Genomic DNA, 72,089 nt, shown 5'->3' with positions numbered 1-72,089 from the left:
CAACATAGTGAAACCCCATCTCTACTAAAAAATACAAAAAATTAGCCAGGTGTGGTGCTGGGTTCCTGTAATCCCAGCTACTTGGGAGGCTGAGGCAGGAGAATTGCTTGAACCTGGGGGACGGAGGTTGCAGTGAGATGAGATCACACCATTGCACTCCAGCCTGGGCAACAAGAGTGAAAATCCATCTTAAAAAATATGTTTTAGGAACACATAATTCTAAATTATAAAATTATTCTCATATGTAAGATACTGCTATATGACAATTCAAGATTTCTTGCTTCCTAGATTTTTTATTAAAATAAGGGTTACTAAGTGTTAATATCTTGGTAGATATATGTGATTAAGACTACTAGATACAAGAGAAACAATTCTGTATGCAAAATGTATACCGGTTTTTGTTTCAGAAAAAGTAAATTCGCTTAGAGATTTTTAAGGATTATTTTAAATTAAAGGAATAAAAAAGATAGAGAAAACTAAATGTGTATAAAAAGTTGGGAAAGATGAAAAAATTATACAAGGTTATTAAAAGTTTATGTAAATCTTACATCGAGGTCAAAACTGATTGAGATCAGATAGATTGTTTATAAAGTTTATTTAAATTAGCAGTAATATTAAAAACATTAAAACTAAAAATTTTGGTTAAAACAACAAGGTTTTCTTAAGGTATTTATTTGCTCATAATAAGAGGTAATAAATATTGACTTTTGATCCTGAAATCTGTTACTATAAAAACTTTTCAGATTTGTATATCAGAAGTTCAACTTTTCCTGTACTTTCATGTTACACATGACTCACAGATCACATCATTGTCTCCTGTTCCTTCTTGAGAAGGAATAAAAGGCTTGGGTTTCCTGCTTGGCTGCGATGATAACTCCTTCAGGTTTTTCATCAGGTCTTATTTTGTACTCTTGGCTTTTAAATATGTCTTAATTACTTCATGTAACCAGGAAACTTCCATGCTATCATTGTGAGCTATAGATCCCCACTGCTCTATGCTCTGGTTTTCCTGTTTACATTCCTTTGTAATATTATGCTCACTCATGACCCTGGACACACTCTTTCTATGTCTAATTAAATTCAAGTCTCCTTATCATCGGAATTGACTTTCAAGTGATTTAAATTAGCTTCCTGTAAGAAGACACAGTTATGCCACAGGAGTTTTACTCTTTAAATGACTGGCCTGTAATAAAGATTTTAGGTTTTATCAAGATAATCCATGTGTTGCCTTTATTTTTTTTTAATTACTTGGGAAAACTGAGGGTTTTCAGTTTTCACGTCCATGTAACCTTCTATGTTGCTTTTGATGTCTTTTGGTTGTCATGCTAATTAAATGAATGACTGTTATTTAAAAATGACATGTGGCTGTGTGCAGTGGCTCATGGCTGTAATTCCAGCCCTTTGGGAGGCCAAGGTTGGTGGATCACTTGAGCCCAGGAGTTCAAGTCCAGCCTGGGCAAAATGGCAAAACCCCATCTCTACTAAAAATACAAAAGCTAGCTAGGTGTGGTAGCAAGTGCTCATAGTCCTGGCTACTTGGGAGACTAAGGTGGAGGATCACCTGAGCCTGGGAGTTTGAGGCTGCATTGAGCCATGATTTCACCACTGCACTCCAGCCTGGGCAACAGGGTGAGACCCTGTCTCAAAAAAATAATAAAATAAAAAACAATAAACTGTCATTCTGTTTTGGTCAAATGTTTTCAAATTTTTTACATCTTTGCTAAAACTTAGTTGATAACATTGTATGGGAAGCATTGGCAAAAGATAAGTCTAAATCTTCTTTTTTTTTTCTCTGAGACAGAATCTTGCTTTGTCACCCAGGCTGGAGTGCAGTGGCGTGATCTAGGTTCACTGCAACCTCTGCCCCAAGGTTCAAGCGATTCTCCTGCCTCAACCTCCCAAGTAGCTGGGACTACAGACACATGCCACCACGCCCGGCTAATTTTGTATTTTTAGTAGAGGCAAGATTTCTCCATGTTGGCCAGGCTTGTGTCGAAGTCCTGACCTCTGATGATCTGTCGAACTTGGCCTCCCAAAGTGTTGGGATTACAGGCATGAGCCACTGTGCCTGGTCTAAATCTTCTTTTGGTTACATTTATAGGTATATTATTAATATAAATATTTTAAATGTTATATAAATTATAAAAATTTAATATGGTATCAGTCATAATTTTGATGATGTTAAATATTCTCTAAAGTTGTATATGTATAGATATATTATTAATATAAATATTCTAAAGATTATATAAAATTTGTGGAAGTCTGATGGATCTGATGTGTTGCCGTCAGTCATGATTCTGGCTGTTATCTTAAAATGCTACATATAATAGAAATAACTAAATTTTCTCTCCAGTTGAGAACTTCCACTGGATTTTAACCAAAGGATATTCTAAGTTTTTGTCATCCACGGTGATTGTTTAAAGTTCTTCTCTAAAACCCTTTACAGGCCGGGCACGCTGCTGGAGGCTGTGCAGGGCACGGTGCTGGGCATGGTGCAGGGCATGGTGGCTCACGCATGTAAAAATCCCAGCAATTTGCAAGGCCAAGATGGGTGAATTGCTTGAACTCAGAAGTTTGAAAGCATCCTGGGCAACATGGTAAAACCCTGTCTCTACAAAAATACAGAAATTAGCCAGCATGATGGTGCATGCCTATGGTCCCAGCTACTTTGCAGGCTGAGGTAGGAGGATGGCTTGAGTTTAGGAGGGAGAGATTGCGGTGAGCCAAGATCATGCCACTGCACTCCATCCTGAGTGATAGAGCCAGACAATGTCTCAAAAAAAAAAAAAAAGCCTTTACAATCAGCTATCATCTAAATTACTTTTAAAGGAAAGGACTCTGACAAGTTCTCTTAAATATGGTTTCAGATAAATTTGGGGATCATACTGTTGGACTAGGAAAATCTTCCAGGACTCTAAAAAGCTGAATGAGAATTTCCAATTGAAATCAAGCAAAACACAAAAAACTGAATGAGAATTGCTATTTGAAATCAAGCAGAACAAGATTTAGTTACATGGGATTGAACTTATAAAAGAAGGAAAAGATTTTATTCATGGCCCTTCCATTGGAAACATTGTTGATTCTCTTTATGTTTTGTTTTCCAAAGTCAAGAATTTTTTTCTTTTCAGCTATTTTTAACTTACAATACATTAGATAAACTACATTGTGAACAAAAATTTGAGCCATTTATCTGTCTCTCTAGCTGATTTCTCCAAAATTCAGAAGCCATTCGTGAGCATTCTTAAATTATGGCAATATAATTATTTGCATAATTTCAATAAGAATCTGTTTTTGGTAACAGGATTAAATTAGAGACACTGTTTGTTTTATCAAGGCTTTAACTTGAATGGCAGATACGACCAGACCACTTTAAGGAATTGAGGTTGACTTTATAGCACCAATACAAAGCCCCTTAGAATGACTGGCTTGATGTCCTGTCTACAAGGGTCCTTTACAAAGTTGCTGTCCTTGTGGTAAGAAGTAAAGAATGTCAGTTTCTGACGGGCCCAGGAACCTCAAGATATTTGGGGACCTTGAGAAGAGAGGACTACACCCACTCATTAAAGTATTACAGGAGAGCTGGCAAGATGTCTGAATAGGAACAGCTCCGGCCTGCAGCACCCAGTGAGATCAACACAGAAGGCAGGTGGTTCATGCATTTCCAACTAAGCCTCCACTGGTGATACCCATGCAAACAGGGTCTGGAGTGGACCTCCAGCAAACTCGAGCAAACCTGCAGCAGAGGGACCTGACTGTTAGAAGGAAAACTAACAAAGAGAAAGGAATAGTATCGACATCACCAACATCAAAGACCAAAGGTAGATAAATCCACAAAGATGTGGAGAAACCAGTGCAAAAATGCTGAAAACTCCAAAAGCCAGAATGCCTCTTCTCCTCCAGAAGATCACAACTCCCCGCCAGCAAGGGAACAATACTGGACAGACAATGAGTTTGACGAATTGACAGAAGTAGGCTTCAGAAGGAGGGTAATAACAAACTCCTCCGAGCTAAAGGAGCATGTTCTAACCCAATGCAAGGAAGCTAAGAGCCTGAAAAAAAAGGTTAGACAAATTGTTAACTAGAATAACCAGTTTTGAGAAGAATATAAATGACCTGATGGAGCTGAAAAACCCAGCACAAGGACTTCATGAAGCATACACAAGTATCAATAGCTGAATCAATCAAGCAGGAGAAAGGATATCAGAGATTGAAGATCAACTCAATGAAATAAAGCAAGAAGACAAGATTAGAGAAAAAAGAGTGAAAAGAAATGAAGAAAGGCTCCAAGAAATAGAGGACTATGTTAAAAGACTGAATCTACGTTTGATTGGTGTACCTGAAAGTGACAGAGAGAATGGAACCAAGTTGGAAAACACTCTTAAGGATATTATCCAGGAGAACTTCCCCAACCTAGCAAGACAGGCCAATATTCAACTTCAGGAAATACAGAGAACACCACTAAGATTCTCCTCAAGAAGAGCAACCCCAAGACAGAAAATCATCAGATTCACCAAGGTTGAAATGAAGGAGAAAATATTAACGGCAGCCAGAGAGAAAGGTTGAGTTACCCACAAAGGGAAGCCCACCAGACTAACAGTGGATCTCTTGGTAGAAAGCCTACAAGCCAGAAGAGAGTGGGGGCCAATATACAACATTCCTAAAGAAAAGAATTTTCAAGCCAGAATTTCATATCCAGCCAAACTAAACTTCATAGTTGAAGGAGAAATAAAATCCTTTACAAGCAAATGCTGAGAGATATTGTCACCACCAGGACTGCCTTACAAGAGCTCCTGAAGGAAGCACTAAACATGGAAAGGAACAACTGGTAACAGCCACTGCAAAAACATACCAAATTATAAAGTCCATTGACACTATGGAAAAACTGCCTCAACTAATCAGCAAAATAACCAGCTAGTATCATAATGACAGGATCAAATTCACACATAACAATATTAACCTTAAATGTAAATGAGCTAAATGCCCCCAATTGAAAGACACAGACTGGCAAACTGGATAAAGAGTCAAGACCCATCAATGTGCTGTATTAAGGAGACCCATCTCATACACATAGGCTCAAAATAAAGGGATGAAGGAACATTTAACAAGCAAGTGGAAAGCAACAAAAAGCAGGGGCTGCAATCCTAGTTTCTGATAAAAGAGATCTTAAGCCAACAAAGATAAAAAGAGACAAAGAAGGGCATTACATAATGGTAAAGGGATCAATGCAACAAGAAGAGCTAACTATCTTAGACATATATGCACCCAATACAGGAGCACTCAGATTCATAAAGCAAGTTCTTAAAGACCTACAAAGAGACTTAGACTCCCACACAGTAATAGTGGGAGACTTTAACACTCCACTGTCAATATTAGATAGATGAGACAGAAAATTAACAAGAATATCCACGACTTGAACTCAGCTCTGGACCAAGTGGACCTAAAAGATATCTACAGAACTCTCCACCCCAAATCAACAGAATGTACCTTCTTCTCAGCACCACATTGCACTTATTCAAAAATTGACCACATAATTGGAAGTAAAACACTCCTCAGGAAATGCAAAATAATGGAAATCATAACAAACAGTCTCTCAGACCACAATGCATTCAAATTAGTATACAGGATTAAGAAACTCACTCAAAACCTCACAACTACATGGAAACTGGGCAACCTGCTCCTGAATGACTACTGGGTAAATAACGAAATGAAGGCAGAAATAAAGATGTTCTTCAAAACAAATGAGAACAAAGACACAACGTACCAGAATCGCTGGGACACTTTTAAAGCAGTGTGTAGAGGGAAATTTATAGCACTAAATGCCCACAAGAGAAAGCAGGAAAGATCTAAAATTGACACCTTAACATCAAAATTAAAAGAACTAGAGAAGCAAGAACAAGCAAATTCAAAAGCTAGCAGAAGACAAGACATAAATAAGATCAGAGCAGAATTGAAGGAGATAGAGACACGAAAAACTCTTTAAAAAATCAATGAATCCAGGAGCCGGTTTTTTGAAAAGATCAACAAAACAGACTACTAGCCAAACTAATAAAGAAGAAAAGAGAGAAGAACCAAATAGATGCAATAAAAAATGATTAAGGGGATATCACCACTGATCCCACAGAAATACAAATTATCATCAGAGAATACTACCAAGACTAAACCAGGAAGAAGTCAAATTCCTGAATAGACCAATAACAAGTTCTGAAATTGAGGCATTAATCAATAGTCTACCAACGAAAAAAAGTCCAGTACCAGACGGATTCACAGCCAAATTCTACCAGAGGTACAAAGAGCAGCTGGTACCATTCCTTCTGAAACTATTCCAAACAATAGAAAAAGAGAGAATCCTCCCTAATTCATTTTATGAGGCCAGGATCATCTTGATACCAAAACCTGGCAGGGACACAACAAAAAAAGAAAATTTTAGGCCAATATCCCTGATGAACATCGATGCAGAAATCCTGGATAAAATACTGGAAAACTGAATCCAGCAGCACATCAAAAATCTTGTCCACCATGACCAAGTTGACTTCATCCTTGGGATGCAAGGCTGGTTCAACATGCAAATCAATAAATGTAATCCCATCACATAAACGGAATCAATGACAAAAACTACATGATTATCTCAATAGATGCAGAAAAGGCCTTTGACAAAATTCAACAGCCCTTCATGCTAAAAACTCTCAATAAACTGGTATTGATGGAACATATCTCAAAATATTAAGTGCTATTTATGACAAACCCACAGCCAATAACATACTGAATGTGCAAAAACTGGAAGCATTCCCTTTGAAAATCAGCACAAGACAAGGATGCCCTCTCTCACTACTCCTATTCCACATAGTGTTGGAAGTTCTGGCCAGGGTAGTCAGGCAAGATAAAGAAATAAAGCGTATTCAATTAGGAAAAGAAGAAGTCAAATTGTCTCTGTTTGCAGATGACATGATTATATATTTAGAAAACCCCATCGTCTCAGCCCAAAATCTCCTTAAGCTGATAAGCAACTTCAGCAAAGTTTCAGGATACAAAATCAATGTGCAAAAATCACAAGCTTTCTTATTCACCAATAACAGACAAACAGAGAGCCAAACTATGAGTGAACTGCCATTCACCATTGCTACAACAAGAATGAAATACCTAGGAATACAACTTACAAGGATGTGAAGGACCTCTTCAAGGAGAACTACAAATCACTCCTCAAGGAAAAAGAGAGGACACAAACAAATGGAAAAACATTCCATGCTCATCGATAGGAAGAATCAATATCATGAAAATGGCCATACTACCCAAAGTAATTTATAAATTCACTGCTATCCCCATTAAACTACCATTGACTTTCTCCACGGAATTGGAAAAATATATTTTAAATTTCACATGGAATCAAAAAAGAGCCAGAATAGCCAAGACAATCCTAAGCAAAAAGAACAAAGCTGGAAGCATCATGCTACCTGACTTCAAACTATACTACAAGGCAACGGTAACCAAAACAGCATGGTACTGGTACCAAAACAAATATATAGATCAAAGGAACAGAACAGAACCCTCAGAAATAACACCACATATCTACAACCATCTGATCTTTGACAAACCTGAGAAAAACAAGCACTGGGGAAAGGATTCCCTATTTAATAAATGGTGTTGGGAAAACTGGCTAGCCTTAGGCAGAAAGCTGAAACTGGATCCCTTCCTTACACCTTATATAAAAATTAACTCAAGATGGCCTAAAGACTTAAACTTAATACCTAAAGCCATAAAAACCCTAGAGGAAAACCTAGGCAATACCATTCAGGACATAGGCATGGGCAAAGACTTCATGACTAAAACACCAAAAACAATGGCAAAAAAACCAAAATTGACAAATGGGACCTAATTAAACTAAAGAGCTTCTGGACAGCAAAAGAAACTATGAGAGTGAATCGGCAACCTACAAAATGGGAGAAAATTTTTGCAATCTATCCATCTGACAAAGGGCTAATATCCAGAATCTACAAAGAACTTAAACAAATTTACAAGAAAGAACAATCCCATCAAAAAGTGGGCAAAGGATGTGAACAGACACTTTTTAAAAGAGGACGATTATGCAACCAACAAACATATGAAAAAAAGCTCATCATCACTAGTCATTAGAGAAATGCAAATCAAAACCACAATGAGATACCATCTCATGCCAGTTAGAATGGTGATCATTAAAAAGTCAGGAAACAACAGATACTGGAGAGGGTGTGGAGAAATAGGAATGCTTTTACACTGTTGGTGGGAGTGTAAATTAGTTCAACCATTGTGGAAGACAGTGTGGCTATCCCTCAAGGATCTAGAACTAGAAGTACCATTTGGCCCAGCAATCCCATTACTGGGTATATACCCAAAGGATTATAAATCATTCTACCATAAAGACACATGCACACGTATGTTTATTGCAGGACTGTTCACAATAACAAAGACTTGGAACCAACCCAAATGCCCATCAATTATAGACTGGATAAAGAAAATGTGCCATATATACACCATGGAATACTATGCAGCCATAAAAAAGGATGAGTTCATGTCCTTTGTAGGGACATGGATGAAGCTGGAAACTGTCATTCTCAGCAAACTAACACAAGAACAGCAAATGAAACACCACATGTTCTCACTCATAAGTGGGAGTTGAACAACGAGAACACAAGGACACAGGGAGGGGAACATCACACACTGGAGCGTGTTGGGGGGTGGGGGCGGGGGGAGGGAAAGCATTAGGGCAAATACCTAATATAGGTGGTGGGTGGATGGGTGCAGCAAACCACCACAGCACATGTATACCTATGTAACAAACCTGTGCATTCTGCCTGTGTACCCCACAACTTAAAGTATAATTTTAAAAAGTAGGTTAAAAAAAAGTATTACAGACACAGTCTGATGCAAATCTTTGACTTGGCTAGCCTCAAGGCTTTTAAAAGTCTAAGATTCCTTATTAAAAAGTTCCAACAAAGCCAATTTTAAGAAACCTATATGGTCAATAAATATTCTTGCTGCACTTTATGCAAATAATCAGGCCAGGATAAGACTAAAACTTATTTTGCACAGAAATTTATCCTACTATTATTTGTCTTTGATAAAATGATGGACTAGAGAGAGAAAATTTATGTTCCAAAAGAAAACTGTGACATATGCTATTAGATTCCAGCCCTGATCATTTTTTCTGAGTTTTTATTATTTGCCTATAATTTGGGCTGAATCCTGAATTATTTCCTGGCTCCAAGTGTTCCCTAGTGAACCCAGATATAATATATTTTATAAAACTTGTTTTATCCTGTCAGGAATGAGATGTATTTTTGAAGGACTACTTAAACTAGCAATTACAATTCGATTATTATGATTATAGAATCTCGGGATTTCTCTTCCTTCTTGTCAAGGTCTTTACCTGATGTTTGTCTCATTAAAAAAAAAAGAAGAAATCAGACTGATTACACTCTACTCAAGACTGAAGACATGTACTTTAACCTGTCTCTGTTACTAGTAAACCAAAGCCTTAAATTTCAGAATCCATCAGGGACCCTGTGTGATCCCTGGATCAAGCACACATGGGCTTATGAATGTGTTGACCACTGACATATGAGAGGTAATTGTCTATTAGGTTATGTGGCTCTTCCTTTTTCTATTTATAACTCCAGTGTTTCTGAACCCTGAAGTAGTTCATCGAAATTATTTTCCAGGATTAGACAAACCGTACCTGCAAACCAAGGAGATGAATTTTGGCCTATGTTTGGCAGAAGTCTCTTGCAATGGTGGGGAGTAACCTCTCATGAACGTATAATTAGAAATCTGTCAACCACTCTAGGTAACTTAGCAAGTGAACTAGCTGAAGCCATAGCTACCAAATAAAGATCTTCAGACTCTCTAGCCAGGATAGTCATGGATGACGGAATAACTTTAGGCTATATAGTGGTGAAACAGGGAGAAACTCATATGGCAGCTAGCTAACACATCATGTTGTGTTTAGATCCATACATCTTCTGAAGTTGAAACACATGTAAAAAAATAAGACGATATGGGAATTAATTAAGACAAATCCTAGGGAAGAGGTTGAAACAGCTGTAACACAAACAGGGCTGATACATGCCGCTTGCTCACCACATTGTGGGCAAAGAGAAGGAAAGAAGAGCTGTGGCCTTTTGGGGAGCCCAGACCTGGGAGCTCCCCAAGCCAGGGCTGTGATTCCTTCTTTGGGGCCCTTTGGTTCCTGATATCTCCAAATTCTGGGTGCCACTGTGTTCCCAGTGTGCAAGCTATGGAAGCTGCTTGAGGTGCCCGTGGTCCAGCCACAGCCTTGTGGAGAGCTGTCGCCCGTGTTGGCACCTGGAGCCACCTGCCCCACTGCAGCAGCCAGCAGATCTGACTGCACAGTGGCCAGACCCCATGCTCACTCACACACCCCTTGCCACTCCACGCAGTCTCCCTTGGCAGGCATGGGATCCAACGTGGTAGCATGAGCTGAGCACAGCCTGCCAGGCTGAGTGTGCGAGGCCCAGCAAAACTTGGGCAAAGGTGCCACCAGCCATAGAGGTTTCTGTCCAGAAAAGTAACACCCCAAAGATCCCGTAACACCGCTACTCTTCCCAGCCTTTGGAAACTCTCAGTCTACTCTCTATCTTGATGAGTTCAGTTGTTTTAATTTTTAGCTCCCACAAATGAGTGAGAACATGCAAAGTCTGTCTTTCTGTGCCTGGCTCATTGTACTTAACATAATGTCCTCTAGTTCCATCCATGTTGTTGCAAATGACAGAATCTTATTCTTTTTCATGGCTGAAGAGTACTTCATTGTGTATATGTACTACATTCTCTTTATCCCTTCATGTGTTGCTGCACACTTAGGTTGCTTCCAAATCTTGTCTATTATGAATAGTGCTGAAATAAATATGGGAATGCAGATATCTCTTTGATATACTAATTTTCCCTCTCTTGGATATATACTCAGCAGTGGATCATATGATAGTTCTATTTTTAATTTTTTGAGGGACTTCCATATTTTTCTCCATAGTGAATATACTAATTTACATTCCCACCAACAGAGTAAGAGTGTTCCCTTTTCCCCACATTCTTGCAAGCATTTGTTATTGCCTGTCTTTTGCATAAAAGCCATTTTAATGGGGTAAGATGATATCTTATTGTAGTTTTGATTTCAATTCCTCTGATGATCAATGATATTGAGCTTCTTTTCATATACCTATTTGACATTTATATATCTTCTTTTTTGTTTTTGCTCATTTTTTGAGACAGCGTCTCAGTCTGTCACCCAGGCTGGAGTGCAGTGGTATGATGATGGCTTAATGTAGTGTTGACTGCCAGGGTTCAAGCAATCCTCCCACCTCAGCCTCCTGAGTAGCTGGGACCACAGGCAGGCATCACCATGCCCAGGTAGTTTTTAAAATTATTTGCTATGTTGTTCAGGTTGGTCTTGAACTCCTGGGCTCAATTGGCCCACCCGTCTTGGCTCCCCAAAGTGCTGGAATTACAGGTGTGAGCCACTGCGCCTGACCTGTGTGCCTTCTTTTGAGAAATGTCTGTTCAGATCATTTGCCCATTTAAATAATTGGATTGTTAGTTTTTTTCTTATAGAGTTGTTTGAGCTCCTTATATATTCTGGTTATTAATCCCTTGTCAGATATATAGTTTGCAAATATTTTCTTCCACTCTGTGGATTGTCTTTTCACTTTGCCCATTGTTTTCTTTACTATGCAGAAACTTTTGACCTTGATGTGATACCACTTGTTCATTTTAGCTTTGTTTGCCTGAGCTTTTGGAGTATTACTCAAGAAATCTGTGCCAAGACCAATTTCCTGGAGAGTTTCCCTAATGTTTTCTTTCAGTAGTTTCATGTCTTTGATTTAAGTCTTTAACCCATTTGGATTTGATTTTTGTATATAGTGCAAGAGAGGGTTCTAGTTTAATTATTCTGCAAATGACTTTGGGAAGCCAAGGTGGTCAGATCATTGGGGCAGGAGATCGAGACCATCCTGGCTAACATGGTGAAACTCCGTCTCTACTAAAAATACAAAAAAAAAAAAAAAATTAGTCAGGCATGGTGGCGGGCGCCTGTACTCCCAGCTACTTGGGAGGCTGAGGAGGAGAATGGTGTGAACCTGGGAGGTGGAGCTTGCAGTGACCCCAGATCATGCCACTGCACTCCAGCCTGGGCAACAGAGCTATACTCCATCTCAAAAAAAAAAAAAAAATCTGCCAATGAATATCTAGTTTTCCCAGCACAATTTGTTGAAGAGACTGTCCTCTCCCCCATGTATATTCTTGGCACCTTCATTGAAAATGAGTTAATTGTAAATGTATGGATTTATTTCTGGGTTCTCTATTCTGTTCCATTGGTCTACGTGTCTGTTTTATGCCAGTACCGTGCTGTTTTGTTTACAATTGCTCTGTACTATAATTTAAAGTCAGGTGATGTGATTCTTCCAGTATTGTTCTTTTTGCTCAGGATGGCTTTTGGTATTCTGGGTCTTTTATGGTTTCGTATAAATTTTAGGATTTTTTTTCTATTTCAGTGAAGAGTGTTATTAGTATTTCAATAGGGATTGCATTGACTCTGTAGATTGCTTTGTGAAGTATGGGTATTTTAACAATATTTACTCTTCCAATCCATGAAGATGAACTATCTTTCCTTTTTTTTTTTCTTTTGGTGTCCTCTTTAATTTTTTTGCATCGATGTTTTATAGTTTTCATTGTAGAGATCTTTCACTTCTTCTGTTATGTTTATTCCCAGATATTTTATTTTATTTGTAGTTATTGTAAATGGTATTACATTCTTGATTTTCTTCTTTAGATTGTTCATTTTTGTCATTTAGAAATGCTACTGACTTTTGTAGTTTGATTTTGTATCCTGTGACTCTGAATTTGTTGATCAGTTCTAATAGTTTTTTGGTGCAGTCCTTAGGTTTTCCCAAATATAAGATCAAATCATCTGCAAACAAGAAAACAGTAATAATTTTACTTCTTTCCAATTTGGATCCCTTTTATTGTTTTTCTCTTGTCTGAATTGCTCTAGCTAGGACTTCCAGTACTATGTTGAGTAACAGTGTTGGAAGTGGACATTCCTGTCTTGTTCCAGATCTTAGAAGAAAGGCTTTAAGCTTTTCCCTGTTCAGGATGATACTGGCTGTGGGTCTGTTGCATATGGTTTTTATTGAGTTGTGGTATGTTCCTTCTACATCTAGTTTTTTTTGAGGGTTTCTTTTTATCACAGGGATGTTGAATTTTATTAAATGCTTTTCAGCATCAATTGAAATTATCATAAGGTTTTTGGCCTTCATTCTGTTGATATGAGGTGTCACATTCATTGATTTGCATATGTTGAACCATGTTGGCATCCTCGGTATAAATCCCCCTTAGACATGATGAATGGTCTTTTTCATAGGATGAGTTTGGAAATACTACAGTCTTCTCTGTTTTTTGGAATAGTTTGAGTAGGATTGATAGTAATTCTGCCTTCAGTGTTTGGTAAAATTAATCAGTGAAGCCAGTGAAGCCATTGAATCCAGGCTTTTCTTTGCTAGGAGATGTTTTATTATGGCTTCAATTTCATTTATCCATTTCTTCTAGGTTTTTTTTTGAGATGGAGTCTTGCTCTGTCACCCAGGCTGCAGCGTGGTACAATCTCAGCTCACTGCAACCTCTGCCTCCCAGGTTCAAGTGATTTTCCTGCCTCAGCCTCTGGAGTAGCTGGGAGTACAGGTGCATGCCACCGTGCCTGGCTAATTTTTGTATTTTCAGTAGAGATGGGGTTTCACCATGTTGGCCAGGCTGGTCTTGAACTCCTGACCTCAGGTGATCAACTGCCTTGGCTTCCCAAAGTGTTGGGATTACAGGCATGAGCCACGGTGCCCAGCCATTTCTTCCAGGTTTTTCAATTTATTGGAATATAGTCGGTCATAATAGTTTCTAATGAGTCTTTGAATTTCCGCAGTATCAGTTATAGTGTCTCCTTTTTAATCTCTGGTTTTATGTATTTGAGTCTTCTCTCTTTTTTCTTAGTCTGGTTAAATGTTTGTTGACTTTGTTGGTCTTTTAAAAAATATTAACTTTTCATTTCATTGATATTTTATATTTTTAAATTTCAATTTCATTTATTTCTGCTCCGATATTTGCTATGTTTCCTTCTACTAATTTTGGTTTTGGTTTGCTCTTGCTTTTCTAACTATTTAAGATGTATTATTACGTTGTTTATTTGAAGCTTTTCTACTTTTTTTGATGTAGATGCTTTTTTCTATAAACTTACCTCTTAGCACTGTAGTACTGTTTTTACTGTATCCCATAGCTTTTTTTTTTTTTTTTTTGAGACGGAGTCTAGCTCTGTTGCTCAGGCTGGAGTGCAGTGACGCGATCTCGGCTCACTGCAAGCTCCGCCTCCCAGGTTCACGCCATTCTCCCGCCTCAGCCTCCCGATATCTGGGACTACAGGCACCCGCCTTCACGCCTGGCTAATTTTTGTTTTTTGTATTTTTAGTAGAGACGGGGTTTCACCGTGTTAGCCAAGATGGTCTCAATCTCCTGACCCTGTGATCCGCCTGCCTCAGCCTTCCAAAGTGCTGGGATTACAGGCATGAGCCACTGCGCCCCGCCTGTACCCCATAGGTTTTGGTTTGACTTTAAACTTTTTCTTTTCTCGAAAACTCAGTGTCATGGTACCGGCTTCTTGTGCTTTGGGCAGTGAGACCCTTTTACTTGATAACAGTAGTAGCTGGGACAACTTGGCAACGTAAATAAATAAACGGCATCTATATTGGAAAGGAAGAAGTACAGTTGTCTTTATGTATAGATGACATGATCTTGCATTTAGAAAATCGTAAGAAATTTACTAAAAAGTATTAGGACTCATGAACAAATTTAAGAATGTAACACTATATAAGATTGGTATACAAAAATAACTGTATTTATTTATCAAGAAATCAAGAATGCAAAAATGGAATTACAAAAATAAATCTTGTTACAATAGAATTAAAGCTGGGGAAGCTTAAACTTGTACACTAAAAACCACAATACATGGTTAGCGTTGGAAACACCCAGATTTCATCCCTGAGCCTTCTCTCCTTGGTTCTGAGGGCTTTACCTTCACGGGGTGAGGAAAGGGGTTGCACTCTTGGCTTTTACATTATATTAGGTGGGTTCAGGTTGAGGTATCTGCAATTCAAATGAGTATTACAATCTCTACTTTTATGGATAAGAGACTGAGGCCCACCAAGAGAGGGAATGACAGTCCATATCCTGGAAGGCGAATTGTCAGGCACTGATTTCCGCTATGTAACCCCTGCCAATCACCGTGTATTTAAAGGATCCCCAGATACCATACCAATAGGTGTTCAAGAGAGAGGCCTGTAATCTAGGCATCTGAGAAAACAAGGCTGGAGATTCCAATATTGGAGACAACAGGGCTCTGGGAAGATTAAGGTTGAGTTTTCTGGATCTGCAGAATAGAGTCACTGAGGACCAATTGCAAGATCAGAGGAGATGAAAGAACAAGTCAGGGCATGCTTAGGAAATGAGAAAACCAGGGATAGGTTTTAGGCAAGAGTCACACTGAGGAAGGGCAGGTTCTTGGCGTCGCTCAGGAAGAAATCCAAGAGCAAGCCTGTGGTGGAAGAAAACAGCTCTACGGAGGCATTGGCGGTGTTACAGCCCTGCGTCCACTCCGGCAGGGCAGGGAGCCCTCCGTGGGTTGTGCTCCCAGAGCAGCAGCCTAGGGGTGGCTTGTAGTCATTTTTATAATTCACTTTTAATGGCATGCTAATTAAGGGGCGGATTATTCGGAAATAGCTAGAAATGGGCAGCAACTTCTAGCTGTTTCTATGGCAAGGGTTGGGGACTTCCCGTGGTGCCATAGCATTGGCAAACTGTCATGGCACTGGTGGGAGCGTCTTCTGGTGATCTGAGCCGTGAGGTGCTTTCGCTGCCTCTCCCAGTTTCCTGTGTGCCTCTTACCTGAAAGCCCTTCACACCCCCATCTGCCCACCTACAAACGTCATTGCCCTTTCACCCCACCCCTGTTTCACACGCACTCCCACATCAACCCTGAGCATTCAAGCCTGAGTTTCCCTGTTAGGAACCTCAGTGGTAGCTGGAGCTCTGAGAAACCCCTAGGCAGAACTCCTTGCCTAGTTTGTGGCAGAAATCAGGGAAGGAAAGGCAAATTTCAGGTCTTTCTCACAATAAATAAATAAAGATAGGTAGATTTGATTGATTGATGGATGGATGAAACGTGGGAGTTTGCAGGCAAATATTTGTCAGACACTGGAAGTGTAAGTTGTCACAAAGATTATGGAGTGCACCTGTCTTATGACCCTGTTATTTTATCCTAGTATATGCACTAGAGCATATTTTCTAACTGTGTAAATTGAAGGCTCACAAATTAGTTTAGTGAGAGAAAACATAACGGATTGGAAGAGAATTACCATATTCATTAGTTGTGTTTTTAAAATTTTAAAGTAAAATAGAAACATGATTTTTTTCATGCTTTCGAATGCATCTATAAAAAATAGACTTGAGGGCTGGGAGCAGTGGCTCACGCCTGTAATCCCAGCACTTTGGGAGGCCAAGGAGGGCGGCTCGCGAGGTCAGGAGTTGGAGACCAGCCTGACCAACATGGTGAAAACCCATCTCTACTAAAAATACAAAAATTAGGCGAGTGTGGTGGCGTGCGCCTGTAATCCCAGCTACTCAGGAGGCTGAGGCAGGAGAATCGCTTGAACCCGGGAAGCGGAGGTTGCAGTGAGCCGAGATTGCACCATTGCACTCCAGCCTGGGCGACAGAGTGAGACTCCGTCTCCAAAAAAAAAAAAGTTACTCATTAATAGCATAGACCAATTGGCCTCTATTGAAATTTCTCCATTATTTTCACAATGTCCCAGGCTGTGAAACCAGGATTTAATAAAGAACCAGAATGCCACATCTGTGTCACCTGGGTTGGGACCAGTCCTGATCCATTAAGTCCGGGTGTCTGGGTAACTGAACTCAACTGCTGGGCAAAACAGAATGTCCTGCGTAGGTTCCTAACGGGGGACCGCAGAGCCTCATGGGAAATGTAGTGTCACCTTCCAATGATGTTACCATCAAGGACCTTGGGAACCAGCTTTTCTCTCTGCGCTTGCGCCGCCCGGCCCACTCCGCCATTTTCCTCCGGAAGTGTGGCACCCAGAGGCGGCCCTGTAGCTGGGCCAGCTTGGGGCTTGGTTCTATGTCCCTGCGGGTCGGTGCGAGGGCGAAGAGGAACCCGTGGGCCTCAGGGAATCCCGGGGGGCCAGACCAGTGTTCCCTAGTTGTGGGAGCAGACGCGTGGGCGCATCGCGGGCGGGCAGGGCCTGAAGTGCAGGTGTTGGCCGCGGACCCTGGCGGGGGCTGGGAGGACAGGCGTGGGGTCCTGGCAGTGAAGCGGGTTCTAGAGGTGCAGGAGCAGGTAGGCGAGGCCGGTGGCCCTGGGCCTGGAGTCTGCAGGCCAAGCTCCTGTCCTGCCGCTGAGGGACCCGGTTACCAACCCGCATGTCACTCAGTTTGCCCATGTGTCCCGGTGCTAACACACAGTTCTCGGGAGACGTTCCCCATTCCCAGAGGAGTAGTGCGAAACGCGTGCGCCTCTAGTCTTAAACTTGCCATTTGTATTAGTTGGGTTTCCTGGTGTCTCTTTAGCAAGTGAAGTTTCTGGTTCCCTCCTTCACTGTGTGACCTGCCTAGTCCTCCTGGGTCGCATTTACAGAAGTTTGTATGAGACCTAGTTTCCAGGGAAGAACTCACTGATTCCGCGAGGGAGATGGTGTAATGGATGATGGTTGTCAGCCTTAAGGGTACTTCAGTCTTAACTGTGTGTTACAAAGTTTGAAAGGGAGGGTTCCCTATGAATAAGAAGCGCACTTGAAATAACAGCCATCTGGTCTAACCTCTCACTGGTGCTTCAGAGGAGGAAAAAAGGTCACAGGTGAAGATCCCAGTTTTCCTCGCTCAGGAAATATTAATTCTACTCCCTAGAATGCACAAGATTTGCAAAGACTAGGTGATAGTAGAAAGTTTGGACGAACTTTCAGAAGGTTGAGGTGAATTCAGCTGAGAAGAACTGTCAAGGACTTAGGAAATATTCCTTATTTGAAGGGGCCTGAAAGTGTGGTCTGGGGTACAGGAGTGACCTGTCATACTTGAGAAGATTAAAATACTCTCCAAACACCGTCCCATTCCTTCAACCTTAGCTCGATTTTTCCAGCGTCTGAGATATATTAAACCTAGTCCATCACCAAATTTAGCATTAGATTGCGAAGTTCTATTGATTGTATTTGATTTGTAATTTAAGATTTTCTCCCCCTACGTAATTTTGTTAAAAACACAGAAATGAATTCTGTTCACTTAGGTGTAACAGTTAATACTTGCTGTTTAAGGAACTAATTAAACCTTACTGGCTTATAAAAAACAACCACCATTTTATTTGTTTGAAGTTCTGTGGATCTGCATTTTGGTGTGGTGGGTTCAGCTGGGTAGTTGATATATTTGTGTTGCCTGGATCACAAAAAGGCCTTAGTCACCTGGTGACTTGACTGAGTCTGGTTGGTTTAAGATAGTTTCCTTCACAATCTGGTGGTTTGTGGTGACTCTTGGCTAGGCCCTGTGTCTCCAACATGGTAGCTCCAGACCTCTTCACAATTTGACTGTGTCCAAAAAGGGAAGAACCAATGGATATTTGCATCACATTTTCCATTGTCCATTCACTGGACAAGTCAGATGGAAAAGCCCAATTTATTCTCAGAGCATAATATGAGGGCTTGGATAGAAAGAAAGGTGTTATTGGGAAACATGAGTAGAATGGTGTACTGCAGGAAGTACATATTATGTACATTTTAAAAAACGTAACTGTAGACCAAAATTGCTGGTTTGCAAGATGCACTTTCCATAATGTTCAGGTATAGAAAAGCAAGATGTACTGTCATGGCAACACTCATATGAAGTTATTTGTGGAATCTACATACTAATAGGAAAATAGTTAATACAGCTCAGTATATTTCTATAACATTTATTTTAGTGAACTTATAATGTTTCTTTGTATTAAATTATTAGATTATATCTTTAGATAATATTGTTACTAAATTAGTAGGTAATACATATTTTTATTCAAAAATAAATTGTGCATCTAATGTCTACCAATTAATGTACTTGTAGATGTATCTTATCTTAACTTGAGTCTTTGCTGCCCCTAATGAGGCATGAAGGACTCTTCTCCCATGGAGAAGTTTTTCTTTTTCAGGAGGGAGGAGGGCTTTCCCAGGTAATGTGTCTAGAGTGTTGGGCAGAAGAATCTGGGAGCACACCACACCAGTTCTCTCCTTAATCCACGTCATTTGCCTTCTATCCCAGCTATGTTTCCAGTGTCCTCTTGGTGTTTCCAAGAGCAACAGGAAATGAATAAATCTCTGGTGAGTTGTTTATTTGTTCTTCAGTTTGTTTTACACTGTATTTTCTGAGTTTATGGGTGTCTGTGAATTAAAAAGGAAAAGTAGAAATAAGTAAAACTCAAGTTGAAGGAAATATACATAAATAAGATAAAGCTGACCTGTAGATATAGGCAGGTTATAAGAGCTTAGAGTTGTCTAAGTTGAGTGCAAATTTTCCTCTGATCTTTCTGATGCTGAGAGAAAAAAGGCCGTCATATTTGTTATGTGATTGGAATGGAATCCGAGAAGAGAGCATGCTGTGTTCTTGTGGGACAGGAAAGCTTGTGTGCACCAAGTCTGAACCACCACCTTCATTGGTGACATAGATTATGTGCTGGAACATATTTCACACCAGCCTGGCAGTAAGCACTTGTAGTGTTGTGCAGTGGAAATGGTCATCGGCCACTAAAGCACAGCTTCCATCATAAGGTATGCTCCTTGCTCAAAGAGTGTGGTCCCAAACAGCTTTTGGGAGGTCCTCCTCGATTCATGGATGAAACCTGGAACATATTGAGGACTGAGTTAACCATAGGTCCTTAAATAACTCTCCACACCTTTTTCTTAGTTTATCTGTACATGCAGGGTGTGCAGCAGCCTGTTCAAAGTCATATTTTCTGGGAAATATTTCCAGTGTTTATTTGCACTTTAGCCCACTCTGTGTAGTCTTAACTTATTTTTTCTAAACTCACCATTAACCTAAATAATAGTCAAATTTAGGGGGACTGTATTTGCCTTACTCGAGTCTTCTACCATAGTTGAAACTGTCATACCTGAGTGAGTTAAAGAGAAACGCCACACTTTGAGATGAATTCGGGAGTCCTTTATTAGCCGGTGACTGAGAGATGGCTAATGCACAAAATTCTCTTGGCCCCGAAGAAGGGAATAGATTTTCTTTTATACTTTGGTTTAGAGAGGGGACGGGGGATTCTAGCTGCAGCAACTTTACAGAAGAAAAAACGACAAAAATGTTAAAAATACTTATGGTTACAGGAAAACAAACTGTTCCAGGTGCAGGGGCTTTAAATTCACCACAAAGTGATAGGTGAGGGGGCTCTGGGCATTATCTGCCGGACAAATGTGGGGGCTTTATGATACTATCTCTGAGTAATTTGCTGGGAACTGTGGACATCGCTTGTCTCAGCACTTTATCAGTTAATTGTACTCTTTGATATGTTGAAAATCAGCTTGCACAAGTTAAAGTACTTGAGGAAAGGGGGTGGTTAAGGAGCCCTTGATGTCTTGTAAATGAAGGAGTCAAATGGAGTTTGTCTGGTTTTCTCAGCTAAGGGAGAGTCTGTTCATATTAAAAACAAGGTTAGCTATCTAAGGAAGAGTCTATTCATGTTAATACAAGGTTGGATATTACAAAACGTCTGGTCATGATCTGGAAATTCTTCTGTGTTAGTTCTGTTAAAAGGAAAACTTTAAAGGAGTTTAATTGAGCAATAAACAATTCACGAATCAGACAGTCCCCAGAATCACAGCAGATTCACAGAGACTCCAGCGCAGTCATGTGGTGGAAGAAGATTTATAGACAAAAGGGAAATGGCATACCGAAATCAGAAGTGAGGTACAGAAACAACTCAGCATTTGCCTTGTTTGAACAGTTTGAACATTTGGCAGTGCCTGAGTGGTTGAAGTTTGGCCATTGGGATTGGCCAAGATGTAGCTGTTGTTCCAGGTGCATACTCTCAAGTTAGTTTTTCATTCTTGTATACCTATTAAAGTAGGTTGCAGTTCATCCACAAGGACTCATATATATAATTATGGAGTCCTTCTCAGGCCATACTTAGTTCACTTTAACAATGCCTTCCCTTTGGTTATTTTCTCAATTTTGAGAGATTGGCCAAAACTTCAGTCACTGGTGTCACTATTACCCTTGCAAATGTACTTACTTGGTTTAGAAACCCCTTGGGAAATAGAACAGTGAGATTTGAAAAGGTGGAACAAGGACTTGAGTAGAAGATATCTTCTTATGCTGGAACATCCTGTTTACAGGAGAAAAACAAAACCTGGCTTCTTCTAGGATTTATGTGTTTCCTTAAAGTCTTAGTTTGATTATGTTACATTTAGCATGAGTGACTCCATTTTGGTTTGGTTTGGTCTGTTGGGACCTATTGCATGAGCTTAGTTCAAAACAATGGCCTCCCATAATTTTGCTTAAAAAATTCCTCCTTTTGGCTGGGTGCAGTGGCTCACACCTGTAATCCCAGCACTTTGTGGGGCTGAGGTGGGCAGATCACGAGGTCAGGAGATTGAGACCATCCTTGCTAATACGGTGAAACCTCATCTCTACTAAAAATACAAAAAATTAGCCAAGTGTGGTGGCGGGTGCCTGTAGTCACAGCTATTCAGGAGGCTGAGGCAGGAGAATGGCCTGAACCCGGGAGGCGGAGCTTGCAGTGAGCCGAGATCGTGCAATTGCACTCCACTCTGGGGGACAGACCAAGACTCTGTCTTAGAAAAAAAAATCCTCCTTTTCAGTCAAGTTCTCACTTAGTTGAGAGTGTGACCAAAATGTAGGGCCTTAGCATCACTCTTAGTTACCATTGTTTTGGGTTCCGATTTTAGCAAGTCATTCCCATTGTTTTGGGTTTCTGGTTTAGCACGTCACTCCCATTGTTTTGGGTTCAGGTTTTAGCACGTCATTCCCATTGTTTTGGGTTTCTGGTTTAGCAGGTCACTCCCATTGTTTTGGGTTCCAGTTTAAGCACATCACTCCCATTGTTTTGGTTTCTGGTTTTACACTCACTTCCATTGTTTTGGGTTTCTGGTTAGCAGGTCACTCCCATTGTTTTGGGTTCTTGGTTTAAGCACATCACTCCCATTGTTTTCATTTCCGGTTTTAGCACATCACTCCCATTGTTTTGGGTTCCAGTTTTAGCAAGTCACTCCCATTGTTTTGGGTTTCTGGTTTAGCAGGTCACTCCCATTGTTTTGGGTTCTGGTTTAAGCACATCACTCCCATTGTTTTCATTTCCGGTTTTAGCACGTCACTCCCATTGTTTTGGGTTCCAGTTTTAGCAAGTCACTCCCATTGTTTTGGGTTTCTGGTTTAGCACGTCACTCCCATTGTTTTGGGTTCCAGTTTTAGTACATCACTCCCATTGTTTTGGGTTTCTGGTTTAGCATGTCACTCTCATTGTTTTGGGTTTCCGGTTTAGCATGTCACTCATAGGTTATGGTGTCCTTATGGTTGCACTTTTTTTTTAATCTCTTGTCATTCCAGTTGAAGAGATACCATTTGATATTTTAGAGATGCCTGCATGCAAACTCGTAAAACATTTGAGTAAGTACAGTGCACCAGGGAGACTCTTATGACTATTGGGATAACACCAAGAATTTGGTATATGCTCCTAACTCAGGGTCCCCATAAATCAAACCACCTAAAATCAAATAGATTAAAGAATGAATTAGATAAAGAGCTTACTTGCTTAACTCGTGGGTTTTTCTGTTAATTCCCTACAACCAAATCTTTATAATACCCCATGTTTTCTCCACATGTTATAAGTGTTAGCAGTTGCACAGATACTTCAGATAAGTGTCTCATGATAGTAGAGAAGTCTTGATCTGTGATCTTGGGAAAAGCTGTTCACATTAAGGATGCCATCTTCTTCTGGGGGGGGAACTGTCCTTGTTAGCTTTACCTTAAGGGTTCCAGTGGGTATATGGTTCCAAGTGTGGAAGGACCCTTCTGAGTTGTGAGACTATGAACCCAAAGTTTAAGGTTTTAAAGTTTTGCTGTCATGTGGATGGCAAGGGCAGTCCTTCTCTGATGTTCTCAGAAGATCCAGTCATCAGATTCTAGATTTTGCAGGGGTTGACTGTCTTCAGTGAACCATAAAAGGCTTTCTTTACCTGGTGAAAATACACTGCAGGGTAATAATCTACTATTTTAACATCAACTCTCTCGCATGGAAGAGCTTTTATACAATCAGAAAACATGCACTGAAAATGACAACTGAATGAAATCCCTTTATAAAATGTTTAAATGGCCCATCAGGTAACCAAATGTACCTGAAGTTTTGATTGTTTTCCTAGGAATATAGGTTTGACAAACCAAACATTGGTTATAAACTATTTTAGCAGTTTACAAATCACCACACCAATATATTTAATTTGGATCATTTTCTCTTTCCATGATGAGTTATGGAATGCAGAACTTTTAATAACAAAAGTTTTAAGGACTTAAGAAGGATAAGGTGGCCATCCTGGTTCTTCATAAGTCTGTGCTTAATTAACATTAGACTTACATCCTCTTGAATACCAGCTGCTTCTCCAAATTAGGTGCATGGCACTGGTAACTGATGAGTAGTTATAGGTGATTTGACTTAGACCATGGAGTTTATTTAAATTATATATCTAAACAATTTCAATATTGGTGATTTAGCTTGCAAATGTGGCAAAATATTTCCTTGGTATACAATTTTTGTTTTACTTAGGTTAGCAGTTTTATAAACCAGTTGGTCTTTTTATTAAACTTTTGGGATTTTTTTTTGAGACAGAGTCTCACTCTGTTACCTAGGTTGGAGTGCAGTGTCACAATCTTGGCTCACTGCAACCTCCGCCTCCTGGGTTCAAGCAATTCTCTTGCCTCAGCCTCCAGAGTAGCTGGGATTACAGGCACATACCACCACACCCGGCTAATTTTTATATTTTTAGTAGAGGTGGGGTTTCACCGTTGGCCAGGCTGGTCTCAAACTCCTGACCTCAAGTGATCCACTGGCCTTGGCCTCCCAAAGTGCTGGGATTGCCGACATGAGCAGCTGCACCCAGCCTAACTTTTGAGAATTCTTAACCAGTCCAATTCTTGGGGTATCGGGGAACTTATGGGGAATTTTTACCCATGATATTAAAGTTATTAGAAATCTGTGTTCACGAGTGTTTTTCAGGATCCTTTTCATTCTTTCATGAATCTTCTAAGAGACACCATATTCTAGTGACAAAGGCCCATATTCTGTGACAAAGGCCCTGGAGGTGGGGCATGTTCTTTCTGCCTTCCACACACTGCTTCAGGCTGAACAAGGTGCTATTTTTTAACCGCTTTGTGAATTACACTTCTTTAAATTCCTGTGATAATTATTCCCTATTTCACAAGGGTGCCTTTCTGTAACATCTTGAATATGTTACACAAATAGTCTTTCTTGAGGCACCCTCTGGTGATAATACTAAAGATCACAATCAAAAACAATTGTGCCCAGAGTAGCAGGACCACTTTGCATTTAGGTTGTGATCTACAGAAAAGTAAATTAAACACATTAATATTTCTATTTAGGGAAATTCTGACAAGTAATTTTATAACAAGATCACTTCATTAATTATAAAGCTTCAAAAATACTTAGTGAAAAAAACTAACAGATCAGGTTAATTACATGAGACTTTTCAGGAAAAAAAGCCATACAAAAGCAAAAAAAAAAAAAATGAGAGGAGAGACAAAAACTATCTTTGACTAACATTTTAAAGGTAAGATTATTTACTAACATTATTTTTCAAAATTACATTGTGAAATTAGCATTCACTTCCTTCTAATCTCATGAAGCCATCTCACTAAAAATTATGCTTTTGAAACAAATTAATGAGCTTAATTCATTTTCTATGAGTGTATATTTTGACTTACTTAGTTAATTTTTTTGACATGGAATTGTTAGCTTTCAACGCTGCTGCAAAGGCTTCCTTATATTCTTCTAACTCAGTTGTAACCTCTTCATAAGCAGTTTTCATTTTGTAGAATTTACATTCCACATCTTTAAGTGTGAGTTCCTTCTTATTTAGTGAAGCTGTATTATATCCTCGTTTAACTGCTCTAATTGTTTTTTATATTGTGCTTGTTCCTAAAACAGAGGAAAAGAATACACTTTTAAAACAATTATAACCTAATTATTATGTTTGTTGCCTTTCATTTTGCGTCAGTGATTCAAAGAGTATTTTTAATATGTTAAAAAAGAGGCTGAAGTTTAAAATATTTCAGCAATATCAAAACTAATAACTGAATTCAGAATTAAGTCTGATTTGTAAAAATTTGAAATCATAATTATGCTAGTATTAATGTAATCTGGTCATATAAAAAGTAATAGAATCCATTCATAATTTTAAAAAGTGATCAATGAACACTGTAGCTTAAGACCAATTCATAATTATCACATAATTTCTAAATCACAATTTTTTCCTTTGCCAACTGGTCTTAATCATCAAATGACTCCATAATGAGAATCATTACTCTGAAAGATTTTGTTATAATAATAATGGAAATTTAAATATTTAAAAGAAAAAACAGATACCATTTTTTTCTAGAACTCTACAAAGCAGATTGCTACAAGAGAGGCAGATGAAACACTATATATATATATATATATATATATATATATATAATCTCCAAAATATAATTTGCAGTGAAATAAATGAAAGCACATTACAAGTAAACTTACCTGATTTAAACAACTCACCTGTAAATGGATTTCTTCTAATTTTTCTACTGCCTGCATTGCCCTTTCATCTAGCTCTGATTTATATTCTTGTAGTTTACTAAGTTCTACCATACTGTTTTCCATGTGTCTTAAGATTTAATATTTCTTCTTCCAACATCTTTTTTCCTCCTCAAGTTTTTCACATTCCTGTTGTACTTTTTACATAGATAATAACTCCTGTTGAAAAACCTGATTCTCTTTAGCCAAATTGACACATTTTGAAGATACAGCTTCCTTCTCTGCCATAAGATCATCAAACTGCATGAATAAAATAGTATAGCTTGATAATGAAGTAGGCTGAGAATAGTCTAATACAAAACCAATAGCAAATTTTGAAATGCATTTACTTGCAATAAAATGTTATCTGTAATGCAGCAGATTCTTCAAATGTGAACCCTTAAATTACTCAGAATTTTAAGAACAAAGTTAAAGCTACCATGAGTCATAAAAATATATTCTTTACTATCATCATCTTTGCCATAGAATTTTTATACTTCATTTAACTTTTATTTTTCTGATAATTCATTTTTGTTCCTCCTTAAATGGTACAAAGTTATCTCCTAGTAAAAAGTGTCTAACCCCCTTCCTTCATTATCATTCCCCACAGTATGTCAAAAAAAGTTTCAGAGATATCATATTGAGTTATTTAGGCCAAAGTCAATAAATGGGTCTAGGAATAAGACTTTGAAAATAATATTACACTCTATATTAGGCATGGTGGCTCATGCCTGTAATCCTAGCACTTTTAAAAGCTGTGGCAGAAAGATCACTTGAGGCCAGGAATTTGAGATCAGCCAGAGCAACATAGTGAGACCCCCATCTCTACAAAAAAAATTTTTTTTAATTACCCGGGCATGGTGGCTCATGCCTGTAGACCCAGCTAGTTGGGATGCTGAGGCAAAAGGATGGCTTGTACTCAGAGTTCAGGGCTGCAGTGAATTATTATCACTGCACTTCTGCCCGGATGACAGACAAAAACCCTATCTCAAAAAAAAAAAAACACAAAATAATGAAATCTATGATTAAGGATTCTGATGCTATAAGCCTTTCCTTAAACTGCAAAAGTTTCGTGCTAATTTGAATTGCATTTTAAGAAGTAATGATTCTTGGGGTAAAGGCCATAGAATACGGCACCCAGAAATAAATCCACATATTTCCAGCCAACTGATTTTGGACGAACATGCCAAGAACATACGCTGGGGAAAGGACAGCCTCTTCAAATGAATGACACTGGGAAAACTAAATATCCATATGGAGAAAAATGATATTAGCTTCCTATGTAACACCATATAACAACATAAACTCAGAATCGATTGAAGACTGAAATGTAAGGCCTAAAATTATCAAACTACTCTAAGTAAATATAGGGAAAATGCTTGAGGACATTCGTCTGCACAAAGATTTTTATGGGTAAGACATCAGAAGCATAGGCAAACAACAAATCATAGACAAATGACACTAACTTAAGCTAAAGAGCTTCTGTCCAGCCAACAACTGAGTGAAGAGAAAACCTGCAGAATAGGAGAAAATATTGTCAAGCTATTCACCTAATAAGGGACTAATATACAAAATATACAAAAAAACTCAAACAACTTCACAGTAAAAAAAATCTGAGTTTAAAATTGGGCAAAATATCTAACTATACTTTTTTTTAGAAAAAGAAATACAAATAGCCAATAAATAAATTTTAAAATGCTCAGTATCACTAATCCTCAGGGAAATACAAATCAAATCTACAATGTGATATAATCTTGCTTCAATTTGGATAAATTGCTGTCATTGAAAAGACAAAAAAAATAACAAATGCTGGTGAGGCTCCAGAGAACAGTAAACTCTTACAAGCTGTTGGTGGGAAGGTAAATTAGTGCAGCCACTATAGAGAACAACAGGAGGTTTTCTCAAAAAAACTAATAATGGGACTGCCGAGGGATCCAGCAACCCCACTACTGGGTATTCAGGCAATAGAAAAGAAAACAATAGATCAAAAGGATATCTGTCCTCATATGTTTACTGTAGCTCTATCCACAACAGCTTGTGTATGGAATCAACCTACATGTCCATCACCAAATGAATGGATGAAAAACTGTGGCACACAAACACAGTGGAATACTATTCACCGTATAAAGGAATTAAATCCTGTTATTCGTGGCCACGTGGATCAGTCTGAGGGATGTTATGTTAAGTGCAGACACAGAAAGATAAATACTGCACATTCTTACTCATATGTGGGAGCTAAAGGAAAATTGAAGGCTGGGCAATATGGCTGATGCCTGTAATTTCCTAGCTCTTTGTAAGACCAAGGCAAGAGAATCATTTGAGGCCAAAAGTTCCAGAGCTCCCTGGACAACATAGGGCGATATCTCTACAAAGTCAAAAATCAGACATGTGCAATGGTGCATGCCCATAATGCCAGCTGCTCAGGAGGCTGAGGTGTGAGGATCAGATGGGCCCAAGAGTTTGAGGCTGCAGTGAACCATGATCAAACCACTGTCTCCAGTCTGGGTGACTACAGTTGCCCAGAGCCCAGACTACACTAGCAAGACCCTGTCTCTTAACAAAAAAAAGCTGACAGAAGTAGGGGAAGGGAGGCTGGTTAATGGATACAGAATTACAGTTAGATAAGAGGAGTGAGTTCTGGTGTTCTGTGGCATTGTAGGGTGAATATGGTCAACTATGACTTATTGTATATTTTTAAAAAGCCAGAAGATTTTGAATGTTCACAATTCAAAGAAATGAAAAATGGTTGAAGTAGTAAATGTGCTAGTTAGCTTGATCATTACACACTATATACGTGTATAAAAATATCACTCTATAGCCCATAAATATGTATATATGTGTCAATTAAAACAAAAGAGAAGCTTCATTCATCCCATTTAAAAAACAAAATATGGGCCAGCCTTACTGACTTCCTTCTAATGAGTAGAATGTAGTGAAAGGAATACCATGTGGCTTCCCTAGCTCAGACTGTTTTCCCTTGGAACCCAGCCCCAATTGTGAGAGCCATCAGGCCACAAAGAGAGCCTGAAAGTGCCTGTGTCAGTGTTTATGCTTCCTGTTCCAACCAAGTTTACAGCCGATGGCCAGCATCAACCATCAAACAAGTGGGTGACCAAAGCTTCAGAGGATTCCATTTCCCCAACTAATCAGCTGTTCCTAGGGAAGCTGAAGGGAGCAGAGACAAGCTGTCCTGGCCAAGTTTTTCCCAAACCACAGGTTCATGAACAAAATAAATGTTTTTCTTTCAAGCCACAAGACTCTGGGTAATTGTTAGGAAAATAAGTTTTAAAAAGAGACAACAGGAAACATAACTTATGCAGCAGAAAAGAGTCTCCTTTAAAGCAGGATCTAATAAATGTTGCTATTTATTTATTGATGTCAAACATTATTGAGAAGCAGCAGATAACCAGGAGAGAGACATAAGCTGCTGAGGAGGAATTTTCCTAAAACTCCTTCAATTATGAATTCTGATAACAAGGCAAGGGTGTCTCCTTACAATTTCCCCTCAAGTTAGGAAATAAGACTGGGAAGCAAGAAGATGTATGATTTGAAAAACAACTAGAAATACTTGGTGACATAGGCAAAATCAGACATTTACCTGATTTCAATTAACTAAAATTCTAAAAGAAGAAGCTTTGAGTGTTTACTAATCAACCTAGTATTCAATTTTCATTTTATTTTCTAAATGAGGAAATAAGGAGATTATTATGGAATGATTTTTAGTCTTCACAGAAGTAAAATAAGCATAGTATGTTTTGAGTGTTAAGACATCAAATGCAATTTCTCCTTTACCTTACTCCAAGCTTGTTTGTATGGAGAAGTTAAGACCATCCCATCTCTATGTTATGCCACAATGTCTGTCTGTAGCACACAACTTGGCTCTGAAATTTTGAAAGTCAAAATACTAATCTTCTATGTGTCTCTGATAAATTGCCTGAACGTTACCTGATTTTGAAGTGCTGCACTCCTAAGACATTTTCTTGGAATGAGTTAAACGTTTTATTCCAAGAATCCTCTACTGAGCTAGAAAGCAGAGCTGTGCATCTCTGTTTCAGTAAAAGGAGGTCAATACAGGGAACTGTGGTTTCTGAGAATGCAAGATCTGCACCAAGAAAAGGATTAGCCACAGTGCAACCCAAGAGAACCAGATACCAGGAGGAAAGAGGGTCTGTAAACTGCAAGATGATGACTTCACTTGATTTCCACTGAGGAAAGCTGGTGGCTCAGACTTAAACTTCTCCTTCCTAGATGGTAAACATCTATGGAAGGTTCTATGAATTATAATGAGTTAGTAAAACATAATGCATTAAATATTAGACTATATCAGCAGATCCTGTGACCAAAATTTACTGAAAATATAACTATAGCGGGAGGCAATGAAAAAGAGACTAAAGGCTTGAATGGAGAAAAAAAGAAATTAAGTGTGTCTTGTAAGCCTGGCGTCTGATCATGTCTTACAGGAAGTAAGGTATAAGCTGGCCAGAGACTCCTTTGTGACACAAAAGGTAAAGTTACAGATATTCCACTAAATTTAATTTTTATTATGACATAATACAACTGGTAATATGCAACATGATTGAAAAAAACTTCTCATTCAATTCGATTGGGCCTTGACATAAGAATAGACATAAACAAGCTAAGAATTGACAATCTAAAAATAAGCCTGCACATTTACAGTCAATTGATTTTATACAAGCTTAACGAAAGAACAAAATGGGAAAAGAATAGTCTTTTCAACAAATGGTGCTGGGACAACTGGGTATCCATAAGCAAAAAATAAATAAAGTTCGACCAAATATCTTATTTAAAAATTAACTCAAAATAAAATAGTTAACTGTAAAAGCTAAAACTATAAAACTCTCAGAAGAAAACACTGGCATAAATCTTTGTGACTGCATTTGCCAGTGTTTTCTTAGCTATGACTCCAAAGGAAAAATGGATTCAATGGACTTCAAAATTGAAAACTGTTGTGCCTCAGAAGACAGTATGAAGAAGTGAAAAGGTAAGACGCCAAGTAGAAGAAAGTATTTGAAAAGCGTGTATCTGATAAGGGACTTACATATATAGGAAATATAAATAACTCTTGCAATTAATAAATAACAAGATAAGCCAATTTTAAAAAATGGGCAAATATTTTGAATAGATATATCTGCAAAGAAGATATAAAGATGGATAAGCACATTAATAGATGCTTAATGTAATTAGTCATTAGGAAAATGTAAATCAAAACCACATGTGGTATCACTTCACACCACAGGATAAAATCTTTGTTCAAGAAAAAAGAGTAAGTGTTAGGAAAAATGTAAAGAAATTAAAACCCTTATCTAATGCTGCTGGGAATGTAAAGTGATGCAGCCACTTTGGAAAACAAACTGGCAGCTCCTTAAAGGGTTAAGCATGAAGTTACCATATGACCCAGAAATTCCAGTCATAAGTATATACTCCAGAAAAATAAAAACATACGCAAGCACAAAAACGCATAGATAAATGTTTACAGCAGCATTATTAATAGTAGTCAAAAGGTGGAAAGAACCAGAACGTCTGTCACCTTTGGGTGGGAGAGAACCCAAAGGTCCATCACCTGGCGAATGGATAAATAAAATGTTTGATGTATCCATACAATGGAATATTACTCAGCAATAAGAAGAAATTAAGTACAGATACCGTATTAGTAGGAGACAGCAAAATGCCTAGGCAGATACGGAAGGGTCCCCGGAGAATCTCCAACCAGCCCCACAAGTGTTTAGACCAGATGTTATGTGCAGATAAGGGAACCTGGACTTGTCTTGCCTGGACATGCCCGCAGCAGACCGGAGGCCCACATGCAGTGGGGGGATGGGGTGGAGTCACCAGGAATTCACGCCTTATGCAGAGGAGGAGCCTGGCAGCTTCAGCTCATGTGATCCTGGTATTCAATTGTGAGGTGAGAACCTCTTTGCAGGAACCCTCTCTTTGCTGAGAGCTGTCCTTTCACATAATAAATTCTGCCCTCCTCAATGTGTCTGCATGCTTAATTTTTCCTGGTCACGAGAGAAGAACCCAGATGTAGCTGAACTAAGGAGCAAAAACCCGGCATCAATACCTGCTACAGCACAGATGCAGCATGAAAAATTATGCTAAGTGAAATAAGCCAGTCCCAGCAGACCACTTGCTTTTTATTTCAGAGTTTTATAGGCAAATCTATACAAAGAAGGTGGGTGGTTCCCTAGGGCTGAGGGAGGAAGGGAAAACTAGTGAAGATGGCTAAATGATGTGGGGTTTGTTTTTAGGGTGATGAAAATGTTCTAAAATTAATTGTAATTATGACGGCATAACTCTCTGAAAATACTAAAGTTAATGAATTCTATACTTTAAATGAGTGAATTGCATGGCGTGTTCATTATTTCTCAATAAACCTGTTACCCCCCACCCCAAATTAATTTGGTACTAGAGATCTGGAGATAGGTACTGCTTGGTTTCAAATCACTGGCCAGGGTTCAAGGTCTAAGAGAATCAACAACATGTCCTTTTTATAGAAAAAGAGATTTATATTTTACAAGCTATCCTTTTCATTAGTATCAAGTCTGTAAAATTAAATGAAAAATCTTTCTTTCACTGCTTAAAGCACTGACAGATTTATATAGAGGAATAAGACCTTGTTTTCTTTGGCCCCAATTTCTATCTAAAGGGTCTGGGAAACACACCCTTCAAACTATCAAATCTCATCAGATGGGTTTTATTAACACTTATAATGTGGCTTCCTTTCTAATCTGATTCTGGTGCAGCATCACAGAGAGAAGAAGCTGAAGGAAATCAAAATATTTTACCCCAAAATATATTTTTTGACGTATTTTGAAATGGCTGCTGCAGGGCCAAGAGATTGAAATGGCCCTCATTAAGGTAGTCCAATCTCTCCCCTTCTAGGTCTTTGCAGATCTGGGGAAGATTAACTAAGTGCCTGAGGCATTTAAAGTTTGAAAAGATATATTTACCCTCTATTTTCTCAACATATTTTGGCAGAATTTGGATTTTTCCATTATCAATATTTTCCAAAATGCATGATTTTTAATACCAAAACTGATTTAAAATTACCATACTTTGGAATATAAATTATTCTATTATAAAGATACATGCATTTGTATGTTCACTGCAGCACTATTCACAATAGTAAAGACATGGAATCAACCCAGATGGACATTATCAGTGATAATGGGATAAAGCAAATGTGGTATATATACACCATGGAATACTATGGAGCCATAAAAATGAATGAGATCATGCTCTCTGCAGGGATATGGATGAACCCGAAGCTGATGTCTTCAGCAAACTAATGCAGAAAGAAAAAACCAAACACTGCATCTTCTCACTTATAAGTGGGAGCTGAATGATAAGAACACATGGACTCGGGGAGGGGAACAACAAACACTGGGGCATGTTGGGGTCAGGAGGGAGAACATCAAGATCAATAACTAATGCCCACAGGGCTTAATATCTAGGTGATGGATTGATAGGTGCAGCAAACCATCATGGAACACGTTTACCTATATAAAAAACTTGTTGGCCAGACTGGTCTTGAACTCATGACCTCATGATCTTCCTGCCTTGGCCTCCCGAAGTGCTGGGATTACAGGTGTGGCCACCATGCCTGGTGGTTATTTCTCTTTTTAAATTCTCTCAGGACTCCTAAAATCTCAAAACTTTGACCTAGATTCCCTAATCTACATTTCCAGCTCTGACCATTTTCTTGAGGTCTCTTCCTTCTAGTACACATATTATAGAAAATATTCTCAACCACATGCTCATACATTGCTAATTGGTGCAGATTACTTTTGTAGATAGTGAATGTTGTCTATTTTATGTTGGTTCTCATTAATGTTGCTTTGAGTGTACTGTTATTTTCTAATCTCAAAGGGGGACTATCTCACTGTTATGATAGTAACCAGTATACTTTGTCCTTTTTTTCTTGCTTTCTTCTTTTTTGGACCAGTATACTTTGTCCCTTTTTTGTTTTTCTTTTTTTTCTTTTTTTTGAGATGGAGTCACACTGTGTCATCCAGGCTGGAGTGCAGTGGCACCATCTCGGCTTACTGCAACTTCTACCTCCTGGGTTCAAGTGATTCTCCTGCCTCGGCCTCCCAAGTAGCTGGGACTACAGGTGCACACCACCACGTCTGGCTAATTTTTGTATTTTCAGTAGAGACAGGGTTTCACCATGTTGGCCAGGCTGTTTTTGAACTGCTGACCTCAGGTAATCCACGCACCTCAGCCTCCCAAAGTGTTGGGATTACAGACGTGAGCCACGGCATCCAGCCCTCTTTTTCTTTTATAATGAAAACTTTCCCATGAGAATCATATTATCAATTGTTTGCCTTTGTTTTCTTTTAAAGAAATTCCTTTTCCATAGAGATATGGCATGATGAAAGTCTTCTAAATTTTCTTTTGGGGGACACTTAACTATGTCATTGGGAAGCTTCAGTAAGTAGAGATCTCCCTTTTTCTCATTCAAGATTGTTCATCTCAAAATGGTGTCCACCAAATGTCTTAATCCAGGTAGTCGCTTGTTTAGAAATTCATGAAATAAGAACCTTCTCGAGAAGTTGGAGGCTATTGATTGAGATGGTTTAACGCTGCCCCTTATTATATGTTTTACTCCCAAGGTAGACATCAAAGTAGCTAATAATTCTATGACTGATGTCTAACTCACTTCTATGGGAATCTATACAAAACGTTTTATTTATGAGACAGTCTCCCTCTGTTACCCAGCCTGGAGCGCAGTGGCTTGATCACTGTTCACTACAGCCTCAATACTCCAAGCTCAAACAACCCTCCTACCACAGCCTCCCAATGTAGCTGGGACTACAGGCGTGCACCACCATGCCTCAGATAAGTGTTTAAAAAAAAATTTTTTTTTGAGACAGGGTCTCACTATATTGCTCTGGCTGGTCTCAAACTCATGGGCTCAAACGATCCTCCTGCTTCAGCCTTCCAAAACCAGGTGTTTAACTGGGGACTAACATGAAACACTTAGAAGACTACGTGGAACATAGTGAGCTACATAAAATATTTGCTATTAACATAATAATTTTATAGTATATCTTAACAAAATTGTGTATTTTAGGCAGGTGGCATGCCAATGGAAGTACTCTCCTATAGCTGCACTGAATCATTCTTACCACTGAGAGTTGCAGCAAATGGGGGACATAATTTATAACTTACTTTTCTCTCTGTATGACTCATTAGGCAATGACTATGTATGTACTACAATGTAAACAGCACCTCCTGGATTGAATAGTACATAACTGACATGACCAGCAGAGACAGGCTAAAGACAATGAGCTGAAAACCCTGGACTCTATTGTTAAATCAAGGCTCCTGAATCCGTTCCCTCTGAGCAAGTGTTGCTGTGGTGCTGCCTTCACAAGCACTCTGCTGAGCACTCAGATTGAGGTGCTGTGCTATCCGTCATCGGACAAGCTGCACCCAGAACTGTTCAGCTGACAAACTGGTAGCAGTCCAGAAATACAGTTCTGCTGCATAGTGAAAAAAGGCCAATTTAGATTATTTTTCATAGAGAGAAAAACATAAATATGTGATTTAACAAGTCTCCTGTATTAAACTAATTGGTTTAGATTTGATATATAATTGCTAAAAACACACTTAGAATATAAATCTTACTGTGTCAAGGTCTCAAAGAAGAAATAATTGGTATGGTATAAAGTATTGAATTGTATGCTACAAACTTCTAAGCTAAAATATTTTCAATGTATGCAAGGATAGGTGGCATACATATTATATATTATTCCCCCATTAAGCAAATTTATAATGAGAGAAAATTATCTTCCATAAAAAAAAGCCATGTAAAATTAAGAACTAAGTTTTTCTGCACAGACTAGACAATGATTGCTAACACATAAGGTCAATGAGAGAACAGTCAGAGAAAGCTTCATGAAAACAATAAATTGTCTGCCACGTCTGAGTGAATGAGGCTAGATGAACACAAACTGAGAAGGTAGAAAGAATAGCATGAGCAAGACAAGTGGTGAAATCTGCCCAATTAACTCTGAGGATAAAGTCCAATGGCAGAGAAATAAAAACCCGTGTCCACATAATAACCTGTAAGAGAATGTTCACAGCAGCATTTTTCATAAGAGCTAAAAAGTGGAAACTAACCTAAAGGTCCATCAACTGATGAATGAATGGAAAACCAGTATAGCCATGGAATAGAATATCATTTAACTATAAGAAGAAATAAACTACCAATGTGTGCTAAAACATTATGCTAAGTGAATTCTGAAAACATTATGCTAAGTGAAAAAGCCAGTCACAAAGGACTACGTATTGTATAACTCTATGTATATGATATAAGCAGAACAGGCAAACATATGGAGACAAAAGTAGATAGATGGTGGGTGGGTGCCTACAACAGAGGTAGGTGGAGGGACATGGAGGAAGGCTGCAGTCATGCCTAGGAGATGTGGGGTTGCTTTTCAGGGTGATGAAAATGCTGTGAATATACTAATAGATACTGAGTTGTACATTTTAAATGGTTGAACTCTCTGAAATGTGAATGATATCTCAGTGAAACTGTTTTTAAAATCCAAAGGCAGGATCAAGATAATTTTCTCAACTCTCAATTTTTGATGTACATGTTATCTCAAATTTAATTATTTCCACAGTTTTATAGTATATTTTAAATAAAAGATAATAAAGAAAATACCTAACTTTTCCAATAGTTTGTAAATTAACCTAAAACATGCACTTTTAAAAGAATAGTATAACGGCCTTTCTGTACAAGTTAACCTAGAATCTGTGAAATAAATAGACACAGATTCTGTGTCCACTCACAAAAGTGAAGAAATAAGACAATTTTCTGGAACATTCCATGAAACATTCTTCTCTGATTTAATCTGGTCTGCCTCATCAGAGCAATACAAAAATTACTTAAAAATACTGTTTTAACAGGACAAAAGTCAGTTTTCTATGAGGAATGATGTATAATTCTCAACTTTTCCAAGGGTACATATTGTAAGAGAAAAGGTATGCAATGGTTTTTCAAAATGGTAGAATGAAAGTCACTATATAAAAAAATAAGTACATTATAGAGATAGTAAAATGGAAATAATTCATTATAATGAAAATAAAAAATTAAGCTTCTGCCATAATTAGTATCCTAAAACATGTTATGTAATTCAACTAGCTACAGAATAACAGTTGACATGCTAAGTTCCATACATACTTGACTTTCCACTTGAAATAATTTCTTCTTTGGGACCTGTGTCTCATCCAAATTAATGTGATAATGTGATATACCTTCCAGTGGAGACTCTAACATAGTTAATTTTTTTAGTCTGTCAGCCGCTTCTTGTTGAAGTTGTCTCACAACCTCCTGAGAAAATATTTTTGTTACTGATTTTATAAATTGTCTTATTATTAAATTATGTTAATAATATTTAACTCTAACATACTTACTTTGAAAATTATCACCACACATATCAATTCACCTTCTTTTAATCACATGTACACATTTGTATTTATTACTGAATTCAGTGAGGGATGCACAATATGTTCTCTTCCTGCCAAGTTGGTATTCTCTTACTTACATAACAGATTCATCCCACCATTCAATCACCTTAGAAGCTCAACTCAACCTCAAAGTTCCTGACATATTCAATCACCTGTTCAAATCCTTCCAACAGATTCCTATCTCAGAATAAAAGTAAAATTCCAATGGCCTTTGAGGTCCTAGGTAAACAGGTCTCTACCTCCCTCTCTGACTTCAAAGCTCCCACAACTCCCTCCTGTAATTACTCCATTCCCACTGTACGTGAAGCCTGCCACCCCTCAGTCTGAAAATAGGGATCTAATGCCTTACTCATAAATCACAGGCAGCTAAAAGTATCTTTGTACTGAACAAAATTATATTCCAATGATAGTCATTGAGCCTTGAAATAAAAATTAGGAGCTAATTATTAATATAAATATTCAAAGTAAACTATAAATACCAGTGGGAAGACTAAACCAAATATAGTTTTGCTAAATATTACCACATGTATCCTAAATTATGATTTTATAACAAGTAGGTGCCTTTAAAACATTACATAGTCATAAAAATATGTAATTTGACATATTTTCAGATCTGTTAAATTAATATGATTAATAACAAAGATATACCAACTAAAATACATAAAAAGCTACTTAAAGCAAGGTATTACAAGACACAGCAATACACTTCAGTTCATCTGGGAAATCTAGAATTAAGTGTCAAAGAAAATCAATTAAATTTTAATTTGAAAATACTCATTTCAGGTGTAAACATTTCCATTTATACTTACATTATGGTCTTAACATGTGGCAACATAAAGTCATTAAAATTATTATTTCAGCAGTACAGAACTATCTACCTTAAAATATGACTCTGTGCCTAATAAAATTTCATAGGTGACACAATGTCTTTTCTCAAAGTAAATCATCTCTCACCTCTACCTTTTATTTCCTAGAAATGAGGCACGTTTCTAAGCTGGTATAGTAAACACGGTTTTCCCTTTTTTTATTAAAATAGCTTTGTTGAAATATAATTTACATACTATAGAATGTATCTGTTTTAACTTAAAGTTAAAAGATTTTTTAGTCCATTTACTGAGTTGTGCAGCCATCTCTACAATCCAAATTTACAGCATTTCCATCACTGCAAGATCCCTCAGGCCCATTAGCAGTCACTACCAGCTTTCAGCCCCAGCCCTTTGCAAACATTAGTCTACTTTTTGTCCCTATACGTTTATCTTTTCTGGATGCTTCATGTAAATGGAATTATACAGTATGGTAAACACACTTTTTATCCATTGATTTTTATATTCAACTAAGTTCAACACGTATCCAGAGCCAGATGTTTAAATATTCTTTCTAAAAGTTTGAAAATATTTATCTTCCTTGATACTTACTACTCTTTCTGCTTTCTCTCATATTGAAAGAGACTTTCTTTTAAATGATCACATTCATTCATTAGCTTCTTATTTTTCTCTTCTAGCATGAGGTCTTTCTTTCCACTCTCAATAAAGCCTCTTTGGATATTAGTTACTATCTCTTTATGATCCTCTTTCTGATGAACATCATCTAGTTGCTGTTCAATGCACGGATTTTCATGTTGGAGTTGACATATCCTCTCTTCTACACAGCTCCACTTTCCAGTGGAATTATTCACTTTAGCTTCTGCATTTTCATACATCTCTTTCATTTCCTTTATTTGCTGCTGTGTTTGGCTTAGGTCGTTTGGAGAGTTTCTAAAGCCAATGACTTTTTTCTGAGAGTATCTCTTTTCTTACGGAACTTATCTTTTAAGGTATTGAATTTAATTTGCATCTTAGAAAGTTGTTCAGTAAGAAACTCATTCTTATCTTCTACTTCGGAAATATCAGAACTCATTTTTACTTGTATGGAAACATTTTGTGTTCACTCTAATGCAAGTTTTAGGTTTCTTTCTGTTTTCACACTTTCACTGTGTTTACTTATAGCAGCAGTCAGTCTAGACTGATGATTCAATTTCAGCTTCCAGTCTTTTGTTGCTTTCTTCTTCCTTCAACAGTTCGGAATTGAGCCTTGTATTCTCAGCTTTGAGATCATTAAGCTCTTGTTGATACCGGAATGCTGTTTTTGTTGTCAATTCCTCATTGAGTTTTATATAATTTTCAAGGGCAGCATTTGTTTTTTTCACAATTTTAACGTCCTTAAGATATTTATTGTCTTTTTCCAGGTTGTCATTTTTCATTGTGCATATTTCCTGTCTGAGTATAGCAATATCTGTCTTCAAAATGCAATTTTCATCCATCAGATCTTTCATTTCTTCGTGAGTATGAAAATCCTAAATAAAACAAAAGAAAGTTTTAGCTAGTACTCAATAAAATAACATATCATGATTACCTCTGAAGTTAAAGAATAACCTGCACATCCATATACTAAAAAGGTTACTGTAAGTGGATATCCAACTGGAGAAAATGTTGAAACAAGACTTTGAACCTTATAGAACATAAGTTCCAAAAAGTTCAGAAATTTATTTAAAGTCAATGAATTTATAAAAGTAAACACACACACACACACACACGCACACCAGAGAATTTTTAAGAATTTCAAAATTGGAAAAGCCTTTCCCTGAATTACAACAAACTCAAAAGCATAAATTAAAGCATTAACAAATTTGACTAAATTAAAATATATCAAAAAATTGCATTTACACTTTGATATCTAACCCATACACCACCCTGTAGTAAGAACCTTACTTCACACGTATTTGGACAGATAAAATTTCCCAGAGTTACTACAGTTCTGTTTCGCTGATAACATTCTATTTCAATTTGACTCTTTTAACACTTTTATAGTCAGTTGTAAGAATTACATTTACTAAATCATAAATCTAGACATTATACTAGTCACTCCTATATACATTCATTGATGAACTCATCAAGTTACCACAATTTTGAAAAAGAAATGTTAAAAATATAAGCAAGCTACAGGATTTTCCCCAGGACTTCTGACTCTACTTCTAGTTCTCTGACAGATCACAGTTACTTCTGTGGTGTAAATGTATCAATAAGAAAGAAAACTTTTATTTCAAAACACCAATGGTAAATAAGATAAAATTTATAGAACTCTTCTTAGAATATCATGAGATTATTTGTGATTGCAATAATTTGTTTCCTCTTTATAGTATTAGGTACAGTAATCAATATGAAATAGCGGGAAGTACAAGGAACAATTTTTCTGGGAAAAAATCTTTATCAATAGGTTATCACTAAGTATATATTATGGCATATTATTGTTTTCAAAAGCTCTTTGTAATAAAATAATATCCTATGTGGATGCCAAGATTTATAATAAATATCAATAATTGTACCTGTAAGTGTCATCATTCATTTTTTGAAAATGAGATAACATTTCTGGTTTGTTTTAGACCAAAATATTATATATTAAATCAAGAGGATATTATAAGTAACATTGATAAAATAAAGTTTAAAATATAGAATTTTTACCAAAGATTGATTTATCTGATTTGGAGTATTTCTTGTAGTCTTCAGTTTCATCTCTAGTGATTGAACAGTTGGTTCAAGTTGTTTTGCTTCAACTACTTTCTTATATTGTTTCTCTTTCCTTTCTTATTCTTCTCTATTTTTTTGTACAGCATATTAACATTTGTTTTTTCTTCACTTCCTTGTCTTAAGATGCATCTGCAGATAAAGACATTTATCTTAAAATTCATTTTGTTAAAAAACAAAGAGATCATCCTGTGATCTACCTCTGCAGATGCTCTTTATCATCCTAATAAAATTTCTATGTTCTGGATTATTTTTCCTTTGTAGTTCTCAGATATTTAATTTCTCACTTCAACATCTTCAAACGAATGTATATACTTGAAAAGTAGTAAGGAAAGAATATTCTGCTAAAGTTTTTGTTACTAGTCACTCTAGTATGTATTATAAAGAAGGATACTGGAAATAATTCAGTATAGTTAGAAGTTCAAAATTACCTTTTCAAATCACACAGTCATAATTACTCCCCGATTAGAAAAGATCATTTACAATCAACTAAATTTTTAAAGTTACTATTTATTGACAAGCGTATAAGTTCACTAGAAATAAAGTTTCATCTCTATGAAATATTGTAGGTGTCTCTCCAAATGATTTACAAAGTAAGATGTCTCTCACACAAACTATATCTGCAGATGATTGTCATCTTAAACTAGGCTAAAGAGTCTAACATCTGTCACCCCACACTTTTTATAATTCTTAATACTTCCAATTCACCTTCTTATTTCATATATTTTATATATTTATTAAGCTATTGTTCATTATGCGTAATATATAATTAATGCCCTTAATAAGTGTGTGTATGTTTACACAAGTTATGTTTTCCTGTGAAATCTAGTCCCAGAAGTGGAGTTGTTGAGTTAAAGGGATGTCAGGTTATTTGAAATTTTGATACACAGCACTAAGTTACCCTTCAGAAATAATTTACCAATTTCATATACCAACAGTGTATGAGAATGCCTTTTTCCTCACATTTTCAATGGTAGTAATTACTTTTTCAATATCATCATGACTTTACAAAATATATCTTATTTTATGTTAATTTGCATTTTTCTGATTACCAGGCAGGGCTAAATATCCCTGGTAAAACTATAAAACTTGTTAATCATAAGGAACATTTGTCAAATTTTGAATTAGTTTATAGCACAATGACAATTATCTGCTGAGAAATACTGCTATAGGTGGCCAGGCACGGTGGCTCACTCCTGTAAACCCAGCACTTTGGGAGGCCGAGGCGGGCAGAACACCTGAGGTCAGGAGTTCGAGACAAGCCTGGATAACATGGTGAAACCTCATTTCTACTAAAAATACAAAAAATTAGCTGGGCATGGTGGCACATGTCTGTAATCTCAGCTACTAGGGAGGCTGAGTCAGGAGAATCACTTGAACCCGTATGCATAGGTTGCAGTGAGGTGAGAACACACCGTTGCACTCCAGCTTGGGCAACAAGAGAGAAACTCCATCTCAGAAAAAAACAAACAAACAAAAAACAAACAAAAACACACTGCTGTAGGCTTACTTACCTATCATGCTCTTCCTTCAGTTTCTTGGGAAATTGCTGAGGATACGTTTTCCCAACCTTTCTTTGTTTGGTTAATCTGTCAGCAGCAGAAGATGTACTATGACATACATTTTCTGATAGTTATATTTTTTCACTTTTGTTTGTATTATTTCCTTCTTTGACCTTTAATAAAAGTAATATGAATAATAATTATTATTTTATTCAATAAAAAAACGTTTTCCCTGATTTTTTCACTTGATTCAAGTTAACTATCACCATTTTAATAATAAAAGTATTTTGTGCTTACTTTAATTTTATCATTATACATAATAATTATAAGATACTTATCATTTTATCATTGAAATTTTTGTCAAGTCTGCTCATTTCTGTTTGAGTGAATGGAATAATTTTCCAAAATTTCAAAAAGGACTCTTCTCCATTTTGTGCTTTTATTCGCATCCACTCTTTGCTATCTGATATAAATGTTTATGCTATCTGACTGGCAGAAACAGAGAAATAAAAAGACACAGCCATAATATATATCTTCTGTCATTGCCACCTGGATTTTACATGAAATAGCCAGATTAAGAGGATGTGACCTTGTAGGCCTTCAGGAAGAGTAAAGAAGTTTTCCCTTTTCTGCACTGAGCTATTCTTTTCCCCACTGCCTTTTATCTCTTTTTTTTTTTTTTGGATCCTGGGATATCAAAAAAGTGAAAGTTCTCCCTGAACTATGGGAACCAATGTTTGCCACAACACAAGAAGCAGAGTGAAACTGCTGAGTTTCTAGTGCAGAATTCTGGAAAATGAGATGCTTCCCAGATTTCACATTCAATTACTACAAACATTTATAGGTGGAAAACATACAGTACAGTTATCTACTTTAGCCCCATTATCTACTGAAAATGGGAGTCAAACCAACCAAGACATGTGAAATGTTTCATCCAGAGCTCTTGAGGTGGCATTCCCTAGCATTTCACGGCACCAAATAACATGATACAATTCCATATTGCTGAATGACATAAATTACCAGATAAATTTATCAAATTAGTCAGATATATTAAAAGTCTAACTTGAGCAAAGCAATTTAACACCTCAGAGGGTGGAAAAAGGCCTCATCTGCTTTTACTTTGAAAGAAGAAAATCTCTAGATTTTTGTCTATCTTTAGAGCACAATGTACAGAATTCAACTTTCTACTAAAGAGTCAAAGGCTAAATTTTTAGCTAAGAAATTATGCTTCTTTCTTATATGATAAAAATCATACATGCCAAAACTTACCATACTTTATTAAACAACATAATGTAAGGTCTGATTCAACAGAAATATTGGAGTGGTGATTTTTTAAAATATGTGGAAGTATATATTTGTTTTCAAAATATTGGAAATAACCATGATGGAACTATAAATTCAAACAGTTTGAGCTAAGCAGATAAACTGGCGTGCATGAAAACACATTAAACAGACTCATTTGGCTGGGAATATTCATTGCAACTCTCAAGGCTTGATGTGTTTTTGTGGCTCATCTCAGTCATTGCTTCCCTCCCATTGTATTCCCATTCTATCATTAAATAAATGTAATTTATCTCTAAATGAATACAGAAAAAAGAATCTAGAATCTAAAGCTTATTTCTTTAGCAATTTCTTTATGTTGATCTGGTTCAGAAGGTCACATGGTATATGGCTGAATTAGTTTCCCAGCTCATAGGCCACTTGGAAGACTGAGAGTGAGACTTAGGTTGATTAATGAAGAAACATTATGAGAACATTCTCCAGAACCGTTGTTTAGATAGCAGGACTAATCTACTTTGACACATAATTACACATTTAGAAAACCCCGCTGTAACTGTACACATGAGATTTTCTTGAATAGAAAATTTGCCTAAATCAAATAATTGATAAAGAGAAAAAAGAAGCAGCAAGTGAACCTCTGTCTTTTTGAAGTTGGACTTTCTCTTTCTCCAAAGCCAGGAACTCTACTTGTAACATGCCTACCTCATTCTTTTTACTATTATTATACTTTAAGTTCTGGTACATGTGCACAATGTGCAGGTTTGTTACATATGTATACATGTGCTATGTTAGTGACCTTGGAATATCTTGCTGTAAGTCTTCTAGCTATATTTTTGATGTTCTCTCACTATGTGGCAAAGAATAACCCGCATTTTATAATTCAACATTCATGCTTTTGTAGTTATTAACACTGGGATTGTCATACAGCGGCTTCTGGAATAAGCACTGTGTTGGTTTTCTGTTTTTATAAGTATCTGTAGCAGCAGAAATACTGTGACTTTCTATCTGAATCATATGCTTCATTTCTTTGGAGTGGGTAAACCACAAATCAAAGAGACTTTCTGGATCTCTAGACTGAGACCAATGCCTAATGTCTAATTTCCAATTAGTGGTATTTGGGTTTATATATTTTTCCATTTGCATGTCAAACTCTTAATCATTTTTCATTTCAATCATAATTACTGGGTTCCTTACTTTTTCAGTTTCTATATCATAACAAAAATTTCCATCATCTGTGTTAGAAACAAGCTGTGTGTCTGGTTTGTTATCATTTTTATAGTCTGATTTATTTTATTTTAAATGAAGCTTAGAAGATGACTGGTAAGTGTATTTCAGGGACCTGGAGTGTGAATGGAATAAAAAGACATTTGACATGGGCTTCCTCTGTTCAGGCGCTGCCTGGACTGCCACAGAGCTAGACCCTCCAGATACATTTTTCTCCTCACAATCAGGGACACGATTCATCAGACTAGAGGGCACTCCTTTTTTGTTCATCCCTCTTTAGAGTTACCATGTAGGAGCTCTTCCTCAGGGCAAGCAGTAATTTTGGGGTTTTCAGCAATTTTACCAATATTCAGCTTGAACTTGTTTGTAATGAATTTTAAAGAAAGTCATGAATATATAGATTGATTCCCTTTATCACTGTTCTTACCCAGTTCTGGTTCTTGAGACTTTTTTTGGGGGGGGGCAGGTGCAAAATGGAAAACAAATTTGCTTGTTTTGTTTCTCAGATGTCTTTTCTGTCAGAGTGCATGTTTTAAAATTAGCCTTAATCAAGTATAAACAAAGAAATATTAGAAAATATTTAAAATTTAACTGTGAAACTTAATCTATGTGTTGCTACTCTTAAATTATGGGATTGTAACTAAAAAGTGAAAAATAATTTGCCTTGGCTTAACATAGGAGAGAAACATGAACCAGCAAGCTGAACTCTCAGTGTCTGTTTGGACTAAACTTAATGCATTTGTGTAAAATCTACCAGAAATGAATTCAAAGATGATAGGTAGTATTATAAAAGCTTCCTCTCTTACGAAGACTTTACCTCAGCATACCAGAAAGAGTGAGCCCCTACAGTGCATGTTTATTTCTGAAGATTAACTAGAGCACTAGGCAAACACTAAATTATTAAGAGCTAAACTGAACACCAATAAGAAAGAGAAGCAAAATTTTAAATTCTAATTCAAATGATATACTATGATAGTGTTATGTATCTAGATAGAATTTCTGCTTATATCCACTTCTAATATATTTTAAGTTCCGGTAGTGATAGGGTTTGGATTTTTTAAATTTTAGTAATGTTTAGTATGTATTTATGTTGAAATAAAGTTATTGTTCACACCCTGACACCAAAGGTCCCATTCTGCAAGGTAGGATTCTCTTAATAGGCAACTGCATTGACTTTTATGACCCCATTCACTCCCTGAACACAGACACAGAAGTCAACCGGTGACCACAAAACAGAATAAATCTTTAACCTCGGCACTGGTGACCAGCAATATAAAACTGCAACATTTGAAGCACTGGCAATGATGACTCCTTTAACACTAGTTTAACTCAGTGGCCATTGGTGTTAAACTGTTCATAATTTCTATTCCTCAGTAATATGACCCAATACTTCATGTTACCTTGTGTATTATGAGTAAGGTTATATAAATAAAACAGCAAGATAATTCTGAAAATTTCTTGCCTCAGTTCCAAGGGTAAAGACAGCTATGAGTTAATAGAGATACTAAGAATTACAAAAATAACTAATAGTTACTAGAGATAGTAAGAATATCTTAAGTTTCATAACTGGTTAAGATGTTTTAAAAATTAAATATAAAATTATGATCTATTGGATTCTAAAGGTATAGTCTGAAAGGTCATGTCATTTGGACTATGCTTTGTTAGTAAAACAAAAAAAAAAACCTAATATTAAACAAGAACTTAAATTTTCATATACCTGTGATTGCTTCTTTTCACTTCTTTCACACCTTTCTTGCTCTTCCTCTAAAGCCACTGATAAGGTTTGTTCTGTAGACAAATTCATTGATTTAGTTCAAATGAACTAAGAAGAGTTAGATAAAGACTATAATCTTTATAAAAATAAATAGAGAATAACATTTCTTTGTATTTTATATTTTGAGAGTTTGAATGAAACAATGTTTACTGAAATATTTACTTCTGTAAGAAATACTTCTAATTATCCAAAACTTCAACAAACCACTTGGGGAGACACCAGATATCACCAGATTCAAGCCATGCAAAATCTCAGGGTCACTCACAAATTGTTCCACCCAACATAAGTCAACAAAACTGTTGGAAACAAAACAGATATTTGAAATACAGTCAAAATATACAATGTAATGCTTTACTATACTTCATAACAGTATCTTTTTAACAAGACATTAATTGAGTTGGCAGTTACTAATAATTTGCAAAATTATTGTTCTTTATACCTCAATTAGTGTGCACCCCATTTTTTACATCACAAATGTTTTCCCCTGCTATTCTGAAAAATTTATTTTCTTATTTTAAGACTCAGAAAGTAGGCTGGGCATAATAGCTCACATCTGTAATCCCAGCACTTTGGAAGGCCAAAATGGGAGAATTGCTCAAGGCCAAGAGTTTAAGACCAGCCTAGGAACCATAGGTAACCTTGACTCTACAAAAAATTAGACAGGTATGGTGGTATGTTCCTGTTGTCCCCTCTACTCAAGAAGCTTAGATGAGAAGATCCCTCGAGCCCAGGAGTCTGAGGTTTCAGTGAGTCTCAATCATGCCATTGCACTCCAATCCTGGGTGATAGAGTAAGAACTTGTCTCCAAAAAGAGGGAAAAAAAAGGCTCAGAATGCTATGTGAAATCTTCCTTGATTCTAGCTATCTTTCTCCACACACACAGGTGTCTGCTTCGTTGGGGTCCCTTAGTACCTTGTCAATTTTTCTAGTGTCACTTTACCACCTGACCTGCACATCATGTCTTTACATGTTGACCCCCTTTGCTGCTAGACTGTAGAGGACAATCTTTTGAATCATCTTTGTATAAACAGTCTTAATTTTGCTAAATAATTACTTAGTGAGTTACTGCTAAGTGTTAGGCACTGGGGAATAAGGAAGGAAAATAGAAGCTGTCAGGGATGGCTTTCCTAAAGATCATCCATGAGCTGAGACTTAGAGAGTGAGGTTAGCCAGATTAAGCGTGGCAGAGGGCAGGAAAGGGTGAGCACATGCCAGGCAGCAACAAGAGAGGAAGAGAAGCCTCCAAGAGAGTATGTATTTCTCTGCAGAAGAGGAATGGTGAGGGGGCCATTACCAGCAGCTCAGTAATTCCAGAGAAAAAGGCAGATGGGGAAAGGGATACAGATGGAGATTTGGGCAGAAATCAGTTTCCTTTTCTTTTCTTTTTTGGGACAAGGTTATACTCTGTCTCCCAGACTGGAGGGCAGTGGCATGATCTCAGCTCACTGCAACCCAGCCTCCCAGGTTCAAGTGATTCTCCTGCCTCAGCCTCCTGAGTAGCTGAGATTACAGGAGCGTGCCACTACCACCTTGCTAATTTTTGTATTTTATTAGAGATGGGGTTTCACCTTGTTGGCCAGGCTGGTCTTGAACTCCTGACCTCAAATGATCCACTTGCCTCAGCCTCCCAAAGTGCTGGGATCACAGACATGAGCCACCATGCCCAACCCAGAAGTCAGTTTCTGAAATCCTTATATAAACCTTTAAGATGCTTGGACATTAGGTATTCAGGAGTGGTTCACGGATCTATTTGCATTAGGGATAATTCACTCTAAATACTGTGAGGAGCATAAAATTCTGAGGCATATAAATCAATGAACAAAGATAAAATGTAAGGCAATGTTGCAAAGATGATGCAGGCCTGAGGAGATGTTTTCAGAAATATTTAGGATATAGGTATCAGTGGCCATTATAAGAATGAATTTCTATTGAATAAATAAATGTATATATCTGGGTCCCTGGAGAAATACACTCTGCTCATTACTTTACAAATTTTATCAAATGAGAAGTAAAATAATATACATAAACTCTTTCAGTTACTTGTATTTACTTTACCCTTTTTCTGTTTCAGTTTTACTGTGCCAAGGAAATGCATTTGGGTTTTGTGGTGGTTGTTGTGGTTGTGGTTGTTTTTGTTTTTTGAGATGGAATTTCACTCTTCCTGCCCAGTCTGAAGTGCAGTGGTGTGATCTCAGCTCATGGCAACCTCTGCCTCCTGGGTTCAAGCAATTCTCCTGCCTCAGCCTCCCAAGTAGCTGGAATTACAGGCATGTGCCACCATGAACAGCTAATTTTGTGTTTTTAGTAGAGATGGGTTTCTCCATGTTGGTCAGGCTGGTCTCAAACTCCCAACCTCAGGTTATCTGCCCGCCTCAGCCTCCCAAAGTGCTGGGATTAGAGGCACTAGCCACCACACCCAGCAACATATAGGGATTTTGTTTTAAAAGTTCTGTTTCCTGGATCTACCAAGCTCATGAGAAAATAGAGCAAACAAGTCATTTGCATAGGTAAGAAACTTTGGATTTATAGCTTGTCCTCACTACTCTAGAAGATTATCATCATGTTTTGCAAAGCAAAATGTTAAACACAGACATAAGGGGAAAAAGAAATTAAAACTGTAGGGGTGGCTGAAAAAATATTGCATAATTTATTACTGTTGACCTCATCATATGACTGATTAAGGGCACTGAATTTAACTTGGATGTGAAGTAGACCTCATATTAGCTGCAGTTAATCAGTAGACCAGGCGTCCTAGCAGAATTAAATTTGATGCTCCTGTGTTATCTTTAAATGACACAGCTTTTCTGAAAACCCTTACTCATAGTGCGTGATTATCCATTAAGAAAAGGTGATGGAATATGTGAATATAGCTGAGGAGACACCACAAGGCAAATGCTCAGTGGTTCCCATTAATATTGGGAAAATCAACACTATAAAACAATAATACAAATTGTAATAAGGTGTAAAAGTTCTTTCTTCACTGAAGCAGTACCATGTTGTCCTCTACCCCACAAATGCACTACTCCCCCGTGTTCTAATGTATTTTAAAAGTCCTGTAATTGCTATTAACTCAGACAAGTTTACTTAACTTGTTCTAAGCTTCTGGTATTTACTACAGTTTACTTTCAATCACTCAACCATCTCTGTTATATATGTTGTTTTCCATGAGAAATTTGTTTATTAGTAATTAAGATTCTTCAGGGATAAGAAAATATTTGAATAACTAAGTTTGTGCATAAACACATTAAGGTCAAATACCCATGACATTATTGTGTGTTTCTGTGTACTAGAGACAAAAACTTCACAAAAATTTTTAATGAATATACGTTAAATTAAAAACTGCTTTCATTAAACTGAGATAATCTTCCCTCAATGCATGAATACCTTCAGAATTCACATAGACCAAAGAAATGTATAAAATATAATAGCCTTAAAAATCTTATTTGTAGCTGGCACAGTGGCTCCCACCTGTAATCCCAGCACATTGGCAAGCCGAGGTGGGCAGATCACCTGAGGTCAGGAGTTCAAGAGCAGCCTGGCCAACCTGGTGAAACCTCATCTCTACTAAAAATAGAAAAATTAGCAGGGTATGGTAGCATGTGCATGTAGTATCAGCTACTCAAGGGGCTGAGGCAGGAGAATTGCTTGAACCCGAAAGGCAGAGGTGGTAATGAGCCAAGACTGAGCCACTGCACTCCAGCCTTGGTGACAGAGCAAGACTCTGTCTCAAAAACACAAACAAACAAAAAACCTAATTGTTCCCATATAAGTCTATGTTCATACAAGATCTCAAGAGTACACAACACCGTGAGACAGGACAGACATATATTTTAAAAGTTATATTCCTGGTTTCTGTAAAAATAAAATAGTTGAATTTAAGCTTTCAAGACAAGTCAACGAAAAGAGCAAAAAATGCAAAAGTGAAACTCGAAAGGTCATTTTCCCATCAAGGGCTCATGATCACTGGACATTCACAAACTATACTGTTCAAAACATTAGATCTGAATTTTGATCCGAGTATCCCTTTAGTAGCAGTTTCATTCAAGGATGTCCAAGAGGTAAAATAAGACAATATCATTTGCTATTTTCAGTTTTCTTTTCTGAGAACAGCCCAGCATTCTTCTTCAGAGAAATGAATTGTCCTAACTTCATAGGCTAAAGTCTCATGAGTCATAGTTCTAAGGGCATTAATAAAATATGGTGGTGCATGCTTGTATTCTGAACTTTTCAGGTTTAAACTCTCATATAGTAAATGCTAATAGGTACAAACCAATTGAAGAAAAGCCTTCTTAATCTGACATTATTTTTCTTTTTATTTCTTCATTTATCAGCAACAGGAGAGTCTAACTAAATGTGGTAAAGTGGTATGAGGGAATACAATGAACAGTGTAAAATGAATTAAACCAGAGATAATCACACCAATGTGGGTACGAGTGGAAAATATAATACAAAACACACCAAAGAAAGTGGCAGAAAGGTATATAAAGTGTATAACCACTCACATACCATTTTAGGACACAAAAAATTCTGCATATTATTTCTGAGCATCACAATGTAGTTAAAGATTTCAAAAGGGCATTGAAATGAAAAACAACCAACTTATGATGTTGGTAGCCTCTATGCAATCATGTTTTGAAAACTTTAACACCAAAAAGGCTCAAAATCACCATTTTAAAAGACTGTGTCTACCAGTCATAAATGAATCATTACTTTCGTCATTTGTAATAGTCAAAGATGCCACAAGTGCACGCATACACACGTCTATATATACACCTACACACACAGTCTTGCTCATTAGAACATCTGATAGGCTTCAGATCATCAGTGTAATAACACTAGCAGCAAGCCTCTGAAGTTAAAACAGAAACTGACACTTTAATAAGTAAAGCTTTCCTCTAGGTAAAGATCGGAACTCCAACTAGCACTTAACTCACTGGAAATATCTTAAGAGTCTCAAAATTCACTGCTTTGAATCCCTGACAAGTATAAAAATTTTATACTGTAAACTTCATGCTATTCAAAACATTAAAACAGAAACATCTGACTTAAAGCTTACATTTTTAAAATCTTTTTTATGCTTCTAAATTTGTTTTTATTCAAATATGGATACCAACAATAACATTTATGTCAATGCCTTCTATTCAATATTGAACAAATAGAATTAGGAATAAGAATAATATGAGTACATCCAATCATTGAATGTACTTTATTTCCAGTATTCCATTAAATGTACCTGCTCTCAATGTCTGTACATTCTTTCTTTGTACTGCTCCTTTCACAGCAGGATCTTCCACTTCAGTGCTAGGCTGGATGGGTTTTAAAAGAAAACGATTCATAAATCATATATATTTTATACAACATGGAGTTTGTGATTCAAAAATATACATAATTAATTACCTTCAAGGAAGGATGTTTTGCAGGAGGCCCTACAGAGCAAAGGGGATATGTCATCAATTATATGTAAGTATGACAGGGCCAACCAAACATTCATGCAGTGTTACTGTCGAGCTGAATTCTCAGGCCTGGCTATAAAATAATTACTTAAGGTTTTGAGGGTTCTTCTTGGCTTCTACTTTTCATTGCCTAGGACAGCAACATGACAGAAACACAATGAGGAAAATAGGAATATAGGATTCCCAAAATGCACAGTTTACATTTCAGTAGTGAGATTATGTTTCAAATGCCTATACTTAAAATAGAAAAGCATTGATATAACCGTGAACACGTGGACTGATGAGGAGAAAAGGGACCATTAAACAGAGGGGTAAATCAAACCTGAGAGAATCAATGTCAAAGCTGATGGTGAATGTACAGAGAATTTTAACTCCACACACCAGAGGCATTGCTGCCAGCACAGCACAAATAAATTCCCCTTGTCTTGTCACTGAGGAAATACGCAGTTGGGATGACAGTTCAGGTGAATGTGTGATTCACCTCTCATCAAAGAAAGGGTTCTACATTGATCAGCTAGGATACACACTTATGAAATAACAGCTAATCAAACTACTCATTTTTCCCATGATCACATGGGCTACTGCAGCACCTACATTTCTCCTATCCCCTCATTTGGCCTTGAATTAGAGCTCCTTGATCCACGCATGCAAGGTGGTCCATAAAACACATCAAATAAACCATGTCAAATAAGCTTCTGATATCAAAATATTTATCAAAAAAGAAAACATTGAATGACCACAGACTTGCTGGATATTAATACATATTTATATTTCAAAATCAGTGCAGTATTTATTGAAAATGATAATTTTGGTTTTCATGGAATGAATTTTATGATTACTTCTAAAATTAACTAAGTTTGGTATATTATCTTACACTGTAAAGGACTTTTATAAAACAGCTATCATATCAAAGAACTGGCTGTCTCAAAAAAATTTCGCCAAAGCATCTATATGCAACTTAATCATATCTTATTCACTCATGTCAGTGAAACTTCTCTCCCTGAGGCCTGACAGTTATCAAGTGAAATGAGCTGCTGTGGTTTACCCCAACTCTAGCACTCCCTCCTGTCTCCAGTATTCTCCACAGCAATAACCTCTTTTGTGAGACTGGGCATATGCTGAAGAAACTGGAAGTGAGTTGTCTCAAGTTTACTTGGCTTTAACTCCCAAGACCCCAGCAAATGTCTTTCTTTCCTCCTTTTGTGTCCTTTCGCCATCCCTCTTCCTTTGAAAAAATGATTATCAGACTGTCATCCTGATGCTTCCCTTCCTAACTGCTTTTTATGGATGATTGTGACCACTTTTTTCATCTGTATTCAGCAGTAGTATACACCTGTAATCTCTCTTTTTTCATCTCATTTTCCTTCCCCTGTGGCTAGAATCATGCTCAGAAATAAAAGGAAATTAAAGCTTTCCCTGGATTCTGTTATTTTTTAAATTGCTCTCCAGTGGTTCTTTTTCCAGATTTCTCTAAAGGAAGGCTATTCCCTTGCTATTCAGAGCTGTGTCCAAGGACCAGCACAAACATCACCTGAGTGCTCATGAGAAATGCAGACTCCAATACCTGCTGAGTCAGCATGTGCACTTTCCAGAAGCTCCTCAACGAATTCATGACAATTTGAATGCCCTGTTCTACACTGGTGTGCTTCCATATTGGTTTACCCTAATTGGCCTTTTTGGCCTAGCCTCAACTTCTTTCCTATTATGTCCCTGAATTTAATAGTACGTTATAAGCCATAATGTTTCTAATGAACTTTTAATCAGGCAAAGTTTCTCTAATTAATTTCTTCCCAATAAATCACCCAACACTATTCTTTTCAATTATGTTAATATGATACTATCCTATGAAGTTACAACATTTTCTATAAAAACAAATTATAGCCATACATGGCTGACCATTTACGGTGATGTTCATCTATGGTAGATAAAATACAGGTCTGCATGGTAAAGTACCTCAATCCTTAATGCCTCCCCAGTAGCGAGAATGACAGCAAGAGAAGGAAAATGTTACTGTAATTATATGACACATTTTGGTACTGGAAGCTCACTTTATCTTCCTTCCTATTTCTAACACCCTGTTCTTCCTTCTTCTACAGATCAATTTGACTTTACGACCCTCCATTACATACATCCACTTTTTTTTTATTTATTCCATGTACACTCTGCCCTCCTCATTCTTTCTTTCTCTTTTATTCATTTCCTCTTCCCTCTCTCCTGACTTGCCTCAGGTCTTAGGGTATGTTAAAATGGAACTCATAACTCAGCTCCTTTAGTGGTACTTCCAATAGAATCAACTGCTGACCCTTGGTTAGAGACACCACTTATCACCATTTCATTTCTCTTTTACTTATGATACAGTTAATAGGACAATTTCTTTAGCTATTAAACTCTATTAGTGCTCATATTTTAAAAGAAACATTCCATCAATGCCTTTTTTTTTTTTTGAGATGGAGTCTCACTCTGTCACCCAGGCTGGAGTGCAGTGGCACGATCTCCGCTCACTGCAAGCTCCACCTCCCAGGTTCACACCATCCTCCTGCCTCAGCCTCCCGAGTTACTGGGACTACAGGCACCCGCCACCATGCCCGGCTAATTTTTCGTGTTTTTAGTAGAGATGGGGTTTCACCATGTTAGCCAGGATGGTCTTGATCTCCTGACCTCATTACCCGCCCACCTCGAGCTCCCAAAGTGCTGGAATTACAGGCGTGAGCCACCGCGCCTGGTCTCCATCAAATGACTTTTTAAATAAAATACGGTTCTCACCTTTTCCTTTTCCATTGACTATTCTGTTTCCTTTTTCATGAGAAGGTCCACGTAAAAGCTCTGACACTTTCTCGGGGACACACAGCTAAGGTAATATCAAGAATTAGTTTCCATCTAAAATTATAATGAGTTGCATCAAGAGTTTCTTATCAATCCCTTTTTATGAAACTGGGTCTCACTCTGTCAACCCAGGGCTAGAATGCAGGGGCCTGATTATGGCTCACTGTGGTCTCAAACTCCTGACCTCAAGCAATCTTCCCACCTCAACTTCCTGAATAGCTGGAACTACAGGTGCATACCATCATGTCATGCTAATGTTTTTATTGTTATCTTTGTAGAGACAAGGCCTCATTATACCTCCCAGGCTGGTCTCAAGCTCCTGGGCTCAAGCAAATCTTCCACTTCTGCCTCCCAAAATGTTGAGATAAGCAGTGTGCACCACCACACCCAGCCCTAATCAATTTCTTTAAATCAATCTCAATGTTGCCCAGGCATGGTGGCTCACACCTGTAATCTCAGCACTTTGCAAGGCCAAGGTGGGTGGATTGCTTGAGTTCAGGAGTTGGAGACCAGCCTGGGCAACGTAATGAGAACACATCTCTACACAAAAAATACCAAAAGGAGTCAGGCATGATGGTGTGTGCCTGTAGTCCCAGCTGCTTGGGAAGCTGATGTGGGAGAATCACTTGAGCCTGAGAGGTGGATACAGCAGTGAGCCAAGATCATGCCACTACACTGCAGCATGGACAACAGAGCAAGACCCTGCCTCCCCAAAAATTTCAATTTAACATGTGAGAACAAAGAGAGATACAAACAAAAAACAAGCCTAATTTGTCAATGAAGTATGAGCTTAAGCCAAGAAAGAAAACGAAAACCATGAAGTACAATAAAGTACATGGGGAAATAGATCTATAACAGAGCCTTCAGTCTTTCATAACTCTGATAATACTAATTAATATTTATGCTGCAATTAGTTTTTTGTAAGTACTTCTGTGATAGTGTTTCTTACTATAAGACATTCAATTAGCTAAATATGGTCATCTACCATTACCTGAAAGAACATTATTATAACAGAGAGAGAAAACTGGAACTTTCCATCAACTTTCCACCCAGAAAAAGAATTGGTCACCAGAATTCTAAAGAGTAATGTATGGCAGACACATGAAAAAATGCTCATCATCACTGGCCATCAGAGAAATGCAAATCGAAACCACTATGAGATATCATTTCACACCAGTTAGAATGGCAATCATTAAAAAGTCAGGAAACAACAGGTGCTGGAGAGGATGTGGAGAAATAGGAACACTTTTACACTGTTGGTGGGACTGTAAACTAGTTCAACCGTTGTGGAAGACAGTGTGGAGATTCCTCAAGGATCAAGAATTAGAAATACCATTTGATCCAGCCATCCCATTACTGGATATATATATGCAAAGGATTATAAATCATGCTGCTATAAAGACACATGCACATGTATGTTTATTGTGGCACTATTCACAATAGCAAAGACTTGGAACCAACCCATATGCCCATCAATGATAGACTGGATTAAGAAAATGTGGCACTTACACACCACGGAATACTATGCAGCATAAAAAATGATGAGTTCATGTCCTTTGTAGGGACATGGATGAAGCTGGAAACCATCATTCTGAGCAAACTGTTGCAAGGACAGAAAACCAAACACCACATGTTCTCACTCATAGGTGGGAACTGAACAATGAGAACACTTGGACACAGGATGGGGAACATCACACACCAGGGCCTGTCATGGGGTGGGGGGAGAGGGGAGGAATAGCACTAGGAGATATACCTAATATAAATGATGAGTTAATGGGTGCAGCACACCAACATGGCACATGTATACATATTTAACAAACCTGCACGTTGTGCACATGTACCCTAGAACTTAAAGTATAATAATAATAATAAAGAGTAATGTATGGCTTGAAATGGTATATTTAATGGAAAATGAGTTGGTTCTAATAAAAAGCTTAAGAAATGTTAATCTAAAATCTCAATGTTAAGATTCCAGTTGAATGATACTAGAAAATATATTGTAACCCTCTTTGCTACCGATGACCTATTTCTATTTTATTTCCTTTTTAATTATGGCATAATTTCTCAACATAACATGTCAAAACTTATACACCCTTAAATATTAAAAAATAATACAATGTAAGCAATATTTTAAATACAATATTTAATGATTAGATACATTAGGTTTATTATATTACTTATAACATTCCATTACATAAAAATTCATTTGTTTATTTATTCAGATTAAACAACTATTAAGGCTGAATATCTCATGTCTGTAACCCCAGCACTTTGAGAGGCTGAGGCGAGCAGAACACTTGAGCCCAACAGTTAAAGAAGAGCCTGGACAACAAGGCAAAACCCTATCTCTACAAAACTCAGCCCAGCATGGTGACACAGCTCTATGGTGACATAGCTCTATTGTTTCAACTACTTGGATGGCTCAGGTGTGAGGATCACCTGAGCCTAGGAAATGGAGATCGGAGTGAGCCAAGATCTCACCAGTGCCCTCCAGCCTGGGTGACAAAGTGAAACCCCATCTCAAAAAACAACAAGTAAAATGCTTCTTACATGTAAGACTGTATTCTAGGTACTCCAGGATACACACAAATATGTTTACTGACCTCCAGTAGCTTATGGTATGCAGGAGCTTCCAATGATTATTTAAAAAACTAAATAGAAAACCTTCTGACATTCAAACTTTCAGAATATGATATAAGGACTTTGAGTGGTTATTTTATTTTATTTTATTTTTTAAGATGTAGTCTTGCTCTGTCACCCAGCCTACAGTGCAATGGTGCGATCTTGGCTCACTGCAATCTTTGCCTCCTGGGTTCAAGCGATTCTTCTGCCTTGGCCTCCTGAGCAACTGGGATTACAGGCATGCACTATCATGCCTGGATAATTTTTGTGCTTTTTTTTTTTTTTAGAGACAGGTTTTCACCATGTTGGCCAGGCTGATCTTGAACTCCTGACCTCAGGTGATCTACCCACCTCGGCCTCCAAAAGTGCTGGGATTACAGGTGTGAGCCACCACGCCTGGCCAAGTAAATATTTTAAATATACTACAATGACAAAATTATGATGATAAAGACTTACCATATTGGTATTAAGAGTCTCTGCTTCTAGAACTGGTTATTTGCAGGAAAATACATGTTATTCAATTAGATGAAGTGTTTTATATAAACTCTTCATGGACAACTCATAAATCACATAAAAATCCCTTTGCAATACAAATCTTGAGAACATAAATTTAAATTTCTACATTTCCACAACTTATATTTTTAAATCAGATACAATGTTGCCCAGGCTGTTCTCAAACTCCTGTGTTCAAGCAATCTTACTGTCTCAAACTCCCAAGTAGTGGGTACTACAGATGTACACCACCAAACTCAGCTATTTTTCTACAATTTTTAATACTTTTTAAGTCTCACTACAGAACCAATAATATAAGTAGAGAAACAATCTCTCCTAAAAACTATATGACACCAAAATGATAAGTTTCCAAGAACAAAAGCTATATGCTATGTGCTGAATATTTCTGCCACTAAAAATTACCAGGAGGATTCCATGATTACTGCAAACAATTTGATCCACTGAAGATTTATACAGGAATAAATATTAAGAAAGTCACACTCATATGATTTAAAAGTCAAAGTATTAGTATTTATCCAAATAAACTTTAACCAAATTTCATATTTCCTCTATTGGAGAAAGCATTTCCTAATGTGATTTTCCTGTGACTACTTATTTTCCAGTTCATTTATTTTTCAGCTCCCACCTTGTCACAGTACTTACCAATCTTTATTAGTTACCAAAGTTAAACACATTTTTTGAATCAACTAGCCATGTGTACGTTTTTCTCTGACCAGCTTTCCATTACCACCATAAAACAATGATAGGTAAACCACTGCTAAATTTGAAAAGTAAATACTATGCAAAACTACACTCAGAGTGAGAAGATTAATTTTACAAGAGACCACTTTACCTTAGTAGCAACACTCAAGTCTTCATCATCCAACGTAGGCAATGAATCCACACACAGTTCATGGAAAATGCTTGAGAGCAAAAATACACAATGAAAATGAGAATGTTGATTTCTTTACAATTTTTTTAACTGCCAGTTTATATCCAGCTTCCCCCTCAAATAAAGGAAAACATAATCTGGGAAAGGTCAGTGATCTATATATTAAATTATGATTCTTGATATAATTAAAATATGTCCTCTGTTCTAAAAATAGATTTTAGTTACCTATTTCTACCTCTACCTGTCTAAATCTATCAAATATTCAATGAAAACTAACCTTGAGGTTTATAACAAATAGTGACAGTCAATATATTGGCAGAGCCTGACAATAATGTGCCCTCAAAAATTATCTGTCCTGAAGCTGAACTTAAAATTCGATTCATGGATGACATAAATTTTGTTCCCTAAACTGGAATAAAACTGATGACCTAAAACAAGGTAGAAAGATCCACTGTCTCTTTTCCGTGATCTGTCTCTGGATAAAAGACTAATCTACATCACTTCAAAATGGTAGTCTTGATTCCTCAGCATGGATCCAACTTAGGAAGGTCCTATTGCTTTCCTTTACCCTAAATTGGTACAGGAAAGCCCCCACAATATTTGAAATGTATGAAAGCTAAATGTACAGAAGTCAAATAGCAAAGGTGTATGTTCTTATTGAGAATACTTTTCCCAGAAAGATTAAAATATTAACAATTATAAAATCGCATTATTTTCACTCTATAGGTCCTACCTTATTCAGGTCTACATGAACTAGCAAGCCCTTAAAAATTTTCATAGGCACTCAGACACCCAAGGAGAGAGACTGCCAGAAAAGAAACAGAGTCATGATAGTTGTACCTCTATTTCCCTAGGTACTATCTAAGTATATTTCTTCCTATGGACACCCACTTCCAGATTCTACTTCTGCAGGGTTCCACAGAAGTCTCCAATCTTCAAATCTTCAGTGTATGAAAGCACAGATTCCTGAAAGAATGGCCTCAAATGACCAGGAGTAGGAGCTCTCTATATCCCTGCTCCTGAAAAACAAGCTAACTGGAGTCTCCATCACCTGCCACCAGCTATACACACTACCAACTACCCAACTGAACTCCATGACTGATTTGCCAGCTAATCATGCCCCTGACCCAGCCCACATGGACATGGGAAGGACATCAGTGAACTGTGAAAAGAGGCAGAGGTGAGGAGACACCTGCCCTGTGCCACACATCTATGTAATTCCGCAATTTCCAGCCCCTTAGTACTCCAGGGGCTCTAAGCCACTCCTTTGTAAGTCAGGATGGAAGTAGATGACACCACATTTCTATCTGCTCTGGACATTCTTCCCAGTGTCTCAAAATGTTTTGGCATCTTTCAGTAAAAATCTTCAAGTTTGTCAGTCCTTGATTAAAAAAAAAAGCAGCAAAATTTTTAGAGCTCCCTTGAACCTTCTATTTTAATGTGCCTTTGTAGATAATTCCCAACATCTTGTGTCCTTCATTTTTATAATTTATCTTTATCAAACTTGTCATAAACCCCAATACTTTGATCTCTTGTAGAAGAGTCCGTACTCCTATCCAATCCAGTGTTGTTTATCTTCAAACTTGGACTTCCCCTGCTCATTCCATTCTTATCTACTTCCATTGGGTTCACCAGCTAATTCCATTCTCATTCTATCCACAGACTCACTCCCGTTTGTATTATTAAAACACACGCCAATAGGACATAAAAAGAAGCAAGAGTACTGGGCTTTACTATGAGTTCAAATCTCATTTCTGCCAATTCCTATGTCTAAAAAAAAAAGCTTCCTAATCTCTTTGAGCCTCACATTCTCTATCTAGAGAATCACTTGACCAGAATGTTCAACGCAGATAAAAATACTAGAAGGTATTTTAATTCATTCCAAGATTCCTTAAAATTCTGTAATTCTATGTCTTCTTGATTCTGTCTATAGAAAAACTTGGAATACATAGGCAGCAGAGTTTGAAAAAATAATAGAACAAAAGAAACACCAAGAAAAACAGAGAAGAAAGTTTTAAAAAATGAAGACAAGATTATATAAAAGTCATGGAAAAAGCAACAAGACTAAACAATGTATTATGGAAGTAAGCAGAAATACTTGCCTAAATGGAAAACCAAACTGGGAAGTCAAATAATTTGTCTCTAAGACTTGCCTAAACTTGCTTTGGTAAAACTTACAGTCCTATGGCCCAAGCTAAGTCAGATCTGCCCTAGAGCCTTTGAAGGTAAAAATAAGATACTGGTTACCACTGAAATCGTCAAATTTATTAGGACTAACCACATTCTAACAATAAACTTAAATGAGAGTTCAAGGTATTTAAACTCTCATTAATTTAGAAGTTAATCAAATTAATGAATCCGATTGATCTGATTGAGACCTATACTTTGATCCAAGGGCTGCACAGATATCTATCAATCTATGCTGAGGAGCAAGAGAAAGGACTTGGAAGGCAGGCAGGCTGATGGTCAAACTGTAGGCCAGCTACTTTGTTAACTATGGGATCATGAGGCAATTAATCAGCTCTAATTCATAGTTGTTTATTTAAGAGTAGGTTATAGGAACACAGATGTTATGATGGCTTTATGAGATGATAAATGCATAGAATATATTAGCATGTCTAGCCCAGAATACAACACTCAACAGATATTAGTTTCTTCCGTCTGTATTTTCTTAGTTAACATAATTTTTTAAATCTATGAAATCTTACCTGAGTGCAGATTCATCAGAAATTCCAACATCTATTAAAGAAAAAGGTAAAATGCATTTTAAATCAATAATAAATGTACAGAATATTAAAATCATAAGAATGCACAGTGATGCATGCCTCTAATCCAAACTACTTGGGAGGATGAGGCAGGAGGATCACTTGAGGAGCCCAGAAGTTTGAGACCAGCTTGGGAAACATAGTAAGACTCTACCTTCATAAAAAAAATTGTGCACACTTGTGTGTATGCTTTAGATCCTGTTTTTTTTTTTTTTTTGTTGCTGTTGTTGTTGTTTTGGTTTGGTTTGTTTTTTAAAGCATAAGACTGACGCTTTGTTACAAAGCATTCCTTTGGGAGCATGCCTGGGACCTTATTAGAATTAACATTCATTATATGTATTGGTAGGTAATTAATGCAGTAAGAACTCTTCCCTCTGTATTTATTAGATGCAAAGAAGAATAAATTTATTAAAATTTGGTATCTACAAGTGAACTGCAGTATACAAGTCATCCTAGCCAAAGCCTATGAGATTGAGTAAAAATGGTATTGTTAGCAGAACAGGTGTGATGAGCCAACAGTGTCAAAGAGCATGATTTCTGGACCAAAATATGAGGGGCCATTACAACAGAGTATACACTAGTACCCCTTATCCACTATATGCGCAGAAAGACATACTTGACACGTTTTTCTCTGCTGTCACACCACAGCAACAATCATCAAAAAAGAAGGCTTCTGTGACCAAATGTGTGGAGAGTTTTTCCCCACCAACAAACAAGCAATCATTCCTGCTGATGACACAATTCAATTCTCACACCCTATCTACAGATAACATCAGATTTAATTTAATTTATAAATTAAACTTTGTCATAGATATGTATGTATAGGGAAAAACAGCTTGTGATTCAGTACTATTCATGGTTTCATGCATGCACTGGGGGTCTTGGAATGTATCTCCCACAGTTAAGGTGTAGTTACTGCACTTATTTTGTTATAACACAACACAGCCTCTCTAGCTCTTCAGTTCAAACTGTTTAGTTTAGAATAAAACATGCTATCACCAGAAACCAACAAAACATAGGAATCAGACCAGAAACAGGAATCCTTGCAAAGACTTTCCAGCCACCAGTGGAGAAGATCTCAAGAGAGATCAGTGTGTTACTCTGGCTAATACTCTTCTGGGTAAGGTGCTCGGTGGTTTCCTTAGTTGTAGCTATTTGCTCTGGCCTACGTATAACACGGCCCAAATTCACCTGCCATTTTACCTCCCACAGAAAGAACCACTGGAAAGATCACTCCTTTAAGAGCTTATCCACATTCAGAGAGAAGCTGAATAAACACTGGGGAGGTATGGCAGGCTGCCGGGCAATATTATCTGATGTGAAAAAATATATAGAAAGAAAACTATCAACGCCCTTTTACTACCAGAATGTTCTAATGCTTGCCCATCTCCCTAGTAGGAGAAAAAATTTTTTTCACCTCGCATAAAGCAAAACTCCCTTGTCATCTCTCATGACAGAATCTAGTTGTAGGTGAGTCGTGTCATCATAATACAGGCTGTTGTCAACCTCATCCCTCAAAGGAAGAGGATCAGTGAGGAACTTATGTATTTACCTAATAGCATTCACTGCCTGGTCTTAGTTCCAACCGAAGGTAAGTATGAAAGACTTTGTGATTCCAGTTTTATAAAGCACAACCCTTTGCACTTGTCCCCTTCCATTGCTAAAGAGTCTATCTGGACCCACCTCACAGAGCAAGATGCTCCAGGTTGTGCTGTGTAGTACGGCATGGTGTCCTTTTCCTCAACCCTTTCTATTATGTGCCACATGTCTATACAAATCATGTTTTCTAAGTATGTAAATCATATCTCATCAGAATACATCATTCTTTACAAAGATAAAGAAGCAAAAGAAAAACAAAAGGAAAAAGAACATCTTAAATGACTACATTCAACTGCCATGGAGCTTTAATTTTTTAACTGCTCAAAAAGATATCCACTCTTCTTATTCCAACTATATGACTCTTCTGAAAAAAGTAAAACTATGAAGACAGAGTAAACATCAATGGTTGTCACGAGTTGCTAGGGAGAAAGGGAGAGATGAACAGGCATAGCACAGAGAATTTTTAGGGCGGTGAAACTGTTCTGTTGATAATATTACAGTAATAGATACACATCATGTCATTATACGTTTGTCCAAATTCACAGAATGTACAGCATCAAGAGTGAGGCCTGATGTAAACTATGAACTTCAAGTGATTATAATGTGTCAATGTAAGTTCATCAGTTGTAACAAATGGACCACTCTCTGGTGGAAAATACTAATAATGGGGGAGGCTATGCTTGTGTGGGAGGCATGGGATATATGAGAAATCTCTGTACCTTCCTCTCAATTTTGCTGTGAACCTAAAACTACTCTAAGAAATAAGGTTATTGATTTAAAAAAAATATTCAGCTGGGCTCAGTGGCTCATGCCTGTAATCTCAGCACTTTGGGAGGCAAAGGTGGGTGGATCACCTGAGGTCAGGAGTTCAAGACCAGCCTGGCCAACATGGCAAAATCTCATCTCTAATAAAAATACAAAAATTAGCTGGGCATGGCAGCTGGCACCTGTAATTTCAGCTACCCAGGAGGCTGAGGCAGGAGAATCGCTTGAGCCTAGAAAGCAGAGGTTGCAGTTAACCAAGATCACACCACTGCACTGCAGCCTGGGAGACAGAGTGAGATTCTGTCTCAAAAAACAAAAAAGATATTCACTGTCTATGCATCCCAGGATCTCCAGAACAACAATTAAAATAAATAAATAAAAAAGATGGCTGGGGGCAGTGGCTCATGTCTGTAATCCCAGCACTTTGAGAGGCTGAGGTGGGTGGATCACCTGAGGTCAGGAGTTCGAGTCCAGCCTGACTAACATGGTAAAACCTCATCTCTACAGAATATAAAAAATTAGCCAGGCATGATGATGCATGCCTGTGGTTCCAGGTACCTGGGAGGCTGAGGCAGGAGAATCATTTGAACTTGGGAGGTGGAGGTTGCAATGATCCAAGATTGTGTCATTGCACTGCAGCCTGGTCAACAAGAGCAAAACTCTGTCTCAAAAAAAAAAATAAGTAAATAAAATTAAAAATAAAGATATTCACTGAACCTGTTACTATGATATATTTAAGCAAGACACGGCGACCCTAAAAATTAGAGATCATTGAAGACCAAAGTAACAACATGTGGTCATTATTTCTCAAATTGAAGTATATAAATTATATAAAATAAATAAATTTAATTGCATGCTTAGGTAAGAAAATATTGATAAAAATGATTGAATATTTTATCTTATTTCATAATTCTAAGCAGGGCTTTAGCACAATATGAAAACTAGATTATTCATGTAATCCAAATAAAAGACAATTTTTATTCTAATTTTAACTCAGAAATTATTTTGCTTATTTAACAATTTTACTGAAAGGTAAATGAGATAAATAGGACAGATTATAATTACCTAACATTGCTATGGTAACTTACGTACAAATAGCTGTTCATCACCGAAAGTCAAAAAAGTAACCAGTGCTGCAACTTAAAATGGATCATACAACAGAAATTAGTACCAAGTTACCTTATCTTATAATATTATGTTATTAAAATGAAATTTTAAAACAACACCAAAAATTAAGTTGGGGCTATACAAAGTGTGCAGAAAAGACTTCATATAACAGGCAAGAGACTGCCATCCTTAGAAAGGCCTGCATGCAAGGCTGGCCCTTGGCTAGTGTTTAGGAAATTGGAATTGGGAGGGTTTCCACCATTCCCTGAGAAGAGTGGCTCACTGTGTCTAAAGTTTTTATAGAAACCGCCAGTGGGTGAAATCCAAAGCAGCAGCTGGTGTATCCATTAACATTCTCAAAACAGGATGCATCTGGACCCCTGAGTGCAATCTTCATAGGACACAGACACTAAACAGAAAGGCAGTCATTGCTGCCAAACAGGACCCAAATGCCACACACAGTGCAATGAAGCTATAAGCTCCCTATGGAGAGAAAAGTAGACAAATCAAAAATATTCAATATCCAATCCAAGTCCACATTAAATCTTTATTCCAGAAACGTGCATTAACCACTTCAAAGACTAAAATTTAAACCATCTTTTCTATAGCGATTTCCCATTTGGTTGGCAGGCATACAGGAGTGGAGAATGATTTAATTTACTTACAAGTATTCAGAAAAGATAGTGACCTCTACATTCAACCAGATACAGCAGCTTAGCACCCAGCCAAAGCCTGCATCTCTCCCACCTTAAGATTTAGTGGTTGGCTAGAGTTAGCAGCATCCAGGCCACATCTATCTCTGCATTCTAAGTTTGCTTCCAAGATAAAGATACAAATGCAGGCTGGCTCCAACCTAGCCAGAGATCCCAGCCCCACTCTCTGCATCCCAAAATCCCTCAAAGACCCAAGAGACTTTCCAGATTTCTACAGTCTCCTCACAGGTTCCCTTGACAGTTAAATGCCCTCTCTTTACCTCAACTAGCTGCAGGTAGAATATAATGGGTACAACAGAAAATCACTGTAAGTGTAATATGAAGATACACAGCCCTTTTAAGCATTTCATTATATTACATCTAGCTTACTTCTAAGTGATTTATTCAGATGTGACTGAAGAAAGTCTAAAGGGAAAAAAAGCAATTTAATTTGATGAATTAAATTATCAATTATAGCCAAATTATTTGGCTATAACAAATTAAACATTTTAAGCAGACAGAAGATGTAAACATTTTAAGTTGACAGAAGATATAAAATGTTCACTATCAAAATGTCACAACTGATAAAAATGTTCTAAAATATTTCTGTCTCAAATTTGCATTGTTCATTAAGGAAGCAAAATAGGTGAGACATACACAGCAACAACATCCCTCAAAAAACACCTTGGCTTATTCCTATAAGCCAGGCAGCAAACACATCATCCTTACATATGTTAATTATCTTCCAATTTCAAATTCTCAACTGTGAAAAAAGGGCCATTTTATTTGGCTGCTTCCAGTTCAATATGACTGTTTTTATTAAAACATCTCTAACTTGAAAAATATTTGGTGTTTTCTAAAAAACTGCAAATTGCCACAAATGGCCAGATAATTTGGAATAAACACCCTACAGAAAAAAATATATATTCAAGTTGCATAAGTCACTTTGAGCAATCCTTTGAGGATATTTCATTTATATCTAAATGAACCACAGGTTTAGCTGCCTTTTCCGGAAAACCAGAAGCAAATAATGTATGATTATAATGAAAACCATCTCAAGCAATTTGGAAATGAAGTACCATATGTCTTATCCTGTCCCTTCCATGCACTTGACAAAACAGCCTAGAACAAATTGTTTGAGATTTAGCAGGAAAATTCCATGAGGTTTAAATGAGATGACTACTAATAAGCCATCTACCTTTGACTCTATTCCAATTAAAAATGGGTTAGGAAAGTGCTTTGAAAATCAAATGTGTTCATCAGGGAATCATTTACCTAAGTCTTCTTAACACTGCTTAGTGAATATTAAGCCTGATGTAGTAAATACACGCTAACCACTAAATTGAAGGGGAAAGAGGGAGAACAAAGAGGCATGTAAAGTACACTTAATTTTTCTAGTAGGAAAAAGCCAATTAAAACTATCACCTATTAGTTTTATTGGAATCAGTCTTACAGGAGGTCAAACTTCATACTGTCGCTACCTATTCTCAATATTTTTCTTATTTCTTCCTAAACTTCTAGAGCCGTGCTGTCCAATAAATATGTGAGCCACATATGTAATTTTAAATGTACTAGTAAGCTCCATTAAAAGGTGAAATTAATTTTAAATATACTTAACTCTGTATGTCCCAAATAGTAATCATAGTAATAATTTTAACATGTAATCAATATAAAAAATTATCAAGCAGATATTCTACGCTGTTCTTCCCACTCCAATGACAAAATCCAGTATATTTAACACAACACATCTCAATTAGGACTAGCCAGGATTTCAAGTGCTCAACAGTTACAGGTGGCTAGCGCCTACTGAATTGGACACTGCAGTTTCAGTGCATTGAATTTCTATCCCACTTAGCGCTAATTAAAACTTCACCCTCTCACCTGATAATTATGCTAAGATCTCAGAAAGTAACCCACTACAGGCAGTTTCAAGCCCTAATTTACCTCTAATTACTCTTACAGCAATGCAATGAATCATGATTTAAAATTTTAAAAAAAATTGCTGTTAAATTATTAGTCAAGCGCCCAGGGCAATGGACAGTAAAGAAATAATGTAGGCCATGGGCCGAGATGACAAAACGGTCCTTTTATTTAAAGCTATAAGAATAATCTGAAGCCAGCCCTGTAAAATAGACATCCATTGAAAAAGGCATGCTAGTTCTTTTGCTTTTTTGTGTACTTGGCCTCCTGTGTCCCTAAACAGACCTCTTCTCAGCAGGGTTTGCTCAGCAAGTCACTTGTTGAGTCTTGCGGTCAACAGAGGGGGTAGGGAAAGGCAGGGGCTGGCATAGGAGTGAGGTGGAGGAGGCAAGGTGAGGGGGGCCAGGTGAGGAGGGGGGCACTTGAAGGGGAGTTCAAGACCAGCCTGGGCAACATGGTGAGACCACCGCCCCTCACTGCCGCCATCTCTGGTCTCACTCTGGTCTCACACACATGCACAAATTAAATTTAATTTAAAAATTAAAAAATTGTTTTAAAATAAGTGAAATATTTACACGGATTATGTATACATTCATTTTGTAGAACTATAGATCCCATGTAACTGGGAACTCTTTACTCTTCTAACACAACATTTATTTAGCCACAAATAAAAGACCAGTGATGTAGCCTGTACACAAAAAAGTAAGCAAACACTGGTTAGGCTGGGGCAGGGGTGGGGAGAAGAGATCTACAAAATTAAAATTTTATTGGGAAGGATCACTAATTAGAATCAGAACAATTACTGCTTTAAAGTAGTCAAGAACAGAGCACAAGGAACCCAGAGAAGAAGCAGATATGATTCAGAGCAGAGCTTACAGAGCAGATGGTATCTGAGCCGAGACTGATAGAATAACATTAATAAGGGCATTCACGGCCATTTATTATCACTTAACTGCAATGCATTTTGTATAAGTTATTTCTACTCTTCATATCAACCATGGAAAATAATACTTATTCTTCTCTTTTGAAGTTAAAGAAGTGGTAAGTGGTCTAAGAAGATAAATTAACATACCAACACCAAATAGCTCAAGTTCAGTGACTCAAGAGGGCCTGCGTCTCCCCAAGAAGTTGCTCAGCAGGCAGACGAGGTAGAGAGCCCTTCCAAGAAGTGACAGTGAGATGTGAAAGGTCTCAGTGTGTCTCTGAGAACAACAGAAACAAGTAAGTAGACCAAGTGGGAAAAGCCACGGAAGAGGCAGGGATTTCCTCTTAAGAGAGCAACAGTAAACAGAGCAGGGCTGAGGGAAGCCATGGAAAACGGGCAGAATACCATGCATTTAGTGAGAAAAAAACAACTTTTACTTTAGAAAGGGGGAAAGAATGGTGGTGGTCTAGGTAAGCCTAGAAGCAGAGGAAAGGGCAATGGAGAAAAAATAAACAAAATGTATGAGTCAGGGTTCTCCAGAGGGACAGGACCAACAAGATACACGTATATGTATAAGGGAGTTTACCAGAGAGAATTGGTTTACACGGTTAGAAGGCAGGCCCACAATAGGCTGTCTGCCAGGTAGGGAAAGAGAGAAGCTAGTAGTGGCTCAGTCCAAGTCCAAAAGCCTCAAAACCAGGAAAGCCCGCAGTGCAGTCTTCAGTATGAGGCCGAGGGCCTGAGAGCCTCGGGGAAGCCGCTGGTGCAAGTCCCAGAGTCCAAAGGCATAAGAACCTGGAGTCTCATGTCCGAGGGCAGGAAGAAGGGAAGGAAGTGTCCTGCATGGGAAGAAGAAAAAAAGAGAGCCAGAAGCTTCAGCTAGCAAGGTTATCCCATCTTCCTCCGCCTGCTTTATTCTATACAGTGCAGCGTGTGTACAACACTTCTGTGATATTGTTCCTAATATCCATGGGAAGAAAGAGTGATGTTACTCCCAATAGCGTATGGGGGTGTACATCCCCTGTGATATTATTCCTAGTATGCAGGGGCAGGGAAAGGATGACATTACTCCCAATATCGCAGAGGGTGTACTCCCCGCCTTGTGATATTGTTCCTAATATTTAGGGGATAGTGGGTGATATTACTCCCAATATCACAGGGGGTGTGCACCCCCCGTGGTATTCTTCCTAATATCTGGGTTAGGGGGAGAGGTTGATATTACTGTCAATGTCACAGGGGGTGTACATCCTCCCGTGGTATTGTTCCTAATATCTGGGGGGGGGAGAGGATATTACTGTCACTATCACAGGGGGTGTAGACCCCTTCAGTGATATTGTTACTAATATCTGGGGGGGATAGGATGATATTACTGTCAATATCGCAGGGGGTGTACACCCCCCGTGGTATTGTTCCTAATATCCGGGGGGGAAGAGGAAATTACTGTCAATATCACAGTGGGTGTACACCTCTTCTGTGATATTGTTCCTAATATCCGGGGGGGAGAGGATATTACTGTCAATATCGCAGGGAGTGTACAACCCTTCTGTGATATTGCTCCTAATATCCGGGGGTGGGAAAGGATATTACTGTCAATATCGCAGGGGGTGTACACCCCTTCTGTGATATTGTTCCTAATATCCAGGTGAGGAGAGGATCATATCACTTTCAATATCGCCAAGTGTGTACATCCCCATTGTGATATTGTTCCTATATTTAGGGGATAGTGGATTACATTACTGTCAATATCGCAGGGGGTATGCACCCCCCCATGGTATTGTTCTAATGTCCAGCAAGGGAGAAAACACTACTACTTCCAATATGGCAGGGGGTGTACACGTCCTATGCGATACTGTTCCTATATCCATGGGGGAAAAGAATATTGGGAACAATATTACAAACAATATCACAGGGGGGTGTACATGTCCTGAGATATGAGGAGTAATATAACCCTCTCCCCCTCTAGATATTACAAACTGTATCACAGAGGGTTGTAAACCCCCTGCGATGTGGAAAGTAATATCATCCTCTCCCCCACTGGATATTACAAATAATATCACAGACGGTGTACATGTGAGGTGTTTATGATATTGGGAGTAATATCATATCCCCCAGTGGATATTATGAACAATATCACAGAGGGGTGTATACACACTCTGCCTTATAGGGAGTAATATACTCCTCTCCCACCCTGGATATTACAAACAATATCACAGAGGGTGTACACACAGGGTGTTTATGGTATTGGAAGTAGTATTATCTCCCCCATGGATATTACTAATAATATCACAGGGGTGTGTACATCCCCTGTGATACAGGGAGTAATATCATCCTTTCCCAGCCTGGATATTACAAACAATATGGCAGGGGGCAGTACACCCTGGCGATATGGGTAGTAACATCATCTCCTCCCCGCGTGGATATTATGAACAATATTCTAGGGGGTTGTACACCCCCTGCAATATGGGGAGTAGCGTCATCCTCTCCCCCACTAGATATTATAAACAATATCACAAGGGGGCGTACACTTCCTGCGATAAAAGGAGAAATATAATTCTTTCCCCCCAGAGATATTATGAACAATATTGCAGGGAATTGTTCTCCCATGCTATATGGGGAGTAACATCTTCATCTTCCCCCTGGATATTACGAAAAATAATGCAGGGGAATGTAAATCCCCTGCGATATGGGGAGTAAAATCATTCTCTCTGGCCAGGAGCGGTGGCTCACACCTGTAATCCCAGCACTTTGGGAAGCCGAGGCGGGTGGATCACGGGGTCAGGAGATCGAGACCATCCTGGCTAACATGGTGAAACCCTGTCTCTACTAAAAATACAAAAAATTAGCCGGGCGCGGTGGCGGGCGCCTGTAGTCCCAGCTACTAGGGAGGCTGAGGCAGGAGAATGGTGTGAACCTGGGAGGCGGTGCTTGCAGTGTGCCAAGATCAGGCCACTGCACTCCAACCCGGGCGACAGAGCAAGGCTCTGTCTCAAAAAAAAAAAAATCAAATCATTCTCTCCCTCCCTGGATATTATGGACAATATCACAGGGGGGTGTACAATGAGTTTCTAGAATATATTTGAGGAGGGTGACGGGCGGTGTGTGCATGCTTCATGGCCTTATTCAATTAAGCACTCTGCTCTCAATTTATTGCTAAATCCTCCTTGAGCCCTTAGATTTCATAACGGTTGTCGCGACATTTTTCTGGATGTAGAAAACGTTCCCATTTCTTGCCACCTCATGGGCTACACCTTGACCTAAAGTTTTTATGTAGATACTTGTGCT

At 37.7% G+C, this 72,089-nt stretch overlaps 2 pseudogenes; both read right to left on the bottom strand.

The window, feature by feature from the left end:
- Window positions 1-17,830: 17,830 nt before the first annotated feature.
- On the bottom strand, window positions 17,831-26,176 carry LOC134728874 (ankyrin repeat domain-containing protein 18B-like; annotated as a pseudogene).
- A 12,599-nt stretch (window positions 26,177-38,775) lies between these two features.
- On the bottom strand, window positions 38,776-62,333 carry LOC134728854 (putative ankyrin repeat domain-containing protein 20A2; annotated as a pseudogene).
- Window positions 62,334-72,089: the final 9,756 nt, after the last annotated feature.

Source organism: Pan paniscus, chromosome 14 (assembly GCF_029289425.2).
Source record: "Pan paniscus chromosome 14, NHGRI_mPanPan1-v2.0_pri, whole genome shotgun sequence".
NCBI classification, from domain to species: Eukaryota; Metazoa; Chordata; class Mammalia; order Primates; family Hominidae; genus Pan; species Pan paniscus.
Note: the sequence above shows the minus strand (reverse complement) of the source record. Positions and strands in the feature narration are given on the sequence as shown.